This window comes from Schistocerca serialis, chromosome 6, assembly GCF_023864345.2.
Source record: "Schistocerca serialis cubense isolate TAMUIC-IGC-003099 chromosome 6, iqSchSeri2.2, whole genome shotgun sequence".
NCBI classification, from domain to species: Eukaryota; Metazoa; Arthropoda; class Insecta; order Orthoptera; family Acrididae; genus Schistocerca; species Schistocerca serialis.
This window is the reverse complement of record NC_064643.1, coordinates 504,903,717-504,975,805: the sequence shown is the minus strand read 5'-3', so window position 1 is coordinate 504,975,805 and position 72,089 is coordinate 504,903,717.

Below are 72,089 nucleotides of genomic sequence, written 5' to 3'. Positions count from 1 at the left end.
TCCCTCTTGTAACAATGATCTGCCGAAGATCTATCAAACAAAAATCCTTGTCCAGTACCTGGAAGAATGCACAGATCACAACCGTCTACAAGAAGAGGGCAGAAATCATTAACAAAACTACTGTTCAGTATAGTTGATGTTCTGGTTATAGAATTTTAGAATATATTCTGAGCTCAGTGGAAATAGGTATCTCGAACAAAATTATCTCCTTCATACCAGCCGGCATGGATTCCGAAAACATCGATCAACTGACACCCAACTCGTTCTTTTTTCACGTGACGTGCTAAAATCCATGGATCAAGGCAGTAAGGTGGATAGAGTATTTCTCGTTTTCTGAAGAGCAGTTGACTCAGTACCACACCTACGTTTATTATCTAAAGTACGATGGTATCAGATATCAAGTGAAATTTGTGATACGACTGAGGAGTTCTTGGTAGGGAGGATGGAGACTCATCGACAGACGTAGAAGTAATTTCGGGTGTATTCCGTGGAAGTGTATTGGGTTCCTTGCTGTTAGTGTCTTTTATTAACGACCTAGTAAACAACACTGATGATAACCGCAAACTTTTCATTGATGGTGTAGTGATCTACAGTGACGAACAGTCCAAAAGAAGTTGCACACATTTCTGTCAGACCTTGATAAGATTTCCAAGTGGGGCAAAGTTTGACAACTTGTTTAGATATTCAGAAATGTGGAAGCATAGTACCCTATGAATATGTCAGTGAGTCACAGTTCGAATTCGTAAACTCATACGAATACCCATGTGTGACACTTGGTATGGAACAACAAGAATTCTTAATAATTGGTAGGATGTGAAGTCCCATTGCTATTCATTATATATTTGGTTGCAGAGTAAAGATGTAGATGTATCTTCAGATTAAATTCCGTTTATATCAGTAGCAGACGTATAGAGGGTTACATTTATTTTAATATTCCGTTTACAGTCATTTTCGGCAAATCGTTAGCATAAGCCAAATATCACCCACATCTGAGAAACGGCTTTCTCCGAGCTCGTCCGTTAATTACGGTTCTGTAGCGTATTATCTAAAGCCGTTTACCTACCTTCCATTAGTTTGTCGCTTAAATCTCTCCATATCGTTTGAAATGTATTACAAAGCTTCTTTGATCCATCTACCACCCATATAACACCCTTCTCCTTTTTCATTATACAAACAGTCATAATTAAGTTTCCCACACTACCGTTGTTCCCAGTTCCATTCGTTTCTTTGTTTCTCCGTTCTAATAATTCTCAACAAGTTTTTGAATGATTTTTCACATTAATAGTCCTTGTCCTATTCCCTTTAGTCAAAATTGCGTGCTTCACACCAAGTTTACATTTTTTATTTCAGACGTACCGGGTGATTAATTTTAAAAAATGTCTCCAGGCAAGTCATTTGGTACCCATCAAGTAGTCTTCTTTAGCTGCCCTAAAACAGGACTTATATCTTCAATTTACACTGTTTGATTTTAGATGTGGCGGATTCGCATTATTTCGGTCTTATAACTGACTCACTGTCTGCTTCATACTGGCTCTATAATCTGCTTCCATTACATCTTGAAGTTTGTATGCGCTATATACATATTATGCAAAGTCATTAGCAAAACCAAGGCGATTCAGATACGCTTCATTAACACGTATTCTTCTTCTTCCCTGCATGGAAATCAAAAATTACGTCGACAACTGATGGGAATTCTTGTGTCGATTCAGAATTTCTTGGCCTGATTCCCACCATCGTGTGAAAATATGAGGGTAAGAAGTAGCATTGGGATGCATATTCTTCAGTATTCGAGGAACTCTTCCTTTCTCAAAAAGAAAGGAAGATCAGTGTTTAACACGCAGTTGACGGTGATGTCTTTAGATATGGAGAAAAAGCATCGGATTGTAGAAGAATGTACAGATGTACAGGGAAACAGCCATCTCCATTTATCTTATTTAGGAAAATTACGGAAGCGAATGCTCCGATGGCATTCGAATGCAGTTAGTGTATGTAAAGTTATCGCTGAAAGCCATGTATAATAGAACTGACTTAGGAGTTGGGTCTATTTTGGCTAAAACGAACTTCACTATTGTTGTACTTAACGTCTATGATACAAAGCCGTATTTTTTTACAATTTACAGTTCATGTATTTCTCATTTAACCCTTCGTTACAAAGAGGCTTTATTTTGTCACAGTATGACGGCATAATATTAGTAAAAGGATCTGCGCCATGCTGTGTTTAACCTTGAATGTTGATTCTCATTGTGCTCCACGTATGATTTGAAGATTTCCGGACCATATCAATAAGGTGCTCTGTTCCACCTGTTTTACGAGAACTCTGGTTGAGTGCATCACTCCCATCGTTGTGACATCACTATACACTTTCATCGTGTTATTTTTGAGAAGCTAATTACGAGGCGTATTAGAAAAGTAAGGTCCAAATAGGCGCGAAATTGAAACCATTGCGAAAATCCCATGGAACTTGGCATAGATGTGTTGGGCAGTGTCTTTAGTGTGCCTGTAGATCGCTTCACGTCGCTCTTTCCAGTTCAGAGCGCAAAGTCATCACTTAGAAATGTCTAAAACAGTAGTATCTCCAGCCATGTTATAGATATCGTGAGAGTTTTGCCTGAAGCTATGCAACTCACATAAGATAAATCTTATGCTTTTCTTCTTCAGGACAATTTTCAGCCGCGTTCTACAGGGAGAATGAAGACGCTCCTGCTACGTTTTGGATAGTAAGTATTTGATCACCTATAATACAGCCCTTAACTGGCTCGCTCGGTTGTTCATCTCTGCTCACATGAAACGCTGGCTACGAACATTTTGGCACAAACAACGAACGGCAGACCAGCATAGAGAATCGGCGGGAAGATCGGGCGGCTGCTTTCATTGTTTGTACAACGCCACGACAAATTTTAAGTCGAAGCGGCGACTATTTAGAGAGGTAGCTCGAACGTGTGGCTAACTGTTTTCAATAAAAACTTTTGATTTTCACTGTGGTTTTCATTTCGCGACCGAACGGACATTTATTTCCGAACAGCCCTCGTATGTTATAGAAGAAGCCGACAGTTTGTTTTCGAGTCACAAATTGTTATTAATCACATAGATTCTCGGCAACTGTTAATGGTCAGAGCGGGTACCGATTTCATCATCCTTGGCAATCACGTTAGACACTTCGCTGAACACTGAAATGAACTGAGTACTTGGCCTGTTATTCACTGGTGATACTCGTACCTCTCTTGTTACTCTCGACATGGTTTATACAACCGTTAGTTTTTTTCAGTCCTGTGCACACACTCCCGAACGACATACGATTTGAAAGGCTTTCAACTGCACCACATCGTTGGGTTAGTTTTCAAGGGTGGCCAGTAGAGAGTTTGTTCAACTACATTACAAAGCTTTGAGAAAATCGATAAATCGTAGGTGTTATTTCATGTTTAGATGTTGTTTCATGTTCACTGTTTGATTCCACGGTTTCGTTCACTGTTTGCAAATGGTTCACTGTGGAAATTCAATTTTAAAGCGAACTTCTTCCTTATTTTGGTTGAGAGAAAATAAAATTATTCATTTTATACGGTTTTATCCTAGTTTACTACTTGGTCTTCTTTATCAGGCAATGACAGAAAACTTTAGACGGCAGTAATGCTATTTTCGAGAGAGCCAATCGAAGACCTGCACGCATTTACCATCATTTATAAGAATCGAAACGGGAACCAGCGTCAATACGTGTTGAAGAGCTGCAAACCAAACTGGAACGTCGTACAGCTTATAAACACCTCGAAAAGCAGCAATAAACAGACATCATCACTCAAGGAACTGATCCGTTTCCACGAGGACTACTTGGGAAGTGAGGTAGGATCGGCCTCGAAATGGAAACCACAGTGAAAATCCTATGAGCTTTGAACAGATGTGATGGGCGGTGTGTCTAATGTGCCCGTCGATCGCTTCACGTTACTATTATCAGTTCTGAGCGCACAATGAGCACGAAAAGATGCCCAGATAAATAGTGTCTCCCGTCAAGTATGAATGCCTGGTAGGAGATTATGCCTGATGTCATGCAGCCCACATAACATAACTGTCACGCTTTTCATTTTTCATGACAATTCTCGGCCCACACTGCACGGCAATGAATGTGTCCCTGCAACATTTTCAATTGCAAGTGTTTGATCACACACAATACAGCCTGTAACTGGCTCCCCCTGAGTTTCGTTTCTGCTCACACGAACAGTTGGCTACGAAAACAACATTCTGGCACAGTCAACGAGCTGTAGACCAGCGCAGAGAATTGTCGGAAGGCACAATGCCTTCTAGGATGAATTTATTGGAAGGTTCGTACAACTCTACAACAGATGCCTAAGCGGGAGCGGCGGCCATGTAAAGAAGTAGCAGGAAGATGTAACTAACCGTCGCAAATAAAACGTTTTTGATTTCCGCAGTGGTTTCCATTTCATGCCCGATCGGATCTTTCTTTCCGAACAGCACTCGTAGTTCTACTGGTCACCAAAGTATCTGACACCGTGCAGTACTTTTGTGATGGTCAGTACAAGATTTATCAGTGGCCGGTTGGCGCGTGCACCTGTCACGCACAGTGAGCGAGACGTCGCACTACGCCGTGCTAGTGTTACGGCTGACAGGCGTCCGGAGCGCATCTGCTGTCGATCGCTAATTAGCGTGTTTCCTATTAGCGGTTGGGGGCGGGAGGCGGAGCGAGACGTATTGCCGGTAATTGCGGCGGCCGGCGGGGGGCGGGATTTACGGCCCCGGCAGCTCCGCGTCCCTGGGGGCAGATCGGTCTGCATCTCCCTCACGTCCTGATTGCTCTCAATATTCAGTATAGAGCTGCATTAATACTAACTTCCTGAAATGTGCAGGTCAATTTTAGATGGGAGAAATAGGAGGACAGGAGTTGCTAATTACAGAAATATCCTGAGCAGCAATATTATTTCAACAACGAAGAAGCTAACAGCCTGAAGGAAATACCTTATTTATTTATCATTTGATGCTGCTGGACAATGAAGAAAATGAATTCTTCTCGTACTTTAACAGCTACCCACTAAAATAAAGAAAAATAGAAATTTGGAGTTCATGCTCTAGCTGTTGCAGGAAATGCAGAACTGTGAAACCATCTTGATGCAGTTCTGTCAGGGATCTGATGAAAGCATGCTAGGTAAGCTACTGTATCTTACTGTAGCGATGTTTTACTTAAGACCTTAATCTCGTAAGCTAAATCACCTGGTGCTGTGTATGAAGTTAGTTAATGTTGATAATATTTATTAATTACAAAATAATAGCATCTTCGTGATACGATTATGTGCACGAGTGAGAATAGAATATATTACAATTGTTTTATTTTTAGAAATTATTTTATTTTTAGATCACAATTAGTTGGTACAAAAAGATGTTCTCTTCATCGCTATGATTAAAGTAAGAAAACATTAAAGTAATAAAACACTGGAATGGCTATTACTGCAATGAAAATCTCAAGGGGTTTTTATGTATGTTAAAGTTATATGCTGAGGTAAAAAGAGCATCAAGATGCCGATATTTTACTTGAGAACTTTAGCACTCGTCAGTAACAGGCAATAAGCTACCTGGAAGTCAACATCAGCTAACCGCTGCTGACACTAAGTACTGGACGGCAGCTGCGTGTAGGCGGCATGCAGTCCATGTGGTATTCAGTGACTTGTATGACTGTCGTGATAGTAAATGGTTAAATCGTTTTAGTTCCATGTTTACGAAGCATTTCAAAACCATTTGTTCAGATCTGTAGTGTGAAGTACGTAAATCAGCACTTCACTTAATACACGTCGAAAATCGAAAGGGAAACGGCAATATATCAATTCCACTTGCAAACATAGTATCAATGAGTATAAACATGCAACAGGTTAATAAAATTACAGTATTGTCAATGTGTTTTCACTATAAGAGAACGAAATGGCAGCAGGTCAGCAGTATATGAGGCGCCAAAGGAGAATTTAATACTAAAATTTGAACGAAAGCTCCTAGATAGCCTTGACTTAAACATCATAAAGGAACTTAATAGCAAAACAGTAAAAAGATATACGGGATACACAGCAGCCATTCATAAAAATTGTCTGCTCTTTCAGATGAACCACAATGAGGCACTGCCTACAGAACACAACAAAATGTTATTGAAACAAAGACTTTCCGCTCAGAAAATATAGATTGCATCATTACAAATCGGAAAACTAACAAAAGACGAGGATCATATCACTACCATGCACAGAAACACAGCATGCATTATTTATATGTATCTCATGAAGTAGCACTGAAGGCAAAAAAAAATAAAGTAAGAGCATGTAACTCGATGTACACCCATACACAGAAAATTGTTATATAAAACACTAAACAACGTAATGCCCATTTTTAGCTGAAAATGACGTAAGTTACTAACAAAAATTTACGGAAATACGTGGCAATCATTCACATTAAAATTTTCTAATAACTAAAATGAACTGACGGAAGAGGCACTGTCTAGGAACAGTAGGACTACAATATGTGACCAAAAGTATCCGGACCCCCTCTAAAACATACGTTTTTCATATTAGGTGCATTGTGCTGCCACCTACTGCCAGGTACTCCATATAAGCGATCTCAGCAGTCATTAGACGTCGTGAGAGAGCAGAATGGGGAGCTCCACGGAACTCACGGATTTCGAAAGTGGTAAGGTGATCGGGTGCAATTTGTGTCATACGTTTTTACGCGAGATTTACACACTTCTAAACATTCCTAGGTCCACTGTTTCCGATGTGTTAGTGAAGTGGGAACGTGAAGGGACACGTACAGGCCGACCTCGTCTGCTGACGGACACAGACCGCCAACTCTTGAAGAGGGTCGTAATATGTAATAGGCAGACATCCATACGGACCATCACACTGGAATTCCATACTGCATCAGGATCCACAGCAAGCACTATGACAGTCAGGCGGGAGGTGAGTAAACTTGGATTTCATGGTCGAGCGGATGCTCTTAAGCCACACATCACGCCGGTAAATGCCAAACGACGCCTCTCTTGGTGTAAGAAGCGTAAACTTTGTACGACTGAACATTGGAAAAACGTTGTGTGGAGTGACGAATCACAGTACACAATGTGGCAATCCGATGGCAGGGTGTCGTTATAGCGAATGCCCGGTGGATGTCGTCTGCCAGTGTGTGTACTGCCAACAGTAAAATTCGGAGACGGTGGCGTTATTATGTGGTCGTGTTTTTTTATGGAGGGGGCATCCACCGCTTGTTGCTTTGCGTGGCACTATCACAGCACAGGCATGCATTGTTGTTTTAAGCACCTTCTTGCTTCCTACTATTGAAGAGCAATTCGGGGATGGCGATTGCATCTTTCAACACGTTCGAGCACCTGTTCATAATGCACGGCCTGTGGCGGAGTAGTTACACCACCACAACATCCCTGTAATGAACTGGCCTGCACAGAGTCCTGATCTGAATCCTACAGAACACTTCTGGGATGTTTTGGAACGCCGACTTCGTGCCAGGCCTAACCTGCCGACATCAATACCTCTCGACAGCGCAGCACTCCGTGAAGAATCGGCTGCCATTGCCAAGAAACCTTCCAGCACATGATTGAACGTATGCCTGCGAGAGTGGAAGCTGTCACCAAGGCTAAGAGTAGGCCACCACTATCTTGAGCTCCAACATTTTAGTGGCGTACTCCACGCAATTGTAAGTAATTTTCAGCCTGGTATCCGAATACTTTTCATCACATAGTGTATATTTAAATCCAAGCCTTCCCACTGGCGAATAAAAACTATGTGTGTTATTCACATGAGGAGCTGCGTAGCAGCAGCCAAAGCTGGACTAAGAAGTCAGCAGTCTGTGTCTCCCTGACCATCACTGCGCTGAGAAACGAATTACCATGCGACCTCTGAGAAGAAGTCAAAGTGCCTTACTCGACTAGCCGCAAAGCGTGTCTCCTGCAGTCTTCCAGTGAGTGTTCCACTCTGGAAATGAATCTCCTAGCGTTCTGAAATTTCCATTACGGGTGTGTTGATCCATGCATTAGCATGGTCTCGTCGTCTCGTCAGTTTTTTTGCTATTCCGGGATATCCTCTTTTTCCTCATGCGAAGAGACAAAAATACTTGTCAAAATAGTTCCTCTTGTAGTGTCAAAAATTCATTTCCGGCGCTCAGTACTTGTTGCAGTCGAAAAGTTGTACGTATTACGCAGTTTACAATTTTTGATGTGTGTCGAAATAGATACATGTTTACTGTGTAATAGCAGAAACTGTTTTTACGGCTGATCAATGGTAGAATACGCAAAGCATCCGAAGACCGTGCCATGCTGCCTAGTCAGCAGCTGATATTTTTCGACGGCCATTGCTTCTCAGAGAAGTGATCACGTATTTTCTTGTAAGCTCATATCAATGTCGAAGAATGAGAGTAAATGTTATTACGAGAGCTGTTCGAAAAGTAAGTTCCGAAGGTAGCAAAATAAAAATCACAGTGGAAATCAAATATTTTTTTTCGCAACAGTTGGCCAAACCTTCCAGCTACCTCTCTAAATAGTCGCCGCGCCGACTTAGATATTTGTCGTGACGTTGTAAAAACTTTCCAGTACCCTCGTCAAAGAAAGCAACCGCCTGTACTTTCCGCCAAACCCCTACGCAGATCTGCTTTTCGTTGTTTCTGCCAAAATGCTGTCTTCGTAGCCAGCGGTTCGTGTGAGCAGAGAGGAAGCCAATTAAGGACTGTATTGTGGGTGATCTACATCTACATCTACATTTATACTCCGCAAGCCACCCAACGGTGTGTGGCGGAGGGCACTTTACGTGCCACTGTCATTACCTCCCTTTCCTGTTCCAGTCGCGTATGGTTCGCGGGAAGAACGACTGTCTGAAAGCCTCCGTGCGCGCTCTAATCTCTCTAATTTTACATTCGTGATCTCCTCGGGAGGTATAAGTAGGGGGAAGCAATATATTCGATACCTCATCCAGAAACGCACCCTCTCGAAACCTGTTGAGCAAGCTACACCGCGATGCAGAGCGCCTCTCTTGCAGAGTCTGCCACTTGAGTTTATTAAACATCTCCGTAACGCTATCACGGTTACCAAATAACCCTGTGACGAAACGCGCCGCTCTTCTTTGGATCTTCTCTATCTCCTCCGTCAGACCGATCTGGTACGGATCCCACACTGATGAGCAATACTCAAGTATAGGTCGAACGAGTGTTTTGTAAGCCACCTCCTTTGTTGATGGACTACATTTTCTAAGCACTCTCCCAATGAATCTCAACCTGGTACCCGCCTTACCAACAATTAATTTTATATGATCATTCCACTTCAAATCGTTCCGCACGCATACTCCCAGATATTTTACAGAAGTAACTGCTTCCAGTGTTTGTTCCGCTATCATATAATCATACAATAAAGGATCCTTCTTTCTATGTATTCGCAATACATTACATTTGTCTATGTTAAGGGTCAGTTGCCACTCCCTGCACCAAGTGCCTATCCGCTGCAGATCTTCCTGCATTTCGCTACAATTTTCTAATGCTGCAACTTCTCTGTATACTACAGCATCATCCGCGAAAAGCCGCATGGAACTTCCGACACTATCTACTAGGTCATTTATATATACTGTGAAAAGCAATGGTCCCATAACACTCCCCTGTGGCACGCCAGAGGTTACTTTAACGTCTGTAGACGTCTCTCCATTGATAACAACATGCTGTGTTCTGTTTGCTAAAAACTCTTCAATCCAGCCACACATCAATAAAATCCTCCACAATCGGCTGCAAATATCTCGGTATTCCGTATGGTTTACAGTAAACAGGTGCTTCATTCCCTGTTGGTATCCTATGTTGTAATAACGGAGTTGCTCATAACGGTCCTTGTGCAAAAAACAAATCCTTAAATTCCCACAATAATTCTTCCTTATGCTCTCTTTCTCCTCTTTCCATCCTGTGACACGCCTGGAATCACATCCGGGCAACCCTTAAATGGCCATAACCGTCCAATGTGTACTATCGTTGTTCTAGTTGGCAGCTGAAGTTAACATTAATGGGGGATGCGATTTCAGCAACTTGGAATGGCGCTTGATACCTCGTGAGGAACTTCTTCGTTTTCCCTTTTTGCGTATAGGGGCTGGACTGCATTACCCATTGCCCCACTCTATACTACGGTAAACTTCATTTCTGCTTTACTGCGTCTTCTTGCGCTTCCGAAGCCTTTGTATTCACCTTTTGTACCCGTTTCCAAACATCTCGAATTGTCCTTGCGGATTGACATACACAGCCCGCATCTCGTGGTCGTGCGGTAGCGTTCTCGCTTCCCACGCCCGTGTTCCCGGGTTCGATTCCCGGCGGGGTCAGAGATTTTCTCTGCCTCGTGATGGCTGGGTGTTGTGTGCTGTCCTTAGGTTAGTTAGGTTTAAGTAGTTCTAAGTTGTAGGGGACTTATGACCACAGCAGTTGAGTCCCATAGTGCTCAGAGCCATTTGAACCATTGACATACAAATTCACCGGTACTTCCTTTCTGTAGCCTCACCAAATCAAACGGTGACGGCATTTTTCGCCCGTACATACCTCATATGCATACAATATGCATCAAATAGTCGTCCCACTGATGGTGATGAGAATCCACATAAAAACTCAGTATCTTCCCGATTGTTCTGTGTACCCGTTCTGTCCTTCGGTTCGCCTGATGATGCTTCAACAATTTACACAGTTCCTTCATTAAGTCTGACATGAAGTTGGTCCCTTAGTCAGTAATTATTGTCTCTGGCACACCAAACTTCAAAATCCAGTTATTTACTAACGCTTGCGCGACCATTGTTGCCTGTTGATTTGGCATAGCCACAATTTTCACATACCTCGAAAAATGGCCTATTATTGTCAGAACGAATCTGTTCCCCGATGGTGATCACCTGAAAGGTCCTAAGACATCGATCCCCGGCATAGAGAATGGACATGTTGCTTCCGGTAATCGTTGCAGCTGTATCTGTTTCAGACTCAATTCTGCTCTCTCCACACGTGATATACAATTCTTGACATACTGATCCACATCTTCTTTCCTACCTCTCCACCAATACCTCTCGACCACTCTCCTATTCGTCACTCTACACCCTCCATGCCCAGATAACATGTGATCGTCCGGCCGGTGTGGCCGTGCGGTTAAAGGCGCTTCAGTCTGGAACCGCGTGACCGCTACGGTCGCAGGTTCGAATCCTGCCTCGGGCATGGATGTGTGTGATGTTCTTAGGTTAGTTAGGTTTAATTAGTTCTAAGTTCTAGGCGACTGATGACCTCAGAAGTTAAGTCGCATAGTGCTCAGAGCCATTGGAACCATTTTTGAACATGTGATCATGTGCTTCCTTCAAAACCTCATACCTCAACTTCACTGGCACTACTACCCTTGGCATTAACTTCGTTTTCCTGCACAGAAGACCGTCGTATATATTAAATTGTGGCTGTGTCCAATAGAATTTACAATCTTTCTCCGTGTCCTGTAATTCTTGCAGGTCATAACCTATGACTACTACTTTTGCCACCATCCTACATAGTGCTTCCGCATTACTGTGCTTCACCCGTTAATCTAATCTTCGCTATATGTAGCAACTGCTCATCAGATCAACCATTCATCACGGCTGAAGTCTTCAAGTCCTCCACAGACGAACGTACATCCTCAGATCCCTTGCCAGAAAACGGAATAATCAAACTCGCGGCAGCTGGATCAATCTCCGGCACCCTAGACAACAACAATTGATCAGATGCGGTTTCCCGGTCACTTCCAGATGTTAATTCATTTCTTCATATCATTATATTTTCCGTGTCATTATGGAATGTAACGACCGATGTATTTCTCCATAAACTGGAACGCGTGATACAGGATTCAATTTTCACAAGGTCTATTTAAGATGTCTTATTACGGGTGATTTAATAAGTGATGAAAATGCGTATGTTACCAGTAGTAGATTATCAGCTGAATATTACAGACGAGAACTACAAATATACACTATGTGACCAAAAGTATCCGGACACCTGGCTGAAATTGGCTTACAAGTTCGTGGCATCCTCCATCAGTAATGCTGGAATTCAATATGGTGTTGACCCACCCTTAGCCTTGGTGACAGCTTCCACTCTCGCAGGCATATGTTCAATCAGGTGCTGGAAGGTTTCTTGGGAAATGACAGCCCATTCTTCACGGAGTGCTGCGCTGAGGAGAGGTGTCGATGTCGGTCTGTCTGGCCTCGCACGAAGTCGGCGTTCCAAAATATTCCAAAGATGTTCTATAGGATTCAGGTCTGGACTCTGCTTGCGGACGGTAATATAGAGCATATTAATAGTTGCTGGGGAGCGGGCATTGTCGTTGTGCCAAGAAAATCTATGGATGGATCTAAGAAACACAGGTTCTGTTTTGACTACCGCTACCTCAATAATAAGACAGTAACGGACGCATACGCCATTCCGAACATATCGGGGACTTTGGATCACTTAGGACAGTGCCAGTACGTTTCTGCGATGAATTTGGTAAGTGGCTATCATCAGCTAGAGGTGGCTCCAGAGGATCGTCCAAAAACTGCTTTCTCTACTCCTGGAGGACATTACCAGTACATTAGAATGCCATTCGGTTTGAGAAACGCTCCGGCAACGTTTCAGAGGTTGCTAGAAAGTGTCATGAGGGGTTTGAAACCACGGCAGTGTCTTGTCTTTTTGGATGACGTTATAGTGTTTTCAAGTAGTATGGAGCAACATAGACAGCGGTTAAGGGGAGTCATTATGAGGTTAAGAGCAGCTAGTTTGACGTTGAGCCTGGAGAAGTGTCATTTTGCGTTAGAATAAGTAAAATATTTGGGTCATATTATCAATAAGGACGATGTGCGAATAGATCCGAGGTTGGTACAGGCTGTAAGGGGTTTTCGGGAACCGAAAATAGTTGAGGAAGCGCAGTCATTCATCGGAATTTGCAATTTCTATCGAAAGTTCGTGAAGGGTTTTGCAGATTTAGCACAGCCGTTGACGCGATTGTTACGGAAGTAGGTAGGACGGATGGAGGAAGCGGTGCCACGGGTAAGACGGAAAAGAGGATGGCTGAACGCAGGAGAAAAAAATTTGAGGGCAGTTTTTGGAACCGCAGACGAAAGCAATATAAAAGAACTGAACAACATGGTGGAAGCGGTGAGCAACTCGCAGAGGAGAGTAGGGCAACGGAAGCTTGGCATGCAACTCAGATAGGGACATTGGAAGGGGAAATCCTGAATAACACACGGTTGCTCCGCGCATTAGCAGGGCACGCAGTGAAATATGTTAAAGAGTCGGAAGACGTAATAAATCGTAACCTGGGAACCCGACAGGGGCATCTAGACGTGCTAGATAGCAGGGTGGTGTTAACCAGCCTTTTTCAGGGAGTAGCTGGCAGTGTGTGGGATGGGCAGGGAGTAATAACGAATCAGCAAGAAGCACTGCATCACGCACTGCAAGGTCAAATAAGTACCGATTTGTTACCGCCGGACCTGTCTTTGAACAAGATCCTCAACGTGGGATTTCCACAACAGTTCACTATCAATCTGAACACCTAGAAATTTGAACTGCTCAGTTTCATCAACCATATACCCATTCTGTGAAATTAGAATGTCAGATTTTGTTGAATTTTGTGTTAGAAACTGAATACATAGTCTTGCTGTGATTTAGCGTTAGTTTATTTTCTACAAGTCATGAACTTACGTCGCGAACTGCACTATTTGAAACCGATCCGATTTTGAACACAACTACGTTTATTACCAAGGCAGTGTCATCAGCAAACAGAAATATTTTAGAGTTACCCGTAATAATAGGGATCATATCATTTATATAAATAAGAAAAAGGAGTGGCCAACACTGATCCCTGGGGCACCCCCCCCCCCCCCCCCCCCACTTGACCATACCGCACTCAGACCGCACATCACAGCCATTCTCATCAGTGTGAATAATAACCTTCTGCTGTCAGTTGCTAAAATAAGAGGTGAACCAATTTTGAGCTGCCCCCGTATTCCGTAATGGTCCAACTTCTGGTCTAAAAGTTTGTGATCAACACAATCAAACGCCTTAGTTAAATCATAAAAAATATGCCGAGGGTTCGAAATCTTTTGTTTAAACCATCCAGTATCTCACAGAGGAAAGAGAATATAGCATTTTCTGTTGTTAAACGACTCCTAAAGCGGTACTGTACATTTGATAGCAAATCGTGTGATATAAAATGATCAACTATCCCTACATACACAGCCTTTTCAATAATTTTAGCAAACACTGATGGCAGAGAAACAGGTCTAAAACTGTCTACATTATCCCTTTCTCCATTTTTTATGAAGCGGCTTTACTACTGAGTACTTTAATCGTTCAGGAAACTGACCATTCCTAACGGAAAAATTACAAATATGGCTAAATACAGGGCTAAAGTGTGCAGCACAGTACTTTGATATTCTGCTAGGCACTCCATCATATCCATAAGATCCGAACCAAATGGGATTAATAAAGTAAATAGAGAAGATTGAAAGCTGAGCAGTAAGCTTCGTCACAGGTTCATTCAGTAGGCCCGAAAATATCATGGAATTCATCATCTGTCTCCAGTGGTGGACGCTGCAAGATAGGCGTTTTGCGTTTTGGTGTGGTTTACAGTTAAAGGTCGGAGGACGTACGTTCCTTGAAGAGTCAGCCAATATATTGTTTCCTCCCACGAGTATCTCGGGAAAAGAAAGATTAGAGCCCACACAGAGCATAGCAACAGTTCTTCCCCCAAGCCGTCAGCCATAGGAACAGGAAAAGGGGAAGAGACACTGTTACACAAAACACCCTCCGCCACATACCGTAAGGTAGATGTAGGCAGTAGTAACAGCATGAAGGTCGCCGCAACAGTGAAAAAGATTGTATTGCGAATGTTGTTGTCCTTCTAGGAGTACTTCAACTGCTACGTATACTCCTCAGTTAACCATTCCCTGAGCTGGCTTATCACCTTCAGCAGATGTGACGACATAAAAATCAAGTGTTTACTCCAACCTATGATGCAATGTTCCGAGAAAGTAATTTTCTACTGTTACTTAATCCGCCTGCAAAGAATGATGTCGCTTAGTAGGAGCTCAGGAATCGACATTTCAATTCTTGTTGCTCTCTCTGTTTATATCAGCGTAAAGGGATCACAATGAACGCTTTAATATCGCCACATAGCCCTATAATTATAATAATTACCCGGTGACAGAGCGAAGTGTTTGACATCCAAATGCCAAGTACGAAAACCAGTCAAGAAAGTACTCAAATATGTTAAAGGGCATAGAACGTAAGCCCAGCGAGATTACTGCATCTGACAATGTCTATCCAGTCAATTAATCCCTTTTAAAAACATGCAATTTCTTTGACAACATACACTGAGAAAGAGAATTAAAGGATCACTTTTTCGAAACCCAGTAACTGTTTCCCATTGCGCATAAATTTGAAATTTGACTCAGAAGTGTCTAAAAGTTTCTCCTGCAATGGTACAAAGATGGGCTCCTTGAAACGTCAACCTTGCGCCTATGGACCCTCCAGTCAGCAAGGATATCGACACCTGTGAAGTAAAGGGCACAGCTCTGCTGATCTGATCTGCAAGGTGGCTTAATGATGTCACATTGTCACCAGATTGCTCCATAATTCTGCCCAACGACACCGTATATGTGTCACAAGTTGGGAATGTCGTACACCTGCACTCATATTTCACACCTTCTTTTGAGCTTTCTCCATGGGAGGTCAGAACGGCGACACCCAGCACTGAAAACATAAGATTTTCTTATGGTTTGCGAAAGGAAAGATTTCAGATACACCGCAACTCACAATCGACACGAAAAGGCCTCGGAGGGTGACCTAAACGACATCAATGAAACCACTTCTTTCTTGGGGCTTTGATTCCCGCATTTTTCGCCGTCGAAAACTACAGTTCTCATTTCAATGAGCAACAGGCAACGATTTTGACCACCTTTGATGCTGCTGACACACAGAAGGTTTCAACACCTCTCAGTAACAATGTGGGGCTCCATCGTCACTGAATGTGAAGGCACCTTTCTGGAGTGAAGCCCGAATACATATTTTGCTTTCGTTTGTAGGTTGGAATTAAAACCAATCGACGAAGTTTGGAAGTGATCCGAAGCAGCTAAGAGCGCGTATGCTTTCTCAGCCCTCCTGTTTGACGCGATGCTGTGGTGTGATCACGGAGGGGTGCGACATTCACGCGTGCGCGAATACAATGGCCCCTCCAAGGCAGCCCCCCCACCCCCCTTTCGGATAAACCGTCAATGGCGCCTGCCCACATCACTGAGAATTTCAAAAACGTGCATTTACACAGAAAATCAACAAAGTAGTCCTAGACGCCTGCAGGCAGCAATCTCTTGACTCCCGTCCACCGATGACAGTTGTTTGGCTGCAGGCACCTAGAACTATTTCGCAGGCTTGCTCTACAAAGCCACGTTCTTTAAATTTTTAATAAGTGTGGGCGGATGGCTTTGAGGGTACTGCCGAACTAAGGGGGGTCCTACAGGCACCCTTCTCCATTTTATTCATGCGTGTGTCTATGTCGCACCCTCCCATGATCACGCCACAGGAGGGCTTGAGAAACGAGGGCTCAAAAGGCATGAAGAACCTTTGCTGCTTCACATCACGTTCTAATTTCGTCGAATGCGTAGCTGAGATCGTCTTTGGAACCGATGATGGTCTGGTCCTAGACTGAAATCGATCGTCTCAAATAAAATATACAGCTACACCTGCGTGTTGCATAATGCAGTTCTTAATATTCATCGAACGTATTTGAACGGTATCTAATGGTTCCGACCTGTAAACGAAAGCAAAAATAGCGGTCGCGATGAACTCCATAGGGGTGCAGTCGTGTTTAGCATGGATGCAGCTCCACAACGTCTTTAGAGAGCGGCTGCAAAATCCGGGCGTGTCAGTAGCTCCAGAGGCTGTCAAGAACGTAGTTCTGTACGCTCATCGCACAGAGAACTGTCGTTTTCAGCCGCGAAATGTTCGTAATTCCGCCTTCTGAAGCCTTCTCGTGTCGATTCTCGATATCTCTGAAAACTGTTCCTCTGACGTCCATAAGAAAATCGTGTAATTTCAAGGCTGACATAGCACGCAGGGGAGTCAAAAGAACGGGTGAAATGTGAGTAAGAGGGGGCGTAGCGACGTTCCCATCGTGTTACATGACCACGGTGACGTAGGGAAGTATTGCACATCACAAGAGCTTCTGAGCTCTGGCCTTTTTTTCTCATAAGTCGACACCTTGCTGTTTACAGCGTCGTCGAGTTTGAGTGTGAGTTCACAATGCGCCATGCTTTTGCACCATTACAGAAGAAGGCTGTAGGCACCTTCGAACCAGCTTTCAAACTTCTTCATCACCATGGAAGATAAGTACAGGATTTCTAAAAAGCGATCATTCATCTCTGTAGATCAGAAAAGTTTCTCTTTGTATAGGCTCCATTGCTACCCAACTGGACTATTACCTCGTCCTGCCTCTTCCTCTAATATTGGAATGCAGATCGAGGGTAACTGATTCAGAAATAAATTTTCATTTTGAGATATACTTCCTGCACTTACCTGGGTGTCTGCAACCATTGCCAGTCTACTTCCCAATCAGAAATGTATTTCTCTGTGTGATAGTTTTAATCATTTAGGAAGTTAATAGTCTCTAGGATATTAACAGACAGATTAAAGTTCGAATATACAAAGACATGATATGGCCATTCGTAGCATGCGAATGTGAAACCTGGGCGTTAAAGCGTTCTGATGAGCAGCAGTTCAGAATATCCGAATGAAGGGTGTTGTACAAAAGAGGTAATAACGGTATATGGAGATCTGTAACCACTGTTGAGCTGGGTTGTCTTATAATAACTTGACTAAAACGTGTAATTATGGTGAATGTTGGAACAACGAGGAGAATTGGAGGTCAACTGGAAGAGGACATAGTGGAGGATGATGAAGAAGTAGATAGACAGTGTGGAAGAGGACGTACAAACCTTCAGAGGATTTTTAAGAACGCACTGGAAAAGGCAGAACCTAAGCATCACACAGAGGAGAAGAAGAAGCATTAACGAAAGTGCCCTTTTCTAACAGGTAGCCACACTTATGCATCCACAATTATGCTAATCGAAGGCCACAGACAAATTGAGATAGTGTCGACATGACCCATTCTCATTTTCTGAAACTAATGTCCTTACTAAAAGCAATTGCCATAACGCGAATCAGCAAGTACAGGCGCCTTTCTGTAATTGGTAGCTGCTTTTTCAGGTTACCTTCTGCGGGGCGCTGGATCAATTACAGTGCTGGAAACAAATTTGAGGCACATAAGCTTATTAATAGCCAATAACGCCAGACTGCTCCTCGATATTATTCCCTTATTATATCATTACTGGGTCTGCTTAATATGCATGAGGGAGTGGGCATCAAAACCTGAGTTTGCCTGCACGGTGCCTGTGACCCCCATCCCAGTCCTCGTCCAGATCATTATAATCTTCGTTATGGAGCGCCCATCGTGTCCCAATAAATCCCGCCGTAAGGTGCTATTGAATAATACAGAGCAGAGCTGGACGGTGACTGCAAATGTAGAGTTTCTAACCTTCACTCAGGGGAATACTACTCGTATTCGCCCTCGCTCGGTCAACATAACATCAGTGTGCTATCGATGTACCGTAACGTCGAAAAATGTGTGTGTTGCGTCGTTAACCCAGCTTTCCTCCTTCTTCGTCCTTTACTGAGATGACTGACACTACTTACGACAAAGTATTCATAATTAATTTTTTTTAATTTTTGTATGTTGTTGCCGGCCTTGTACGAGTGCATTGCATAAAGTAAGTTACATATTATTACGGCAGGCTGTAGTATGGCCACTAAGAAAGTGTAACTACTACATTTGTGGCAGAAAGGTTAATATATTTTTCGGTAACCAAGACTGCAAGCTACGTCATGCTCGGATCGCAAGATGCACTGCCCTTCTTTAAGAATTTAATTTTGGAATAAGACAAGTAAGGGATTTTTTAGTGGTGGACACCTTGTGTCTTCCGCTAGGTCTGACTGATCTTGCCGGCTTATCTGAACAAGTTACTGATTACCGAACTCTCATAATGAATCACTCACTTTACAGGCAATACTGTTTAGATATCTATACTAGCGTGGCCACACAACAAGATGTAGATTCTAGATCTCACAAAGTAAAGACATTATTCACACAAAGTCCATTCGACAAAACTCATACAACTACAAAATTCAGATAACGTTTTGTTTTACAGGACCAACACTCAGAATAATAAATGGTGTATGTGGCCTGCATGCGCGTGTGTATGTATGTATGTGTGTGTGTGTGTGTGTGTGTGTGTGTGTGTGTGTGTGTATGTGTGTGTGTGTGTGTGTGTGTGAGTGTGTATGTGTGTATGCGTTTCTTTTATGGTTATAACACTCAAAATAATAACTGATGTGTGTGTGTGTGTGTGTGTGTGTGTGTGTGTGTGCGTGCGTTTCTTTTACAGTCATAACACTCAGAATAATAACTATGGTGTGTATGTGCGTGTGTTTGTTTTACAGGCTTAACCCTCAGAATAATAAGTGGTGTGCGTGTATGCATGCACGCGCGCGCGCACGCGTATGTGTGTGTGTGTGTGTTCGTAACACTTATAGAAATACTTTACTTTGGCTTCCAACTTACGTTTGGGGACACTACGGTGGATCAAAATGTCCAATAATGCTAAATCTTTTTCGTTATTTTCCAAATCTAGTCCGTCAGAGAACAAAACCAACGAACAAACACTTCTACACAGAGCTAGATACTATATTACGATTAGTCCCCCTTAAACATCCCAACAACAACAACTATATTACGAACTCAACAAGAGCAAGTTGAATCTGTTAACATTGACAGTCCAGTGCCGTCTGCCCAAGGTGCAGCTAAGTACATTGTAAGCTTTTATGACCTTTATTCGAAATATGTTATAAAGACGACAACAGTGCCTGCCATCACCAGAAGAATTCCTAAGATCTACATACTGACATTAGGTAAGCCTGTCACATTCCGAACAGATAAGGCTTCAAACTTTACACAACCAATGGAAAGATTTCCTACTGTATTGTAACATCACACGCGATTTGATATCAATATTTCATCCGCAAAGTAAACCAACTGATCTTATTTTGAGAGAATTTAATCGTTTTGTGTAATGCGGACGAATACTTCAACTGAACCTGCATATGCATCCCTACCGTGTGACGTTAATGCATTAAAACCAGCGTGTGCTCCTCATCGCCCCGGTTTTGTGAGTCGCGGTTCACTGAGAGAACTATGAATGGCTTGGGCATAGATCTGTTCTTGATGCCTGACGAAGCCTGGTTTCACCTGAGTGGTAATGTCTGCTAACAGAATCTCATAGATTTACCACTCAACGACCCGGCGTACAGAAGACTGTCTAGTGACCCCACAGAAAGGATCAAGCTTAAGACACTTTCACTGTTGAAAAAGAGTTCGTTGTCGGAAGATTTAAGTTAGAAACTTCATCCTAGTGTTGCCTTCCACCTAGGTTGTATGGTCTGCCTAAGTTGCATAAGGAAGGGGTTCCTTACGCCCTATTGGTAGTGATTTGGGTGCTACCACTTATAACCTGCTAAAGCATTCTGTTCTCAATCCATTTGCTGGAAAATGTGAACATCATATCTCCAATTCGGTTCATTTTATTCGATGATTGGGTTCTTTGAAGTTGGGTCCTTCAGATCTGTTAGTGAGTTTCGATGTGGTATCCCTTTTTACACGAGTTCCTCTGGAAGAGTCCCTTAGTTTGATCAGTGAAAAACTGGATGAAAAGCTGCTGAAGCTTTGTTGTCATGTGCTGACGTCCACATATTTTTTATTTAACGGTAACATTTTTGAACAGAATGACGGAGTGGCTATGGGTAGTCCTTTATCACCCATAGTCGCCAATTTATTTATGGGGGACTTCGAGGATATGGCACTGAGGGCTTCAGCTTTGCAACCAACGTGCTTCTGGAGGTATGTGGATGATACCTTCTTCGTCTGGCCGCATGGACTTCATGCTCTTAATAGATTTTTGTACCGCTACAACTGTCTTCATCTCCGTATCAAATTTACTATGGAGGTTGAAAATGATGGGATGCTTCCATTTTTAGACGTTATGGTGTATAAAAAACCAGATGGTACTTTGGGACACAGTGTTCACCGAAAGCCAACGCACACAGATTGGTATCTGCATCCTAAGAGTTGTCATCCACCACACCAACGCAGTGGCGTCCTTAGGACATTGGTACGGAGAGCATATGGCATTTCCGACGCGGGCAGTTTAACCCAAGAACTTGCGCATTTGATGACTGTTTTTAAGGAAAATGGATACTCCGAGAAGCAGATTCGTCAGGCTATGGAATTTGGACCATCTCCGGAGGTGTATGAAGAGGAACATAGATCGGTGGCCTTTCTTCCTTATGCTGGAGGCTTATCGTTTAAGATTGGACGAATTTTAAGGAATTTTAACATTAAAAGTGTGTTCCCTCCACCTTCTAAGATTAGGGCACTGCTCGGCTCTGTGAAAGATGATTTGGGGCTTAGGAAACCCGGTGTGTACAAAATTTCGTGTCAGTGTGGGAAAGCTTACATTGGCCGTTCGATTCGCACAGTGAATGACAGGTGTGTGGAACATCGCCGTCATACGAAGCGACAACAGTTGGAAATATCGGCAGTAGCAGAACACTGCTTAAATGAGGGACACAGTATGAAATTTGATGAAACTGTGGTAGTTGCCCACATTTCCCGTTTTTGGAACAGTGTCTATAAAGAGGCGATCGAAATTAGGTTGGCTGATAATTTAATCAACAGAGACAATGGGTTTCATCTTAGCAAGACGTGAAATCCTGTATTATCTCGCATCAAAATTGAATATTCTTCGGTGCGGCCCTGAGTGCGATATATCGTTGCCAGCAGTGTTCCACTAAGGGTGCCCTGTCTTGGAGGGCAGCAACCGTGATGGGCGGCGCATACGCCGTGTACTGAACGGTGGCCTATATAGGACGTCGATTTGCAGCCTGGCGTTAGATCTCAGCGGGACTCATCAGCGGAAGTAGCATTTCCTGAAGATGGCGACCAGTTGGATCGCCGAAATATCGAGTCAAGTTGATTTTAGGATCCGGCAGCAAACCCGAAGAGACTTTCAAGACTTATTACGCTGAGAAAGCCTACGTAATTACAACAGAATCACATGTTGTGGGCAACAGAGAATCCACGAAACACTATAGCATTATCAAAAGGTTGGGGTTTGATGTGCAATCCTTGCACGCCACATTATTGGCCCCATCTTCTTTCATCTTTCTTCGCCGCGATACACTGAATAATTCTGAAAGCGTTTGTGGCTACATTTACGTCCAACAGGATGGAGCACTGCCCATACATCCGGCAGAAACATGGAGCACATTTACACAGTCTTCACGCCTGTCAAATTTGTCAGCAGAGGTCAGTCTGGCCGCGGCCCTAGCTGGTCACCCAGATCTCCTGATCTGTCTGATGCAGTTACTTTGTGTGAGGAGCCATCAAGTCTAAGGTTATAGCGACAACCCTCATAGTCTTCAAGAACTGCAGTACAACATTTCGGATGAGACTGCAGCAGTTCCAGCAGTCCAGCTCGGCTCAGCCTTGTGCAAAGGGACCGATGATCTCAACAGTTTGGTCCCATAGAACTTACCACAAATTTCCAAAAATAATTTTCTTGTGCAACTAGCAGATCAAGGTCGAAAAATGTCAAGAGATGAATGGTGATCACTTTCAGCATCTACTGTAGTCAGAACTGTATTTTTCTTTCCTCTGCTGTGTTCCTTTGTGTCCTGGAACTCTGCTGCCGCACCTTGTGGGAGGTATTAAAAACCACAGGACATACGACAAGTAACTGAAAAAGTGTCAGGATGTTCTCTCCATTGGTAAGAGATTCCGGAATAGTCCCCATTCGGACATCCGTCACGGCACTGCCAAAGTAAAGGCTACCAGGAGGGAAAGGGTGAATAACCAATGCAAGGGTAACTTGCTACAAAATGGAGCGTGGAATGTCAGGAGTTTGAATGTGTTAGGCAAGCTAGGATATCTGAAAAGGGGAATGCTAAGGTTCGATATAGTTGGGGTCAGTGAAGTTAAACGGAAAGAAGACAAAGACTTCTGGTTAGATGTGTATAGGGTAATATCAATAGTAGCACAGTAGCAGAAAATGGTATAACGGTTGTGGGATTCGTTAAGAATAGGAAAGTAGGGTGGAGAGTAAGTTACTGTGAACAGTTCAATGATAAGTTTTGTCTCAGCAGAATCGACAGCAATAGTTTAGGTACAGGTGCCGACGCCGCAAGCAGAAGATAAAGAATCTGGAGTTTCCTTGTTAAACTCTAATCTTCTTTCCCTCGCTCCAAACATCGAGCAATTTCCCCTGCTTACGTTGATGGACTATAATTCCTGAGACAACATGCGGAAAACATTCAAAGTATCATCCAAGTTTGCTAATTCAGCTAGGTACCGTATGTAGCAAAATGTCTATCATTTAGTGAGAAACTGCTCGGAAAAAGCATCGGTCCTGGCTTGAGTCTCCAGCCAGTCCACACATTTAATCTGTCTGGTAGTTTCACAACAGCACACACTCCACCGTGGAATTTTTTTGTAAATTTGTGGTAAGGTCTTATGGGACCAAACTGCTGAGGTCACCGATCTCTAAGCTTACGCACTACGTAAACTAACTTAAACTAACTTTCGCTAAGGACAACACACACACGTACCCATGCCCGAGGGAGGACTCGAACCTCCACGCGGATCGTGGCAAGGCGACCCTAGACCACGCGGCTACCCCGCGCGGCTTATACCGTCGAGTTAAAGATTCATTTCAGGTATAACTGTACGTTTATAGTACTTAACTGCTCAAGTTACATTTCATTTACTCATTGCTGAGTCAGTTATTCAAAGCCCGCATCTCGTGGTCGTGCGGTAGCGTTCTCGCTTCCCACGCCCGGGTTCCCGGGTTCGATTCCCGGCGGGGTCAGGGATTTTCTCTGCCTCGTGATGGCTGGGTGTTGTGTGCTGTCCTTAGGTTAGTTAGGTTTAAGTAGTTCTAAGTTCTAGGGGACTTATGACCACAGCAGTTGAGTCCCATAGTGCTCAGAGCCATTTGAACCATCAGTTATTCAACAATGGCCAATAATAAATATGGTTTCAGTTCTATTTAGTAGTATGAAAAAATTATCATATTTCAGTTCCATTTGCATTTGCTACATTGCACTTGCACATATTTTGAAACTGATTGATTTTAATTACCCCTGCTACTTGGTACCACAATTGATAAGTGAGCGATATTTGTGTAAATCGATATTCTGTTTCACTGTAATGTCCATACAAATTCCTGTGTGTGTGAACAGACGTGTATGGAATGCGTTTACTGAAGCGATGTGTGAGAGAATGTATCATATTTATTTCAGCTTCCTGCTTTGTGTTTAGATTGTGAACGCTGTGTTGAGCCATCCCCACTTTTTCTCTTTGTGAAGTAATTAATGTAATTTCTGTTACTCTCGAAGAGTATAGCTGACCGGAGCTAAATTAAGAGATGTATTCACATTTCCACCGTGTTGCCGGAAGTACAACTTGTTTGTGCTCTTATACGTACCTCGACTGTCTCCATAGGAGCCACCCACAAAATATACAAATCTCTTGAAATCTTCGAGACACATGCACTCAGCTTGACCTTTTGGCTCTGTCTACCTCCTCCAACTGACATACAGCACCTTACACAATTCTCTTTCCAGATCATCATCGGGTCCAGTACACTAATCGGAAACTCAATCCCACCACCCGATATCCTTTCCTCTATCTCCAAGCCAGGCCCCTTACCGTGCTGTTACACATTTTCACAATCTTCCATGCACCTGTTTGTCTTGTGTACCCTCTCCCCTCTCCGGTCGGTATTTTTTTTTTCCTTTGCCCTGGAGGTCATACAGCACTCTCTCAGTGTCTATGAATTTTCAAGGATTTTACGGCGTACATTTACTTAAAAATTGTCTAAATAATTTGAAATTTAATATGTTGTTTCCTGAACTGGAGCTACTATATTGGTAGTGGTGAATGAGATCTGATTAATTATTGTATGAAATCAGTTCTCTGGCTTGCATGTCTGATATGAGCTGACTTCTACAATCCTCCAGCCCATAATTCACGAAAAATGTGTGTCCTGTGGGTGGATATCTAGTGCCACACGCCTCTACTAACCAACCTGCCGAATGTATGCCACTCAAAATCTTTGCTGTATTGCGTTTCGAAAGTGGACCAACATTCTGTTAATCAGCTACAATGTTTTGGCCCATCAATATATTACACTAAAAGTAATCGTAGAGACGTAGCTAAAACGGTACATATTAACAGCCAACATCCGTGTGAATAAATGTCACTTCTTACAGTCTTCTAGCTTAAATTCAGACCCACTTTTAAATCCTGGCATCAGTGTCGCATCTCTCACTATTCATTACCATTCGCCACACTTTTCAATAATTGCTATTAATATAATAAAACATTTACTTTCTGGGCCTCATCACTATCCCCATCCGATCAGAAGATAGCTCGAAAGAGGGAGGAGAAAGACGTGTACAAGGAGAAGAGAAAGGAACGACATGTAATCGTTAACGAGTCTCATCAGCTAATGGTCAGATCTGGGCATACCTCATTGCCTTACTGACGTTGGTAATGTTTGACTATACTTCACGCCAAGTCACTCAGTTTTGTTTCTGGACACCGCGTGTCTGTCAACATGTGCTATTTTAACATGTTATTTTTTGGTCGCTTTCTTGTTTGTCTGTCTGCTCAGTACAAATATTTCAGTTGGTTTCTGAACTAGAGTGAGAACTAGATATGAGCTAGAGAACTGAAATTTTAAAATTTGTGCAGAACTGGATAACCATGTTCTCTGTCTGTTAGGTAGGGGTTGGGGGTGTGAATAAAACACGTTGTAATGCCTGACATGTAGTGTGCCCTGCTTGAAATGAGTTGTGCACATAACATCAGAATAAGTTTGAAGATGTATACATGCGGACTACACACCTGAGCAGTGAGAAGGGCAGAAGGAGGCGAACACACACAGGGAGGAGGAGGGGATGGGCAGAGGTGGAGGAAGAGATTGACAGAGAGACGTCATGGACAGACAGAGAGACGAGACGATACGGACAGAGAGAGGTATTGGAGGACGAAAGGGACACAGAGAGAATGGAAGAGGAGATGAACAGACAGAGGCGTTAGGAAGATATGGATAAAGAGAGGGTCAGATAGCCAGAGACAGTAGGAAGGAGGGCATGGACAGAGAGAAGCACGAGGAACAGATTGAGAGAGGTAGGAAAAGGAGAAAATGGACAAACAGAGAGGGGTAGGGAGAGATGGAAACAGACAGGGGGTAAGCTAACATTTCAGAATGGGTCAAACGGCTCTAAGCTCTATGGAACATCTGAGGTGATCAGTCCCCTAGACTTAGAACTACTTAAACCTAACTAACCTAAGGACATCACACACATCCATACCAGAGGCAGGATTCAAACCTGCGACCGTAACAGCAGCGCGGTTTCGGACTGAAGTGACTAGAACCGCTCGATCACAGCGGCCGGCCTATCATCAGCATTGCTTATCAGTTATATGATGATCACTTGTGGTCTTCGGCGTGACCTTATATCTAATGATGAGTGTTTGCAGTGATTCTACTTCAACAGATGATACTAATATTTACAGATCTGATGATAGTCTTATAGTCCGAAACATGTCCTAATTAATGTACTGGTGTTACAGTTATTAAACAACAAAGTTTTCTGACCTACCTGGGCCTCAAATTATTTTCGTTCCCAAGGAAAGAAATTAGAAGGGTGTAACTGGATAACTTTACTTGTGACCATTGCAAGTTAAATGAACTTTGTCTAATCTTCCCTTTAACGGTTCTAAATTAAGTTGCTTTGGTAGTATTTTTTTCTTTTTTTTTTTTTCGAGAGCCGACACACTCAAGAATTACGGTCGTCCAGCAACACGCCGCATTCGCCGTCAAGAGGGTTGCCGTACTACCATCCGTCCGGGGTGCCAACGCTGAGATGCCCAGTAAAGATTAGGATTGGGCCCTTCCATCACAAACGGCAGCAATTGCCACCCGCTGTAATTTATACGGGCGCGGCGTAATGAGCGGCCGGCTATCTGAGGCATCGGCCGCCGTGTTTACGACGCGGGACGCGCTGTTGGGCCCTTTACGGCGGCCGTCTTAGGCTGCCGGCCTGCCCTGTCGAGGCGCTATTGCGTACGGCGGCACTTCCATCATCGACGTGATCTAACGCCGATGGGAGGCGAGACCAGAAAAGTCTCGTAAAAGGTGTTTCCAGCCCCCAGGCTATCAATGCACTGCCTGACCCATTACGTCGCTCAGAACGCAAAGCCATCACCTACGATACTCCATCACGTCTTGTCCAATCGGATAGATGAGCCTCTACATATACAACTACATCTGTATTCCACAAGCTGCCTCATGGTGTGTACCTGAAGGTACTTTGGAAATTTCTGTTATTCCGCCTATCCTTTTCCATTCGTGAATGATGCTTGACAGTGTTTAGTAATCCGCCTTGTTCTAATTTCTTTGATTTTTCCATCACGGTTATTCCACAAGACATACGTGGAAAGAAATCATATATTGCCTGCACGTTCGTGGGAAAGTAAATTTTCACCATTTGAAAGTAAATCTTTCCGTGATGCAAAATGCCCCTGTAGTGATGCCTGGCCTGTGGCGAACCGCACCACTGTTATTTGAATCGTCTCTGTATCCCTTATTAATCCCATCAGATAATAAGCGTTTGAGTCTGGCGATAAATAATCATTCAAACCAGTATACTGTAAACTATTCCTTTCTGGTAGAAATTACGTTTTCTTAAGATTCTGACGTCGAGCCTCAGCCTGGAATCTTCTTTTCCATTTTGTTGTGGTCGTCCCCCTTTATGTCTCTCTGTTCTTTTACTCCGACAATAATTACTGTCTCCATCGATTTATCACCTAATATGTAACCTTACACTAACGGATTTTCCGCTTATTTACGCGAAATACGTTACATTCCGTTATGTTAAGGGTCAGCTGCTAGCTCCTGCATCAAGTGTCGATTCCTTCCAGGATTTTTGGCTTCCTCTGTATGTTGACCTTGCAATTTCCTCATATAGGAAAGTGCCTTTCACGAAGTACGTCACGGAGCCTCTGTTATTTATATAATATATCGTTTGTATAGGGTGTCAGTGGTGTAGGTAGAGATATTGTGATAGATGGTATCTTGCCGGCCGGTGTGGCCAAGCGGTTCTAGGCTCTTCAGTCTGGAACCGCGCGACCGCTACGGTCGCAGGTTCGAATACTGCCTCGGGCATGGATGTGTTGATGTCCTTAGGTTAGTTAGGTTTAAGTAGTTCTAAGTTCTAGGGGACTGATGACCTCAGATGTTACGCCCCATAGTGCTCAGAACCATTTGAACCATTTGAACCATAGATGGTATCTTAATGTGTACCAACTTTAGTGTGTAAGTATTTTTCTCTGCACCCGTTTCCCCACAAACACATCACTACAGTACTACCTGATGTTTCCAGCACGGTTGTAACTGCACCGCAAAATGGACTAAGCCCATCAGTATAGATTATCTTTTTGCCTCCACGTGTCCATACCTCAATACCTAACCTATTTCACGGGGGAAAATAAACTTTAACGACTGTGCCACACACACACTAAACAAAAAACACACTAGTCGTAATAGATATAATTATTAATTACAAATGAAATTAGTATTGATGTAATTTTGTTCAATACACTGTCCTGTCTCCACTAGAAATATTTTCACTTACACCCCCAGCACCTTGCACACATAGCGACCAGTAACAGCCCTATAGCACTCGCCTGGGATATCCTGAAATTATTTCTACAACTCATATATTCCTCTTCTCAAGTACGACGTGTCGAACCCCTGATTGATGCTTGCTAAGCTCTTCTCTTGTTACCAAGAGCTTACTGAGTATGGAACCAGAGTTTTGTGATTTGGCAGAGTGATTTTGTACAGTTGAACATTTACAAGGAATGGAACCGCAAAGGAGTGTGGGCAGTTCTGCTATTATCGAAGAATCATTCTACAACCTCAGATGCACTCTCAGTAATTCCAAGAACGGAACATTTCCCCACTTTCCTTGAGGGGCACGTTGGTCACGAGTGTATAAAACCGCTGAGTAAGAAAATTTGTTGAGAATGGTGTCTGATTTTGCGGTAAATGAATGTATCCGTCAAGTCATTGTCGTTCATTCACTGATCTTGGCTGTTTCCCTAGATTTTTTTTGTTTCTTTTTTAGGTAGCCGCTAAGAAGTATGTTTCCACAGCACATGACGATATACGGCTGCCATACTGCAAAGTCTACAACACTACCTAGTGTCAGAAATTTGAACTACTGGTAAACGTGACGTCAGCCTCGGTTATAAAGCAATATGCCAGAAAAGTAACTGCCACAATAACCCATTTACTAAAGTGGATGACGAGCTGAAAGTAGTGATATCTTTCTAACCTTTGAAGAACGCCATTCGGAGCGAGAAACGGCAGAAAATGAAATTGCTTCCAGCACTACTAACAAGGCAGCAGTACCATGTGTCAATAAAGGATCCTCTTGAAACTCGGTGAATGTGTAGAAGAGGAAAAATAGTGAAGAACGTACTTTTTTGGTTTGTGTCAAATTTCCATTTTAGGGGGAAACCTCCACCCAAAATTTAAATTCGTGTTTTAGGTTTAGAGGGAATGTCTTCGAAAAGATGATGTATAAAAAATGTGTTTCATATAAAGGTTGGTATATAATTAATATTCTTGAAAAATGTAAAATAAACTTTTGTATTAATGTGAAATTTTGTAGAACTATTAATCAAATCACGAGATAAATTTAAGAAGCTTTCAGGCCATATGTATCATTGTAATAAAGCTAGTTTCCTGAAAAATATGCTGCACACACTGTAATGTTAGAGTATTTTCAACATACCTAACTAAATATCTAAACATTCATTACTATTGTAATTATTTCTTTTACTTACATTTGTCTTATGTTTTAAATTGTTATGTTACGTACAAATTCATATATATTTTTTAAAATTCTACCCGTTTCTCAACCGTGTATTCTTTTAAGTGAAAATGATAAGCTACTTATTGTTATAACAGAAGATAATTACGGTTATGATAAACTGTAAAGCCATTCTCAAAACACAACTTTTTTTACGTTATACACATAAAATTAACGAAATTTTTGCACGTAATACACACGATGGAGAAGGCAATATAAAGCAAAGTTTAGCAAGGTCGCAACCTGTCACAGGTGATACTCTAGATATCCTGATTTGTATGGGGCATATTTCAGTACACTGGTAAACTTTACCGAAGAGAATTGATTATGTACTAATGACTGCAGCTTCATTGTATTGCTTCTCAAGTGGAGATTGACATCATAATCATTCAGTGTCATTCAACAGAACTAGATCTGAAAATATTCTTATAAAGCTCTTCCAGGATCGAGAGCTGTATACGTCCTACGGCTGTACCTGTGTCGTCAAGCCCATTGGGATCACAAGATGAGCAAGTTCCTTGCCCTCAGGTACGATGCTCTTAACGGTTCTTTCACACTGACCACAACAGCAAAATACGGATATTTCTCCAACACTGGGAAAGAAACTATCTCTCTAATACGTTTCGACGTAATCAGGCTTTTGTTTACCAGATTTCGATGCTGTCACAAGGACAGTTCTGACCTCAAAAAGAGACACTCGAATTCTCGGGCCAAAATACCCTTTAGTTAAAACTATGAAAAATGGATGGTTAGTGACCTAAAAACCGTTTTCAGCGTCGTACCCGTGGGCAAGAAACACTGGGGAACGCAAAGGGCTTGATGGTAAAAGTACAGCTGTGGAACTTATTCAACTTCCTACGTCGGAGGAACTGTGTGAGAAGATTTTCAGACTTAGGTCTTTTGAATTATTATGACGTCAATCTCCACTTGAGAAACAATACAATTAAGCCTCATTCACTAGTAAATAATAAATTCTCTTCGCCAGGGCTTACAGATCTACTGAAATAAGCCTGACACATATCAGGATATTTAGAGGATGACCCGTGACAATTTGAAATCCTGCTGAACTTTGTTTTATATTGTCTTCTCTATAGTGTATATCACGTGAAGAAATTTCGTTTACTTTACGTTGCGTTTTAAGGAATTCCCTACAGACTGTCATCATTGTAATTATTCTGTATCAGAACAATGAGTTACCTATTATTCTCAGTTAACAATATACACAAATGTGAAATAATAAACTAAAAGCAAAAAATACATGAATGTAATATGTAAAATAACAATTTTAAAATATGAAATAAATATAAATAAATTAGGTAATAAGAATAATAATGAATATTTAGATATTTTAAGTGGGGACTATTAAAAGTACTCTGAAAGCATACTGTGTACAGCAAATTTTCGAAAAATGACATTTCAGGCACCAGTCTTATTAAACAGGGATGTATAGGGCTTTAAAGCTTCTTTAGCCTATGTTGTAACAAAATTTTTCATTTTTCAAAGTTAATTAATGGTTTTGGAGTGTTTTGCAAAATTTCGAATTTTATATGATAACGTTTTTTAAATCCATCTAAATCTAAAATTTCAAATTATCTTTTGGGAAGCGTTTTTTCCCCTAAAAGTGAAATTGGGCATAAAAATACGTATATCATTACTTTGCCCCCTCTACACATATACATCAACTTTCATCGAGATCCTTTATTCACACTTGGGAATGATCCCTTTAATTCTGCTGCTGTCTTCAATAAAACAAAAAATTGGATGTTCAGTTATTTAAAAAAAATAACAAAATAGCCACTAACAGACTGTTACCTTCCGGTGTAACTATTTGTCTCCAAGATATGCTGATGCAGTTATGTGGAGACCCCATCCTCCCATTACAGTGACCTGGTCCCAAATTTTCCCACCCTAATGCCTGATTATCATGGTGCTTTCAAGTATTACTATTTATCAAAAAAAAAGTTGATTTATGATGTTGTTGCTATTATAACTACTTATTTTCAGCAGTCAATCACTATGTTGCTTCCAGCAGCGCAACGTTCGAGCATGGATCAGCAGCAGCAGTTTTCGAGCAATTAACTTATTCGTACTGTTCCAAGATAATGATTCATTTAAATACCTTAATACTATTACAGTGCCAGTTACATCAAAGATGTGAAAGTCCTTGACGTTGTGGTATATATCGATTATACCGAGTAGCCTACATCACAATTGCATCTTTGTTGGATGCTGCAGAATCGTCTTATTTTAACTGTAGTTTTTATAGCAATATTCTATATAGCAGTAGGGTGCCCACAGAGGGCACAACTATTACACATCGTAGTTCACTGTTTTTATCCAAAATATAAATAAGCTGTAGACGTACTAACTATCTGTTAATCAGACATTTAAATGAATCAATTTTATGTTATTAGTGTATTTCCTACTTTTATACTTTGACGATGGCGTCATATTATGAACGCTGATTGGCAGTTGTGAAGTAGTGTGACAGGAAGTAGGCGGAGCCTCTGCATATTTAAGCTCGTGCTCAGCACTCATAACCATCAGTTGACTGCGTAGCAGCGAGGAGAGCTCCGCCTACCATCCTAAGGGAGCCATGGGTATAATTAATTTTATCTTGTTAAATTTTGACATCATTAGACACTTTCATTTTATTTAAAGATTGGTATATAGTATTTCTTAAAATTTAGCCACAGGTCTGATGATGGTTTTGTAGAAAGAACCGAAACCGGCTACCTATATCATTAAAACATACATGATGTGATCAAGACTGAACTTTAGTCAAAATATAACAATTAATTGATCACTGCTTTCCAAAAATGTTTACCAAAATTGTAGTAATTTTCTATTGAATAGTTAATGCATCTCTGCTTCGATGATCTCCTGTATCTCCAGTCATAACACCTTCAATGCCTTCACAGAAGTTAGCAGTGAGGGCGAATGCCCTACAGTGAAACGACTTAGTGTCAAGAAACACGGCAGTGTTACTCATTGCTACTGTGGCAATAAACTGACTACTGCACTCATACAGAACTTACATTTACCCTGTATATGGCGAAGGTGTTAAATAAATATGCTTAAAATATTGCAACACTGCTAGCAAAAGAATTTACATAAGCAGCTGACGGCAGTTTGCTCGCTCAGTCATATGAGTGAGTAAAATTCAGTCTTGAAACTTCCTGGCAGATTAAAACTGTGTGCCCGACCGAGACTCGAACTCGGGACCTTTGCCTTTCGCGGGCAAGTAAAGTTTGGAAGGTAGGAGACGAGGTACTGGCAGAAGTAAAGCTGTGAGTACCGGGCGTGAGTCGTGCTTCGGTAGCTCAGTTGGTAGAGCACTTGCCCACGAAAGGCAAAGGTCCCGAGTTCGAGTCTCGGTCGGGCACACAGTTTTAATCTGCCAGGAAGTTTCATATCAGCGCACACTCCGCTGCAGAGTGAAATTCTCATTCTGGAAAATTCAGTCTTATCGTACAGTTTAGCTACTCTCCGTATAGCAAGAAAGCAGTCACATAAGTATAAGTGCTAAAGGAGACGATTGTACTCGGAAAAACCAAACAGATGTACACATCCTCTTCTCCCTTACTGGTATGGTAAAATCAATACCTATTTGCAAATACATACATACATATATATATATATATATATATATATATATATATATATATATATATATATACTGCTGCTGAACATTAAACAGAAGTTTAGTTAAGTGTGTCAGTGGTGAAATGGCTTCAGACTGCAAGTTCATTCCAGTAGTGATATTCGAAAACTCCAAAACTCCAAACACAGTGACGCCAAAGCAATACTTTCCAGAGATGAATGGAACTCCCTGTGTGATAACTCGCTGCAGACTGAGTCAGTATTCCACTGAAACACACAGTCACAATCAGTACAGTTGGACGACCATACCATTACATAAGGAGACTTCTGAACGCTAAATTCTGTGAGAGCAGGAACATAACTTCAAAAACTTAATATATGCTAATTATGCAATCCAGCAGGGGCTCCACCACAGACGTAGCTGGAAAAACACCGTTTACAGATTCTGCCAGAGATTATGAATCAATTTACTGGAGCGAAGATGACAAATACCATACACACGATCAGAGGAAGCGGTTGCTTCACTGTACATCTGCTGGTTATCGGGTGGACGGAACTACGTATGATGCAACTGTGTTTGGCACTGGCATGGAGTTACTTTCCATATTTAAAAACATTTATACAATGGGCATTCAGCAAGAAATTGAGCACACTGTTTTCCGAAGAGAGGATGGTTTTATTCAGAATACCAATACGCCGTATTATTCTCAACTCCTTTGGCTACAAAACCCTATTTTCCAACATAACTACGTTGCAATGCAATGGTCTTACCCCACTTTGCTGCGAGGGTATTTATTCCTGCAAGGTAGCACTCTACTGACTGACGTCAGCGCCAACGTCTTGCTTCATCATCCGCATACTGCTTCCTATGTAGCGCATACTTCATTGGGAGAAACAGATGAAAGTCGGAGGGTATGATATCTGGACTGCAGGGTGGATGAAGAAGAGCAGTCCAATGAAGATTTGGTGAGCTCCTCTTTGGTCTGTGGATTTTTGTGAGTTCTTGCATTGTCATGGAGAAAAAGAAGCTCTTTTGCATTTTTGTGGCACAATACACTTCAGAGCTGATTGTTGCACCATGACGGACGACATCAAATAGAATAACCCCTTCAGCACCCCAGAAGATTGTCGCCATGACGTTGCTGGCTGAGGGTGCGGCATTGAACTGTTTCTTCGGAGGACAGGCGATGTGGTGCCAATCCATGGAATGCCGTTTTGTTTCCATTTCGAAGTGATAAACCCATGTTTCATCACTTGTTATGATGTTCGACAAAGAGCTGTCAGTTATCCTCATAACGCGCAAGCAATTCTGCGCAGATGGTCCTTCGTTGCTGTTAATGGTCTTCTGTGAGGCGGCGAGGAAACCAGCGGGCATACACTCTCGAGTATCGCAACAGGTGGATGAGAGTGTCACCACTACCAACAGCTGAGGAGCGAGGTGTTTGCTTGTGATCCGTCGATCACATCGAATGAGAGTATCTTCATGTTCTAACAATGCAGGAGTCACAGCGGTGTGCGGCCGGCCAGCATGTGAAGATCGGAGAGGTTTGCACGATCATATTGCGACAATGACAGACCCTTTGCCCAATTACACCACAATTTCTTTCATTTCCAGGTCTCCGTAGACATTCTGCAAGCGTCTAAGAATATCTGGGATGCTCTGGTTTTCCGCCAAAAGAAACGCAATGACATCTCTCTGCCTGGAACGCACCTCTTTTGCAGACGCCATTTCGAGGTTAAGTATCGAGCGGCCTCCTATGGGAACTTCGTGAAACTATAGAAGTGAAGCGGAAATACTCCACGACATCGCACTACGAATTTCGCATTTTTTCAACAGAAATTTACATAGAAAAAAAGAGTTGCATTATTTACTGAACATCTCTCGTGTATTCCTAAAATTCACTCCTCCAGCATCTCAGTTAACAACAAATATTTGCGTATATAACACAAAAAATTACTTTTTTCACCAAAAAAATTAGTATGTATTGAAAATGTGAAACGACTTGAAATAAAATGTATCAAGATTACCAGTATCGCCAGTAATTCATAAAATGTAAGCTTTCGCGGTTGGTACTAAAATCACTTGAAACTTCCAGGCTAATAGGTCATGGTCGACATATATGTTACAAAAAGGTACGGCCGAACTTTCAGGAAACATTCCTCACACACAAATAAAGGAAAGATGTTATGTGGAAATGTGTCCGGAAACGCTTAATTTCCATGTTAGAGCTCATTTTAGTTTCGTCAGTATGTACTGTACTTCATCGATTGACCGCCAGTTGGCCCAATTAAAGGAAGGGAATGTTGACTTCGGTGCTTGTGTTGACATGCGACTCATTGCTCTACAGTACCAGCAACAGGCACATCAGTACGTAGCATCAACAGGTCAGTGTTCATCACGAACGTGGTTTTGCGGTCAGTGCAATGTTTACAAATGCGGAGTTGGCAGATGCCCATTTGATGTATGGATTAGCACGGGGCAATAGCCGTAGCGCGGTACGATTGTATCGAGACAGATTTCCAGAACGAAGGTGTCCCGACAGGAAGACGTTCGAAGCAATTGAGCTTCGTCTTAGGGATCACGGAACATTCCAGCCTACGACTCGCGACTGGGGAAGACCTAGAACGACGAGGACACCTGCAATGGACGAGGCAATCCTTCGTGCAGTTGACGATAACCCCTTATGTCAGCGTCAGAGATGTTGCTGCTGTACAAAGTAACGTTGACCACGTCACTGTATGGAGAGTGCTACGGGAGAACCAGTTGTTTCCGTACCATGTACAGCGTGTGCAGGCACTATCAGCAGCTCATTGGCCTCCACGGGTGCACTTCTGCGAATGGTTCATCCGACAATGTATCAATCCTCATTTCGGTGCAAATGTTCTCTTTACGGATGAGGCTTCATTCCAGCGTGATCAAATTGTAAATTTTCACAGTGAACATGTGTGGACTGACGAGAATCCGCACGCAGTTGTGCAATCACTTCATCAACACAGATTTTCTGTGAACATTTGGGCAGGCATTGTTGGTGATGTCTTGAATGGGCCCCATTTTCTTCCACCTACGCTCAGTGGAGCACGTTATCATGATTTCATACGGGATACTCTACCTGTGTTGCTAGAACATGTGCCTTTACAAGTACGACACAACATGTGGTTCATGCAAGATGGAGCTCCTGCACATTTCAGTCCAAGCGTTCTCAACAACAGATTCGGTGACCGATGGATTGGTAGAGGCGGACCACTTCCATGGCCTCCACGCTCTCCTGACCTCAACCCTCTTGACTTTCATTTATGGGGACATTTGAAAGCTCTTGTCTACGCAACCCCGGTACCAAATGTAGAGACTCTTCGTACTCGTATTGTGGACGGCTGCGATAAAATACGCCGTTCTCCAGGGCTGCATCAGCGCATCAGGGATTCCACGCGACGGAGGGTGGATGCATGTATCCTCGCTAACGGAGGACATTTTGAACATTTCCTGTAACAAAGTCACGCTGGTACGTTCTGTTGCTGTGTGTTTCCATTTCATGATTAATGTGATTTGAAGAGAAGTAATAAAATGAGCTCTAACAAGGAAAGAAAGCGTTTCCAGACGCATGTCCACATAACATATTTTCTTTCTTTCTGTGTGAGGAATGTTTCCTGAAAGTTTGGCCGTACCTTTTTGTAACACCCTATATATATATATATATATATATATATATATATATATATATATATATATATATGTGTGTGTGTGTGTGTGTGTGTGTGTGTGTGTGTGTCAACCATGGCCTATTAGTCCAGAAGTTTTAAGTGATATCGCTAGAAATTCTTTTTATTACTACTTCCTGTTTTGTCAGATCTACTCTGTTGTCGTTGGATCTTGTAATATTACATTATGTAAATGCTTTTTACAACACTGAAAGTGACATAGTGATCCTTCAAAAATAATACAACCTTCAGATGGCCCCCAACGATTGACGCAATGTGAAACATACATAACAAAAAAGTGTTGTGTACATTGTAAACACGAAGAAATGAATAGGGAAAAAACTGTGAGCTGTTTTACAATATTGTTGTTCTTCACTTATGAAATATGCCCTCTAAGCCTATAAGTTTTATATTCATTATGATGGTAGGTGCCAGGAAAGAAAAAAATTTTTCACAAAATAAAATTTTTTACTTTGAAATGCATTCATACATATTCACGTACATTATTGTCCAAATATTCATGTTTATATGCCCTGAATTCGGTCTGTGTTGTATTTAATCCTACTGGGGCAATTACATTCGTTGGTATCCCTTCAACATATTTGTCATCCACAGAGTTCACACTTATATGAACAAATTTTATAGATTGTTTTACATGTGAAATTATTTATACATGGCCTAGCTGGTCTAACTTCACTTCGTTGGCATGCAGATAGGTAACAAAGTCATGGAACGGCACTTTAACCTATTTTTGTCAGCAACACGGTCTGTCTGACGTGACCATTACTGCACAATACATTTCCTGTAAATTCACTACACATGACTGCTTAATGTACTACATGGCTACACCATCAGTTATTAACTCGAGTATCACCGTTTAACATGTGTATATTCGACTACACCACACAAGTAGTGTACCTCTCGCCATGCACAGCACACTTCACTGCCACTTCATTGCATATTCTCTACTTGATAACAACTTCAAAATCGCTGTCTGATTTTAGCTGCATACTCACATGTTGTAAACCACTTGTCGTTAAATGGTAGGTATTAATGAAAAGCAGTGGCAGCATACTACTAGTAGCAATCATAGTAGCATCACTAAACTGCTGTTTCGATGTTCCTCGCGCTGTTGCTGGCTGTGGTCGATCGAAGGTCGGTTGGTGTGGGAGTTCAAATGCATACTGTGCTGTGACTGCTAGTTGAACTCTAACAGGTTGGGGAGTTCAGTTGCTAAGGCTGCTACTCGTGACTGTGTGCAGTCATGCAGGTTTGCAACAGTAATAATACAGTAACGTAAGTATGCGCAGATATACATAATAACAGCAGCAATAATAATAATAAGAATAATAATAATGGAAAAGTACGTACTTTCAAAAGCAGTCATCGTATTCTTCCTGACTGCTCGCTGCTGCTGGAGATGCTTCTTCATGATGGTCCATACAGTTTGAGATAATGGAGGCAAGTGGCTCTGACACTGCTCGCACAATTGGTAGTATGGATGTGGCACTCCATGTGGAGCAGGCCTTGGGGAGAGGGGGAGAGGGGCAGAGGGTGAGTGACAGAGCCGAGACAGAGCAGGCAATTACACTACTGGCCATTAAAATTGCTACACCACGAAGATGACGTGCTATAGACGCGAAATTTAACCGACAAGAAGAAGATGCTGCGATATGCAAATTATTAGCTTTTCAGAGCATTCACACAAGGTTGGCGCCGGTGGCGACACCTACAACGTGCTGACATGAGGAAAGTTTCCTACCGATTTCTGATACACAAACAGCTGTTGACCGGCGGTGCCTGGTGAAACGTTGTTGTGATGCCACGTGTAAGGAGGGTAAATGCGTACCATCCCGTTTCCGACTTTGATAAAGGTCGGATTGTAGCCTATCGCGATTGCGGTTTATCGTATAGCGACATTGCTGTTCGCGTTGGTCGAGATCCAATGACTGTTAGCAGAATATGGAATCGGTGGGTTCAGCAGACTAATACGGATCGCCGTGCTGGATCCCAACGGCCTCATATCACCAGCAGTCGAGATGACAGGCATCTTATCCGCATGGCTGTAACGGATCGTGCAGCAACGTCTCGATCCCTGAGTCAACAGTTGGGGACGTTTGCAAGACAACAACCATCTGCACGAACAGTTCGATGACGTTTGCAGCAGCATGGACTATCAGCTCGGAGACCATGGCTGCGGTTACCCTTGACGTTGCGTCACACACAGGAGCGCCTGCGATGGTGTACTCAACGACGAACCTGGGTGCACGAATGGCAAAACGTCATTTTTTCGGATGAATCCAGGTTCTGTTTACAGCATCATGATGGTCGCATCCGTGTTTGGCGGCATCGCGGTGAACGCACATTGGAAGCGTGCATTCGTCATCGCTATACTGGCGTATCACCCGGCGTGATGGTATGGGCTGCCATTGGTTACACGTCTCAGTCACCTCTTGTTCGCATTGACGCCACTTTGAACAGTGGACGTTACATTTCAGATGTGTTACGACCATTGGCTCTACCCTTCATTCGATCCATGCGAAACCCTACACTTCAGGAGGATAATGCACAATCGCATGTTGCAGGTCCTGTACGGGCCTTTCTGGCCAGCACATTCTCCAGATCTGTCACCAGTTGAAAACGTCTGATCAATGGCGGCCGAGCAACTGGCTCGTCACAATACGTCAGTCACTACTCTTGATGAACTGTGGCATCGTGTTGAAGCTGCATGGGCAACTGTACCTGTACACGCCATCCAAGCTCTGACTGAATGCCCATGCGTATCAAGGTCGTTAGTACGGCCAGAGGTGGTTGTTCTGGGTACTTCTTTCTAAGGATCTATGAACCCAAATTGCGTGAAAATGTAATCACATGCCAGTTCTAGTATAATAGATTTGTCCAATGAATACCGGTTTGTCATCTGCATTTCTTCTTGGTGTAGCAATGTTAATGGCCAGTAGTGTACATAAGAGCGCAGCGTCAGGGGTTGAGAAAGATAAAAGGTCACAAGTTCATTCAGAAACCATAGTCTTATACTATTGATGCTGTCCGGGCAATTTTTATTATGAATTGGCAAGATCGTACACCAAACACTGAAACTCAGGAAAAATTTGGTATATAGTCTACGCTTTCGAGAATAGGTGAGTGCAAGTTACCAGAAGCGTTGCTGTAATTGATTTCATTGTGTCCAGCATAAAGTTTGCACAGTACACCTGTGCTGCAAGTATATACTGAAAGGAATCCGAGCTTTCCGTAACGTCACCCCGAGAACCAAATCTCCCTTTTTTCACCAGGGCGTGAATGGAAACGCAAAATCAAAGGATGTGTTGGAGTATTGGAAAAACATATGCATAACAGCTTAACTCCAAACTTTACATGACAGAAAGAGGTCTGCACAGTGAACGATAGCATCCAGTTGTCCTACCCGAACCGCTAACGCCCTTCCGACACGACGCTCGCCTTTTCTAGTCACATTCGTGATCATTTCGAAAGATACACGAAGCGTCACTATCAGAAGAAGTGTCGACGAATTCATCATCATCAGCGTCATCACCGTTGTTGTTACTTTTTGTATCTAACAGTTTATCACTTTATTCTTTGTCTTTCCCTCACCGCTTTCCTTCCATCCATACTTTCAAATTTTGGTTTCGTTACACCCTTTTCCGAAAATTCTTAGAAGTCATCAGGCGGTCATTAATTTATTTTTGCATTCGGGCACTTGGAATTTTTTTACGATGTAGCATTTAACATTCTTTTATTTTCTGTTTCCTTATGTCGAAAGTACTGCAATATTTTACAAACAACATTTTATTTTGCACCGTAGCTGTTATTAAATGTGTTGATTCATCACGGTCGCGATTTCGGTCTATTATGCCATTTTCAGGCGACAGCTCACTACGAAGTGAGTTAATGCTTCATTCCTTTTAAGAGGACACAGTTCTCGCATCAAGATGGGAGTCTTCGCCATTTCCATTAAATAGTGCAATAGATAATGCAACAATTGGTACTGAACTTTCTTCGTGACAGTCTATAAGGCAACGAAAAATATGACTTTTTGTAATAGCTTTGAATGTGTGTAAGTACTAGATAAAATAGTAAGTAGCGTGTAAACAAAACTACGAAAATATATAAACACATGAAAGACACCCGTCTGGTGGGAGGAAAGTATATTTTTTGTTTTCGCTTACTGTGAGAGGCACCCACATGCCTTGCTCATACTGTGGCATCAAGCAGTCAGGCCTGCAAGACGAGTGGTCTGCCAAGCGAGTGGATTTATTCTTATTTGTCGAGTAACATGAACTCTAGTACTCACAATTAAGTTACAAATTATTCTCCTGTATGAATATTACGCAACGGAAACGCACAACTGACTATTAGTAATTTACACAACTCTGACTGTTCACTACACACTGGCAATACCACATTTTCTTTTTTATTTAACAGCTTTGATCAACATGTGGCCATCACACTGAATATGAATGGCGCACACATTATAAATTCTGGATATCATGGCAACACACAATTCGAAGGAAAAGGCCACCAATCTTTTTCTTCTCACTATCTTATTTATTCCGATAAATTCTATAACCTAAACACACAATTTCAATAACCTACAACAATAACTCATGAGAAATTCGGCCCAGAGGGCATGGCTTTACATTGGTGACTCTCTATCTTATGGTCTCGTAATTCTTTAACGCTACAGTGCACTTTCTGGATAGGATGGTGGATCTTTTGCTATATCTCACACTTCGACTCTCACAACAATCATCACGAAACTTTCCTCCAGACCGAGCGGTACAAAAGGAACATGCGTAACCCACTACCTCTGAAACTACCTTGCTACTCTCCCATGCAAACCACACATACTTAAATTACATTACATACACCACACTGCAACATGGAATACAACATAAGGAATAGTCACAACATTATAATCACATCACTTTCAGCTTTCCCACTTCAATTAGTATTCATCCCAGTTCCACACGACACTGCCCCACTTCGTAACTTTTCTTTCCTACTACGAGCTCTGGACGATATATGCACGTCTTCCTGTGCAATGCAAGCCATGTGGCGTTGCTGGATAGACGGCTGACTCACCTTGCTTCTCTCTCAGAGTGTTATAGTTTGAATGAAGCGTCACACGGAAACATAACACGCAAAGTAATATTAAGAACATATTCATCACACACGCGAGTCCTCAACTGATACCATGAACGAGTACTTCTCTTTATCCTTTGTCTCATACACAGATTGAGACTCACACAGTACTCACCACGTGGAAGTACTCGTCTCTAATTTCAAGTCCTGCACACGCCATTTCTTAAATATTTCCAACTTATAGTACACACGCTAGTAATTCAGCTTAACTTAAGCACTCGGAAGTATTTCAACTTATTGCCACACGTGGTTTCATTGTGACCGTTGGTCACTTCCCAAGATTACTACGATCCCCTTAATATTACCTGCCTGACATTTAATTCTCCCAACAAAAGTTCCTGAAATAGAGAAATTATTATTCTAAACTACTCTTAAGTATTTCACATGCATACCACGTCTCCATTCTTTTGTCTTTACGGAGCACACCTAAGACAGGTCTTACCAACACTAGATCCAGCGGCAGAGTGCCGAAACGTGGCTGTTCTTCAGGTCATCTCGCACCTCCGCCGAGGTGGAGGAAGACCATGCTACCCACTGGTCAGCCACATTTCAGGCGCTCAAAACTCCGGTAAATTTCATCTCTTTGGTTCCACCAAAGGTGACCAAAGGACCGTCTCAAAGATGATCATATATTCACATTCACTATCTGCAGTTAGCAGACGACCATACATTCATTCATTTCGCAGAGCTCACCAAATTGGATGTAGGGATTTATTTTGTGGGAGTGCACATGTGATCAATTAAATAAATAAATTGTTACTCTTTCCCACACTGGTATCCAGCTTCGCTGTATTAATTGAAATTGAGTTATTATTAGAAAAAAATATGTTGTTATGACAAGAATAAGGAAGAATGTTGTACCTATTTTCAACGTCGGGCGGTACTGTACCCTTTCAACTGTCGTCATCTTAATTTTTTAGAAATAACATCTTTGTTGTGTGGTAATTAGGCAACTTATTCCTGACTCTTCTTTCGTACGGCAGCTTACATTATCTGCCACAAAAGTCTTACCAGTATCTCCTACGCAACAGCGTTTCCACTTCACTGCCAAGGGGTAAAGTTCCTCACTGAACGAATAGTTTGTGCTGCTAATGAAGTAGTTTCGATACGTTCACTTCATTACTGCGTTCCAGAATATAAAGCAGAGCTTATTATCTGAGCAAAGTGATTAAAGCTTTTAATTTGCCCGATACTTTAGCAGTTTCCGTTACAAGCTTTCTGTAAAACGGCTTCACGTCGCTCCGGCTTCCGGCGCATTTTAATTAAGTCTGTTTTTGTTCGCCGCGTCTTGCGTTACCGGGTATAAAATTCCCCGATGAAAAGAATTAAATGAAGAGTTTCCGCATTATGTAAATTGGTGCCTCATTTCCGTCCCGTAGATTAGAAATTTCAGCAGTTTCAGTTACATCGGATTCACGAAACGTTGTCATTCACGACTTTCCATTCTGCTGTAAGTATTATCTCCTTCATTCGAGACAGGGCATGCAACAATCCTGGCACAACGGTGGAGAATTAAGTTCTTCAGTGCTCCTGTTGAAAGGAATCCAGTTTATATCACACTGATATCATCATCTAGTTTTACAATACTGATTCTCGGTGCATTTCTCTCTGCTTCGTCTTCAAGGGTTTTTTGAGTTCACGTCACCCGAAATACAAGAAAATAGAACGAAACGCATTCACAGGTATCGGGAATAAAACTGATTTACTTTGTTTGTTTCGACATTTTCTGTTGTGGCAAGAACGAAGAGCTAGCGGCAGCTACCGTGCGATACCTGTATTTTTTCTACTGATTTGTGCCAACGCAGTTTACTGACCACTTGCTTAAAAGTATGGAGGTCCACCTTTCATTGCAGGAGCAATTGTGTGTGGCAGGATGACGAAAATTATTTGGTGGCAAGTTTCCGGAGGCATGTGGCACAAACCACATCGCCTTATAAACCCAGTATTTTGTCCTCGACAGCGAGTGTTCATCAGAGACAAGGGTATTGTCAGGAGTGCCTCAGGCAAGTGTGAAAGGGCTGCTATTATTTTCTCTCTACATAAATGATCTGGCGGACTGGGTGGGAAGCAATCTGCTGTTGCCTGCCGACGATGTTGTGGTCCATAGAAAGGCGTCAAAGATTAATAACTGTAGGACGACAGAAGACGACTTAGGCAAAATTTCTTGTTGGTGCTGTAAATGGCAAATGGCTGTAAATGTAGAAAAATGTAAGGTAATGCGAATGAGCAACAGAAACAAACCAGTAACGTTCGGATGCAATATTAGCAGTGTCCAGCTTGACACAGTCACATCGTTTAAATGTCTGGGATATGATATAGAGCGAGCCTATGAGGACTGAGGGAAGGCTAATGATCGACTTGGGTGTATTTGGAGAATTTTAGGAAGGTGTACTTCTTCTGTTTAGGAGACTGCATGCAGGACGCTAGTGCGAATTATTCTTGAGCACTGCTCAAGTGTTTGGGACCCGCACCAGGTCAGATTAAAGGTAGAAATTCAAGCAATACAGAGGTAAGCTACTAGATGTGTACGATCGAACGACACGTGAGTGTTATGGGGATATTTCTGAAATTCAAATGGAAATCCCTGGAGTGAAGGCAATTTTCGTTCCGAGGAATACTACTGCGAAAATTTATAGAGCCAGCATTTGAAATTGACTGCTAAACGATCCCACCTTCGCAAACATACATTTCGCGTAAGGATCACTACGATACGAGAAACTACACTTCGCATGGATGAGTACAGACAGTGGTTTCCAGAATGAGATTTTTCAGTCTCCAGCGGAGTGTGCACTGTGAAAATTCCTGACAGATATTTTTAATCTGCCAGGAAGTTTCATATCAGGGCACACTCCACTGCAGAGCGAAAATCTCATTCTGGAAACATCCCCCAGGTTGTGGCTAAGTCGTATCTCCGCAATATCCTTTCTTCCAGGAGTGCTAGTTCTGCAAGGTTCGCCGAAGAGCTTCTTTGTAGTCTGAAAGGTAGGAGGCCAGGTACTGGCAGAATCGAAACTGTGAGGATGGGTCGTGTGTCGTGCTTGGCTAGCTCAGATGGTGGACCACTTGCATCCGAAAGGCAAAGAACCCGACTTCGAGTCTGGGTCCGGCACACAGTTTCAGTCTGCCAGGAAATTTCAGACGGTTGTTTATCCTCCCCTCTATCTGCGAGTTGAACAGGAAAGGAACCTGTAGGGGGACTAAGTATGATTTGCCCCAATCTCCACTGTTGCCAGATGTATCCAAGCTGTCGGCGGTGACGTCATCTAAGATGGCGGCCTGTAGACTTAGCAACAGTTCATGACGTCATCCAAGATGGCGGATTTTGGCGGGAAGATAGGTCAATTGGGCTACCTCAACTAACCTAACCCTCCCTCCCCTCCCCTCTCCTCCCCGAGAAAATGGCGGGAAGTTCTAATTCCATCAGTGTAATGCAACACACCACAGCTACCTCAACTAACCTAAGAAAATGGCGGGAAGACAGGTCAATTGGGCTACATCCACTAACCTAAGTCATCCACGCCACCTCTTCCTAGGGATTGGAGGGAAATTTGAATTTTGGCGGTAAAGAAAAACCACTTGGGGTATTTCTACTAACCTAAGAAAATGATCGGGAAGAAAGGGCACTTGAGTTACCTCCACTAACCTACGCCATCCGACCGCCACCTCTTCCTAGGAAATGGTGGGAAGAGGATTTGACCTGTGCTGGATGTAAGTCTTTATTTTCAGTCTTTATTTAAAAAATTAGAGGCAGTACCTGCATGTAGTGTGTTCACCATGAGGTCCGGAGTCCAACTGACCTAATACACAGTACCGCCACCAGAGGACACTGTCAACCCTCCCATGACGTAATCCACGATGGTGGTCTGGTGGTAGGGGGGTAAGGGTCTCATAACAGGAAATTCAAGGGTATATTCTTTATTTATAAAAAATCTGTTTTTTGGGGTTGGATTTCTCTTGCTTATCATTCTCTGCTGTTTGGAAACATGTAGGTCTTGTAAGAATTAATTAAATGGAGCAAACATGTTGTATAATCTGATGTTCAGCACTGTACTCTGGGTGTCTTAACCTAAATTCTGACCCTTTGTTGGCACTTAACCTATAGTTAAGTGCAGGAGGTCCTCACCAGAAACAATAACGTGTTTGTGCAGAGGGGAAACGAGCCAGAATTTGTAGAACAGTTCTGAGAGTGACTTCGGTCTGCTGAGGGCACTCTGGTCATGTGTTGGGAGTGGATGGCTTGTGACTGTCGGGTGCAGGAAAATATTTAGTGCTGCAAGGAGTATATACGTACAGCACCGTTCAAGTCCTCTTTCCACCATTTCCTAGGAAGAGATGGTGGTCAGATGACGTAGGATAGTGGAGGTAACCCAAGTGCCCTTTCCATCCCACCATTTTCTTAGGTTAATAGAGATAGCCCAAATGGACTTTCCTTACCTCCAAAATTAAAATTTCCCTCCAATACCTAGGAAGAGGTGGCAGTCAGAAGAGTTAGGTTAGTGGAGGTAGCCAAATAGACCTTTCTTCCCACCATTTTCTTAGGTTAGTAGAGGAAGCTGTGGTGTGATGCATTATCCTGATAGAATTTGAACTCTGACATTTTCTTGGGAAGGGGAGGGGAGGGGGTTAGGTTAGTTGAGGTAGCCCAACTGACCTATCTTCCCACCAAAATCCGCCATCTTGGATGACGTCATGAACTGTTGCCAAGTCTATACGCCGCCATTTTGGATGACGCCATCACCGCCATATTGATTACACCTGGCAATATTGAAGATTGGGGCAGAACATACTTAGTCCCCCTACTGGAAACGACTAGTAGTAGTAGAGAGTGCACTCCTCCACGCACCATACAGTAGCTTGCGAAGCATGTATGTAGATGCACAGTTCATGCAGCTCCTGTCTATTAGAGGTCAGTGGTTTCTGGATGCGGAGTTGCCTTCAGAAGGCGTTACATCATATTCAGGTCACCTGAAGTCTATGGACAAGTCATCAATGTGGGTTCATCATCATGTTCTTCAAACCACTTCAGCACGCTTCTGGCTGTGTGGCACAGACACATTCAATCTTGGCAATGTGCTGTGCACGAATTATCAAGCTTCAGATAAGCAATAATTTTAAGAACTTCATGTGATATCTAAGAATATGAGGTGGCTTCAGAAAGAAATCTGGACGTTGTACTGGCAATAAAACTAATTTTATAGCCTTTCTAGTTAAGCGAGCGCCAATTAGAATGCAGCAGGATGGCAGACAGAGGGATGGCCAGAGCAGAGGTAGAGTGCTGAAGGGGTACGATAAGAGCCGAGTCTGGCGCGATAGGCCAGCATGGTGACTTGCAAGAACGTGAAGGCGGAAGGACACAGAAAAGCCAGGGGTACCTTAGAAAGACGACGGAGCCTCCACAGGCGGACACCCCTTAGGGATGGAGAAGGTGGACTGGTCCGACCAGAGGCTGGCGAAGGGTAAAAAAGTAGTTTGTTTGAAAAAAACTTTAAATTACAGCAGAAGGCCAGAGTAAAATTTGCAGAAGAGTGTAAATCAGAAGTGTATTTGCGCAGAAAGGAAACAGGGAAATTGTAAGGTACAATGTGTCTGTTTTAAGGGCAGAGATGGTGGCTGACGTCACAAGCGGTTTAGTGGAGGGTAAGGAGCGCACGGTTCGCCATTGCTGAGGACTAGCGGTTAGACCGGGGAGCAGTGCGAAAGACTGGCAGTTGCGCTCCCGCAAGATTACCAGCTAAGCTTTGCTTTTTGGCTGAATATGGATAGGACCGTGACAAAGTAACGCTCTCGTAGTTGGTGAAGTTATTTTGACTGTTAATGAATGTTTATCGTAATATATGACAGTTATTGAGGTATAGATGCAAATAGTTAATTGAGCAAAGCTTAGTAGATGCAGCAAAACGACGGTCACTGAACCCGGTATGTCATCTGCCGTGCTCGCTCCTGCTGTTACAGTTCTGTTTTTGTTTTCTGCCAATGATTATTATCAAATGGTTATGATCATGCTTATTTTTATGTGGGGTATCAAGTGTAGGTAAAGACTGAGTCCGTGGCTTCCATTAATACATGATCCTGGCCTTGTGCACTAAAAGACCCGCGTGGCAGCTGGGTGAATGATATTAAAACGATCACATTTGGGATTAGCCTGATTGAGACAACAACCAAAGGCAGTCGGTATCCGACAGTGGTCTTAAATCCGCTTAGAGGGGCATAATCGACTGAGAGCTATCTGGTTGGATTCTGGCGTGCAAACTACGATTTTGGTACTTGTTTGCAATAAACTGTAGCAAAGGATTTTAAGCCCAACGAGTCTGTAGAATATAACTACTTTTATCAGAGCTGCGTTGCATTATTTAGTGGCACCGGAATCACTCTCCAAAACCTTAGTTCTACGTATTTCCTAAGTTAAGAATCCACGGGGTGCCGAACAACGTACGAGCAGCTGAACTGCAGGTAAGGGCAGGTACGATTACAGGTCGAGAAAGAGCGGAGGCTGACTACGCTGCCACCGCCAGGTAAGTCACAAAGAGAACCTGCCACGTACCCCTGTAAATCTGCCACTTACCGTACCAGACAGTCCAACGGGTCCAGTACGTTTTAAGTTAGGGTTTGCCATTCCGCAGAGGGTACGTTACAAGGTGGTACATCGGCCTAGGGAATGTTACAACTTACCCTGCTGGAAACTGCAACAGATACAGCATGAAGGAACGCAGTTGGTCCGTAATAACGTTCAAGTGGTCCACAGCTGTCAAGTTCTTTTCGACTATTACCGCAGATATCGTAAAAAGCGTGCCAGGTGTGAGCAGGATTCCTGCTCTGAGGGTTGCACACAAACTTTGTTATGTATATACATAGTTCAAATGGTTCAAATGGCTCTGAGCACTACGGTACTTAACTTCTAAGGTCATCAGTCCCCTAGAACTTAGAACTACTTAAACCTAACTAACCTAAGGACATTACACACATCCATGCCCGAGGCAGTATTCGAACCTGCGACCGTAGCGGTCGCGCAGTTCCAGACTATAGCGCCTAGAACCGCTCGGCCACCCCAGCCGGCTATATACATAGTTCATCCATCTCGGGAATCTTGGGAATCGAGAATCTAGACAGTTTTTGCCAGTTACCAACACTGATAATTGCAAGACGTCGGTCCCGGGAAATGGAAGTCTTTCGAGAACGTTTTAAGTTTGAAGTCGGATGACAAATGACATAATATTTTTCGTTTGATGTATTAAATATTAATAATTTTCAGATTTTTTTCCTTTCGTAGTGCTATCAGACCTTCCTTCTTGTCAAGTTTCATGTTTCTAGGCCAATGGAAAACAGCCCATGTGTGTTCATGATTGCGTTTTCCAGTACCAAAATATATGACATGAGTGGCTCTATTTTTTGTTTACACTGACATCGTTAAGTTTGTTGCACCACAAAGAAACCGTACCTCTTAGTATATGACCTAAACTTCAACTTGAAACGTCGACCAGTACCTGAGAAAAGGGGTCTTAACAGACAGACAGGCAGCGACTTGGACAAAAAAAAAAAAGAAAAAAAGCTCGTTTGATGTAATCACCCGATAGTGAATTGTCGAATTTCAAAATAGTTGGCATAAATGTCCATACCTTCTGACTCCACTGACTTAGAGTTCTAGTTTTTAACACAGCCAATAGACTATAGATCTTAATATGTGACATAAATTTCAACTTGATACCGTCTGCTCACTCCTGAGATAAAGAGGTCTTAGTACACGGTGGACGGTCGAACAGTCATATAACAGATGATAATTTTTTCTCGCGTGATGTAACTATGAGTTAACAATTTTCTGATTCTGATCTTTAGTTTTACTGTGAAACCTTGCTTCTTGCCATATTTCATGATCCTCGATGAAGGGGAAGTACCCTATTGGTTTGGTGGGGGAGTTTCCGAGTAACAAAATATGTGACATAAATTACTGTATCTTTTGTTTGCGTTTACTTAATACTTAATTATCAAATGGCCAAAGGACCGTAGACAGTAAGTGACATAAATTTCAACTTGATATGTCTACCCGTTCTTGAGGAAAAGGGCTTTTACGTTTAGGACAGATAGACAGCAGACGGCAGTGGTCCTATACCGACTGAGGTATGGAAACCTAAAAACCAGTCATGTGAAGGTCCCCGTAGCATAATTCTTTCCTCACCCTCCCAGCCCGTTGTTCGGAGCGCGGTACGTGTTTCGAGCAGTCGTTCGTCTGGGTGCCAGCGTGTCTGGAGATGACCATCGGCGTGTTGTAACAAGAAAGTGGTTCAGAAGATCAAAAGACACTTTTCCATTGGCCTACGGTCCAATCTCGATGATCCGATGCCCATGACAATTATAGTTGGCTATGTTGTTGGGTCAACACGGGAAAGCGTAGTGAAACTCTGCTGTAGTGCCTCATATTCAAATATGTATGCTGAACAATGAGCTCCAAAACGTTTGTGGACGCACAGACAGAGTACTTTGTCATCAGATGAGAGAGAGCACGCCTCTGAATTTCATGTTCTGCGAGGCGTGATCGTCCAACACTTCGTATCCCATTCACGGTTTAACCGTCCAGCTACTTTCCATGGGTGTAAGCGTAAGAACAGCCGACCAGTGTAGCCCTTTCCCAGATGCTAGTTTCCGGGTGCCGGATCACAACAATCTCTCTTTTGTTAACGTCGCGTACGACAGTGGACTTCTCCATTTGCAACCAGCATTGTTGCCAGAATGGTTCCGGTATACGGTGAAACGGAGCTCCACCGAGAAGCTGTCAGAAGTGACAGAATGGACCAAAACAAGACAAAAATGTCCAGTAAACAAGGGCTTTAAGATGCATACCTTAAGAGCTAGGAGCACTTGTTCATTTCCGCTTCTTCAAACACATCTGTTGTACCGTACAAATGCAGTTATGTATTATGGAGCCCATGACAACTGGACAATTTTTTCTTGTCTGTTCCGTGCTGCCACACCTGAGAGCTTCTCAGTGACCTTCTGGTTCACCCCCTGCAGAACGTGTCTCTCCTAATTGTCGGAAGGCTCATTTTCTTTGTGTTTCGACAGAAATTTCCAATGTTTCTTCTGAAACATGTATCTGGAGTTAGCCCAAGCAAATACTGCTCACCATGTATTTCGTGGAACGCTCAGTGTCGATGAAAAGCGTCGGTTTGTTTCCCGTTATAAACAAAATTATTTTTAAGTGCGATTTTAGGGCCCATTCGGCGTAGTATTACCAAAGAAGTCACCTGAGGTAGTCCTTTTACTAACCTGTTTTAACAGTGACATGAAAGACGAAGAATAACCAGTATTCCAGCAGTGACGGTGTTGCCCTGGTCCGTGCTGACAGTTACCGCCATGCAGAAGCCCTGCTAGAGCACTGATCATTCTTCGTATTGTAATGTTCCTGTTAATAAATATCTGTGAGACGAATAATTAGATTAATCTGAGACGGGTCTGTCGAATGGGAGCGTAAAATTCCACTTCAAACAGTATTTTGTTTGTAACAGGAAAATCGCAAATATCTGTCGAAATACCAGAGAAAATGTACCTGACGATCCATGGGAGGGACACCATGTGTATTGTTACAGCGCGGTGAATCGCGGTTTGGGGGGGGGGGGGGGGGGGAATCATCTTGGTGTTCGGTTCCTATCTGAGCTAGGAACATCGAGTAAAATGTTTTTGGCTAATCCTGGGCTAGCGGTAATTTGTATAGCCATTCGAACATATGTCTTGCTATACCTGTGTTTCACTTACATTAAGCAATAATTTGAAACACAAAGGACGAATTGCAGCTGGTACACAAGCAAATCGTACGAATCGATTTATTCCTCTTCCAATAGATTTTGATTGAGCTAAAGTCAATGCTTACCTAATAGCACCATTTGTATGTGCACAGTTCGGATGTTACGTGCAAAAACATGCTAGTGAGACATTTTTCTCGGAGATTTTTTGTAACGCGTCACATCTACACTTTAAGCTTGTGTGAATCGGAGGTAGATGAATCATACAAAGCAAAAAAAAAAACTTTTTTATCCAATAATCTTTATCTGTTGTCCAAGTATGATTGTTTAAAGTAGAGATATATGTAGCACGTATAAAAACACGATTTTCTGCGAGGTTTTCTGAAGCGCTCAAGTGGTTCAAAAGACTCTGAGCACTGTGGGACTTAACATCTGAGGTCATCAGTCCCCGAGAGCTTAGAACTACTTAAACCTAACTACCCTAAGGACATCACACACATCCATGCCCGAGGCAGGATTCAAACCTGTGACCGTAGCGGTCGCGCGGTTCCAGACTAAAGCGCCTAGAACCCCTCGGCCACAACGGCCGGCCTCTGAAGCGCTCCATTTCTGTATTTTGAACTGGTACAAATCTGTTCAAACTTTGCACGAAGGTAGATAAAGCGATAAAATCAAAACTAAATTTATTTCATCCAATAATCTTCATCCGTTCTCGAGATAAGATGGTCTTAAATCGAGCTAAATGTAATACATGTTTTTGGGACGTTTCTAAGATGTACCATTCCATACTTTAAACTTACGCGAATGGGTTCAAGCATTGTACGAAGGTAGATGAATACACAAAAACAAAATGAAATTTTTCTTATCCGTTAACCTTCTCTCGTTATGAAGTCTGATGGTTTAATTTCGAGCTAAGTGCAGTATGTAAAATACATAAAATTCGTTTTTATATAAATTAAATGGTCGGACATAGTTTAATGTGAATCAGATAACTAAAACTGTAGTCGTACAAAGACACCAAGAAAGTAGAACACAGGCTCAGGAAATGAGATTTCTAAGAAGAGTGAAAGGTTGCAGAAGGGAAGTTCGAGAAAGGTATGAAGATATAAGGAAATATATAGGAATATATAACCTAAATGACAAAATAAAGGAAAATGAGAGACAACTGAAGGAACATGCAGACCGCATGGGTGGAGAAAGGTTCCCTGTAAAAGCTCTAAACTATAATGCTCCAAAAGAAGAAATCCAGGAATACCACGCAAGAGATGGGAACTGTAACAGGCAATTTGCCTAAAAGATGAGATGAAGAAGAAGAATTAATTTTCCCATTCAGCATGCGGATGGGATAGGGCAAAAACACTTCTCTTGGTTCGAAGTACCGTCCACCACGCGCTCTACAGGAAAGTAAAGTTATATGCCGTTGTTACCCTCCGACGGTAGATTCAGCAGCCTATTAGGTAAGGGTTTCCTTCCACGGCGCACCGTGGCCTCTTTCATTGCTGATATGTGTTAAATATGTACTTTTAGGCAATAGCTGATTGTAATTGATGAGTGTATAGCGTGATGTTAAGTTTGTGTTGTATTATGATGATGAGAGAAGGGAGAGGTTGAAATCCGGATTCAGTATACAGCACAAATGGTCCCACAGAGCTTAATATCACAATTCGATAGACGAATCACCACCAGCTGCGTCAAATGCCATAACTTCATAAGACACTGCGTACAGATTTTGAATTTAATCTAGGAAATTGGCGCATGGACGGATTATCGGTCACTATATACCATCACCTCTCGTCTGCTTGCCGGCCAAGTACTGGCAACGAATACGTCATCCACCATCAGTACCAAACCGGCTTACCTCTGAGTCGAGCGCCACCACACAGGCGTGCGTTACCAACCTATTTTATTTTTTTTTTCTCGTTAAAACCAGTGGACCCACATGGTCCCAACAATAGTGAACATAACGAAATTGCAATACAGAAGGAAACCTGCGTGACAGCGTTGTATTTTATCAGAAAACATTATAAAACACAATACAGGCAATTTGAGGACACCCTTCTGGTAGTACAACGTTAGGGTAACGACCACTCGATACATCAAAGAATGAACACTGCATCGTCCCAACTCTCCACAGCGATGAGCCATACACATCTTCCCAGGATAAATTCTCGTTACATGGTCCATATCTAGGCGCAGATCAGTGTCCACTAGAAACAGCTTCTGTTACCTGGTACAGCCCAGTTGTGAATGGGATACTTGAATACACTGTTTAATAATAAGTAAAAATCTGGTGATATCTGGAAGAGGACTGTAGTTCATCGTGTCTCTACGGTAGGAAAATCCAAACGTCACGCACATCTGAGATCTGTGAGACTGTCTCGATAAATGTAGCACACAGAACATCCTTTAATCCAATTCATCTCATGTGTGTTTGATTGGGGAAGGTCTCAGCCAAGTGAAGTCACATTCTAGGTCAGATCGTGTGGAGTGGCTCTTGGAGATAGAAGGAAAGCATCTTCCGAATCAGAAGCCACACCTGCACTGAAGGTCCGCATTCCAGGTGATGTTCATCTGTGTCAGTCGCATGACACCGTATGCACATTGGTGATCGGCCAGAGCAACTACACACAGTCTACGATTTGCAAACTTTTCACTAAACGCGACGAAACAGGTGGCGCAGATCTTCGTCGCGAAATATGTTTGGTGAATCGCTCGCCACACCGCAGACCACCCCACTCACGTCTCTAAAGCACTTAGCGACAGCGGTTAGTCGTCAGCACGACGCGTAGGTGTCTTGGTACAGGGAAATTCACATGCTCGTAACTATTTTTAAGGAAGAATAATTTGATGTTAGAGAGTGGAGATGAGTAAGTATTTCAGGTGGTAGGCAGGACGGAGGCACGACTTCTTCAGTGAGGAGACCAGTGAAACTGTATCAACGATGGGTTCACATCCTGAGCATGGTGTTGATATAAAGGGTCGCTGCATGGGCACGAACGTTGGGGGTCCCAGTGCTCTGCTTTGAGGGAGGAGAACGAGGGTATCGTATCTCGAAGGGAAATCAGTTACCAATCACGTATCCAAAAGCCGCCTGGATCCATTGTGTCATCACTTGTGTCATCGGTAGGTTCTACTCCAAATTTGGTATCCAGGACGTCACATGTGTGTTAAAGAAGGCAGTCCTCAGGACATATCTAAGGCTCGGAGGAGGTGGCATCAGACACCTATGCGGTAAGCTTGTAAAAAGCGTTTATAGCTCAGCGCCGTCGTACAGCGGACACTCATCATAAATATGATGACCAAACAATGAAGTACATCCATCGTCACACTACCCTCCCGGAGCCATCTGCTGATTATCATGGCACACGACTTGATGATGTTCATTTTGCTGCCTAGCGCGTTCTCATGGTTCTTTATCCATCCTACCACCATTCGGATCTCCTTTTCTGGGCAGGCCAAAAAGGCTAGATCATCAACATAAGCACGGCACTGGAAATTGTGTCCTCTCAGTGTGATCCCCAAAAGATGTTTCAGCCCACTTGTAAGTGACTCTGGTGCTAAAGGATCATTGACAGACCGAACGTAATACTGGATTGTGTCCTTCCATCCTGCCATCAGTCACCACTCTCAATGAGGTACCATTGACGTTAAACGATAAAAGGCTGCAGAGAGTGGAGCACGATCCTTCACGGCAGCCTGAAAAGAATGGTTCATTTTATCAAACGCGGGATAATAGTCTACGGAGACAAGGACAATGAGCAACCGACAGCCCGATGCAAGATAGATCACATCTCGATACTCGTTAACAGCTGTCATATTAGTGTCCTCCCTCGCTCCTCCAAAGACGTTGGTTCATATGAAATAACTAGCAGCACTCGCTTAAGATGCATCGTCAATATTCCGGTGAAGATCTCGAAACTGATTGACGGGAGGGTGATTGAAAGGTAATGTTTATTCCTCGTGCCACCATTTAGTTTGGGCACCGGAATAACGGGGTCTTCCTTGAAAGCTGGTGATATGGGAGCCGCTAATAACACTTGATATCTCTCTTTCCACTTTGGCACTATCATATCCTTAAAGTTCTGGTAGAATTCCAGCAGAAAAGGCCAGCTGGAGTGGCGGAGTGGTTCTAGGCGCTTCAGTCTGGAACCGCGCGACCGCTACGGTCGCCGGTTCGAATCCTTCCTCGGGCATGGATGTGTGTGCTATCCTAAGGTTAGTTATGTTTAAGTAGTTCTAAGTTCTAGGGGACTGATGACCTCAGAATTTATGTCCCATAGTGCTCAGAGCCATTTGAACCATTTGGACCAGCAGAAAACCATCTGGAACACTTGATTTACTAACTGCCTCCTTGGTAAGGGTATTCACAGCATCATCGCTCATGATATCCTCCAAATCGGATTCCGATGCCACATCATCAAGAGTACCAGTTAGAGTCCGTGGAACGCCTGCCATGGCCACATCATTGAGGTGCCTTTCCTGGTAAAGGTGATAGTAGGTAGAGAACTCACATGTGATGTCTAACTGGGTCATCATCCTGCAACCATCCTGGAGATCCAGAGCATGCACCAATGTTGTCGTCATTGAATTCGTTTGGAGACAATGAAGAGCATAGATGGACTTTCTTTCCCGATCCTGTCCTGGACCCTCGTTCTCACCATTACACCCTCAAACATATTGTAAAGGTGAGAAGCTTTGATTTGACATGATGTATCTCCACTTGGCGTTTTGGAGATGGTAGGAGTACCATCAGTTCTCGGAGATGTGCATAACAGAAATAAATCGTTTTGTAGTGCCAGAGCAATCTTTGCCTACAGTAATAAATCAGCACGCATCTTAAAACCGGTTTGACGCTTTCAAGCCTCCATTCAATACTTCACTGGATACCTCAGCAATCGGTGTTAACATTAGGCCCACATACACGCGATTAGTTGACTACGTTCCTGATCCCATATGAGTTACACATTCAGTTTCCTTAATCCCTGACTTCTTTACACCGTCTGCCTCTGGAGGTTGACTGTACAGATCACTATGATCCAAGGAAGATGTCGGCCAGAACCCCACTTCCCGAATCGCCATTAGAAGGTGAGAGGAGACGTGAAAGCGGTTGAGTCTGCGGAAGGAATAGCTGGATACATAAATAACGGCAGGGAGATCACCATATAACACCTCCCAAGTATCAGCATCGTGCAGGGGGCATTTCAAGGGATGCAGTTCAGAACACAGAGTGTAGTTTGGTTGCTGGTCTGTCAGAGACAGCACACTACTAAAATCTCCGTCATTAACGATGTGGTCGTAGTCGCCCAATAAGACAGACCCAATTTCTTCCACATAAAACATTGACCGATACCGCCTTTTATCATAGACATTAATAACTCGAGTCCCCTGCATGTCAGACGCCAGTCTCCACGCCAATGGCATTTACATCACATTGATTACCCCTATTCCGACTTGAAAAAGAGCAGCTATTTCAGTACCTCCCTTAGCAGCAGGGGTAACGAAAGCAGTAAACCCATACAAGTCTTCTAAGGTCCTCGTTCGAATTTCCTGCACTAGTGCAGCATTCACACCCAACATGCTGAGTATATCGCAGTTGAAGTCTGAGACATGCGCCCATCATGTTGAGAACGGGTGAAGCAGTCTTATAGGCTTTTAGCTTTTTCAAAGGCAATGGGATGTCAATAAGTGCGTGGGGAGCAGACGTAATAGCAGCAAGAAGTCAACTACATTGAGCCACCTGTTCACTGCACAAAATATTCTATCGTCCCTCTTCCACCAAGGGAACAGTTACCTCTGCATCCTCGGCCAATGGAAAGTGGCAGCTACTGCGATACTTTGTAGGACACAGGGCATCGTTGGTTACATTGATCAGTAATCAATGACTGAGTGCTATGAGTGAGTCGGTGACCAACCAAGAGGGCACACGTCATAGTCTGGCGTGGAGGCGTCCATTACGAGCTCACCGCGGTCGTAACAGATCGCATCAGCTTGTGGATGTGTGTGGTCATCTGTCACTTGTTAATCCCCTTTGGAGACCACTTTCCTAGATTTTGACTCAGTATCAGACGACAGAACTGAATCCCGAAGCCCAGCCACAAAGGCGGCCATGGACACAACCATCACATTAACCTCCAACGAGGAATTTCTTCAGCTCCTTGACTTCTTTTAGTGCCAGAGAAGCAGGAGGGGAGACTGTATTAGGCATCGTTTGCCCTTCCTTGTCCTGTCTTGACATCGCCATCTGTGTGGGACCTGGCTGGAGCACCGCTATTTGTGTGAGAGATTATGACGTTGTGGTGGTGGAAGGCATCACATCCGTAGGTCGGACTTAGAAAATCCATCGTTGCACACACTCTGAGCGAATATGGCCTCTTTCCCACAACCTCGACAGATCTTTGGCTGCCCTTCATATACACTCCTGGAAATGGAAAAAAGAACACATTGACACCGGTGTGTCAGACCCACCATACTTGCTCCGGACACTGCGAGAGGGCTGTACAAGCAATGATCACACGCACGGCACAGCGTACACACCAGGAACCGCGGTGTTGGCCGTCGAATGGCGCTAGCTGCGCAGCATTTGTGCACCGCCGCCGTCAGTGTCAGCCAGTTTGCCGTGGCATACGGAGCTCCATCGCAGTCTTCAACACTGGTAGCATGCCGCGACAGCGTGGACGTGAACCGTATGTGCAGTTGACGGACTTTGAGCGAGGGCGTATAGTGGGCATGCGGGAGGCCGGGTGGACGTACCGCCGAATTGCTCAACACGTGGGGCGTGAGGTCTCCACAGTACATCAATGTTGTCGCCAGTGGTCGGCGGAAGGTGCACGTGCCCGTCGACCTGGGACCGGACCGCAGCGACGCACGGATGCACGCCAAGACCGTAGGATCCTACGCAGTGCCGTAGGGGACCGCATCGCCACTTCCCAGCAAATTAGGGACACTGTTGCTCCTGGGGTATCGGCGAGGACCATTCGCAACCGTCTCCATGAAGCTGGGCTACGGTCCCGCACACCGTTAGGCCGTCTTCCGCTCACGCCCCAACATCGTGCAGCCCGCCTCCAGTGGTGTCGCGACAGGCGTGAATGGAGGGACGAATGGAGACGTGTCGTCTTCAGCGATGAGAATCGCTTCTGCCTTGGTGCCAATGATGGTCGTATGCGTGTTTGGCGCCGTGCAGGTGAGCGCCACAATCAGGACTGCATACGACCGAGGCACACAGGGCCAACACCCGGCATCATGGTGTGGGGAGCGATCTCCTACACTGGCCGTACACCACTGGTGATCGTCGAGGGGACACTGAATAGTGCACGGTACATCCAAACCGTCATCGAAACCATCGTTCTACCATTCCTAGACCGGCAAGGGAACTTGCTGTTCCAACAGGACAATGCACGTCCGCATGTATCCCGTGCCACCCAACGTGCTCTAGAAGGTGTAAGTCAACTACCCTGGCCAGCAAGATCTCCGGATCTGTCCCCCATTGAGCATGTTTGGGACTGGATGAAGCGTCGTCTCACGCGATCTGCACGTCCAGCACGAACGCTGGTCCAACTGAGGCGCCAGTTGAAAATGGCATGGCAAGCCGTTCCACAGGACTACATCCAGCATCTCTACGATCGTCTCCATGGGAGAATAGCAGCCTGCATTGCTGCGAAAGGTGGATATACACTGTACTAGTGCCGACATGGTGCATGCTCTGTTGCCTGTGTCTATGTGCCTGTGGTTCTGTCAGTGTGATCATGTGATGTATCTGACCCCAGGAATGTGTCAATAAAGTTTCCCCTTCCTGGGACAATGAATTCACGGTGTTCTTATTTCAATTTCCAGGAGTGTATGATGATCGCTCTGCTCACCACGATGCAGTGGTAGGATGGAATATGCTTACTGATGTTATTGCCTACCTGTTGCACTCTATTCAATGCAGGGTAGGTGGTGAATTGTGCCCACTTCCCAGTGACAAGGCCGTGAATCGTTTCATAGGGCATGAGCTCAAATACCACATCATCCATTGGAACTTCGGACTGCGGTTCGAATATGCGGATCATTCTTAAACCTAGACCCAGATATGCGGAGTGTCCTGAGACCGAGACCTGCGTGATTCACAGTCACCACACCAACGTTGCTGTCCAAAAGTCGTAACTAAAGCCCATCCCTCGCTTCTCTAAAATCGCTTCGCATGCAGCTACAAATTTAACATAAAAACAACTGAAAAATGGATTCCAACGGGATCAGTACAGGGGATCTTCAAGTCGTCTCGAAGAAATCGTTCTACTTCCAGCGACATGAAATGTGCATCTTCGATCGGGAAGCTGAATTCCAGCCTCGATTTCTGATAGGAGTATGCTATTTACATCGACAGTCACTCTAGCGGAGACTGCTGGAGCAAGTAAACAATTCGGAAGAGCGCAACACGGTCACGACGTACTCGTAAACAGCTCCGTCCGCACCGCTTCGCTGCCAAAGGCAGGCATCTCGACCTCGGCTGCGGAGGTGGGTGATGCTGTGTGCAGTGACTTACTGAGCGTGCTCGCATGTCTTCGTCGAAACGTCAGAGGTGAATCCTACCTGAGGTCAGGCGAGAATGGACGCCTGGCCACAGAGAGGTGCCTGCGGCTGCGGGCGCCAGCGCTCGCCACTTCGCAGTCGGGCCGCGCGCCCGCTGGCCTTCCCCAGGCTCGTGGCAGCGCCACGGCGCCGCCTCCCCGGGGCCTTGTATTTCTGTCTGCCGCCGCGCCACTCGCCGTATACATCCCGAGCCGCCGCCTCGGTTCCGCGTGCCACTCGCCGTGTCGCCCAGATGCTTACACGTACTCGCGACTCTTGACTCGTGTTTTCTCGTTTCCTATCTACGACCGAGGACACGACTTTCACAAAGTCACAGCAAAAGCACATTTCACCAGAAACTTTTTAGCCTTCGGATTCGAGAATGGAAATAGTCGATCCACAAATAGCTTCCGAATAAAAGTAGCTAATTTTTTACAGTATTCGCATTGAAATACCTTGCAATTTTAGTGGCACGAAATAATAACTTCTGTAACAGAACTAAATTACAATTTTTTCAGTTTTGATCCTTCTATTAAGAAAGTTTCCGGCTAGCTATGCTGCTTAAAACCGAAACACTAGATCTTCCGTCCGAAGATTGACAGAACGCAGCTCTCGCCGCTAGCCCACCCTGAACAAACCTCTTCACCTCAAAGTAACTACCGCAAAGTACATCCATTTGGTCCTGCTTACTGTATCCATTTCTATTTATCAAACTGCAGTTGTTATCCACCACACTTCTCCCCAATATTAAACTCATGAGCCTTCATGGTATCGTCAAAGATCGTGGTACCTTAACAAAGTGTACCCTAACAAGCGGCATCTGATACCACTACCACAGAAGATGATGATTTCTCGCTGCATACTGAAACGACGATTGGGGGCAAGGCCACACCTTCTCTCCGCTTCGTAGCCCCTCTGCACCGAGACGCCCACTAGGGAAACGCTCAGTCACAGTTCGTGATCAACGATTAAGACGACAGCAGCGTCTTTGATAGGTAAACATAGTGTTTCATGTCTTAAAATGGTTCAAGTGGCACAAAGCACTATGGGACTGAGCATCTGAGGTCATCAGTCCCCTAGACTTAGAAATACTTAAACCTAACTAACCTAAGGACATCGCACACATCCATGTCCGAGGCCGGATTCGAACCTGCGACCGCAGCAGTCGCATGGTTCCAGACTGAAGCGCCTAGAACCGCTCGGCACCGCGGCCGTCTTTTATGTCTTACGCTGAATTTTAACTGTGTACATAATGTCTCTGTACCCCAAGTGAAATTGTTGGAAAATCGTCAGTATCCGGTGAGACTTTAATATTCAGTTACAGTTGTTATACACAAAATATTCCTGTGGAAATTAATTACACAAGATTAACTAATCTTCATGTCTATCTTATAATAAAGTGAACTAACATTATACGTTTTCTTATAAACTCCTCTTGGAGCAAGTAAAGTACCCATTTTTGTGATGACGACTGTATTTTTGTCAGTTAAAACATCCTCGTTTTAGAATCTGTCCTAAAAACAAATCTCTTCTTTTAGTCAATCTCCGCCACCAGTTCCTTTTTTCTTCGGTTCTGTTCAGTACTCCCTCATTAATTATACGATCGACCCACCTAATTTTCAGCATTCTTCAGTAGCGGCACACTTCAAAGTTTCTATTCTCTTTTTGTCTGAACTGTTTGTTGTCCAAGTTGCAGTTCCGTACATGGCTACACTCCAAACAAATAACTGCAGAAAAGACTTCCTAAGTCCTAAATTTATATTAGCCGCTACAAAATTCCACTTTTTCAGAAATTCTTTTGCTTTCTATCGACCGTCAGCATTTTATATCCTCTCTGCTTCGACCACCTTGAATTGTTTTGCTGCCCAAATAGCAAAACTCATCTACTGCTTTTAGTGTTTCACTTACTAATCTAACTCAAGTGATATGACTACATTGCTTTATCCATCTTTTACTTCAGTTGATGTTCATTTTGTATCCCGCTTTCAAAACAATGTTCATCTTGTTCATCTGTTCCTCAAAGTCCTTTTCTGTCTCTCTGACAGTGCTACAGCGAGCGTCATTAGGAAACTTCAAAGTTTTTCTTCTTCTCCATCAACTCAGATTTCTATAAATTTCTCTTTGCTTCCCTTTAAAGACTGAACAACACTGAGCATAGACTACAACCCTGTCTCACTCATCAACTACTGCATCCCTTTCATACTTTTTGACTCTTGTCTCTGTTGTCTGGTTTCTGTACAAGTCGTAAATAACCTTTCACTCCCTATATTTTACTTCTGATTCCGTCAGAATTTTTGAATAATATATTTCAGTCAACATTTTCGAAAGCTTTCCCTATGGCTCTAAACGGTGTAAACGCAGGTTTGGATTTTTTAACCTAAGATTTATATCGTATGATCAGTATTGTCTCCCGTATTCCTATTTTTTTCCGGAATACAGACTGATGCCCCTCGAGGCCTATTTTTCCATTCCTCAGTACTTTGCAACCATTACTTATCAGACTTACAGTTCGATAATATTCAAAGGTCAGCATCTGCTTTCTTTGGAAGTAAATTATTACATTATTCTTGAGATTTCAGGCTATTTCGCCTGTATCATAGAAAGTAAAATGTCTTGAAAAAACAACAAGTCAAATGAAAGTTTCCACTTCCCACGTTTTCGCTTTAACGAAAACAAACATAGTAAACAATTTTGTTTTATATTGAATGAGGAATATTATGGCGTAAAAATTACGTAAATCAATCGTTGCCAGCCAACGCTTCTGAACATTATCGTAACTCAACGCTTCAAATGATACTTGATCTCCCAGAATGAGATTTTCACTCTTTAGCGGATTGTGCGCCGATATGAAACTTCCTCACAGATTAAAACTGTTTGCTGGACCAAGACTCGAACTCGGGACCTTTGCATTTCGCGGGCAAGCGCTCTACCGTAAGCACGACTCACGCCCGCCCCTCACAGCTCTACTTCCCCCAGTACCTTGTCTCCTACCTTCCAAACTTCACAGAAGCTCTCCTGCGATACTGAGCTGCTATTTCCTAACGTGTAACCAAGAGGATAGAGCTGCAAATTGATTTTCTTGGTGAAACTGCCTTTCGGCTCACAGTGATAAACCGACAGAAATGTAACGCCTTGACTGTTTCTTGTGCGAAGAGACTGGCATAAGGACTTGAAATGGAAAAGGTTTGGTGAATCAAAACTGCTGACAATGACAATGGTATTAAACGCTGCCTTTACAGATCTTTTTTCCTCCGGCGTCAAAATCCTCACTTGTCTTGGCACATCATCGAAAACCGTCGAAGAAACCCGCTAAGAAGCACTGATGACGCAGCCGTCAATAGTTGCAGAACACGTCCCTGAAACATCTATAAAGGACTACTACAAAGGTGAGAAGTTCCACGGGGGCCACATGCCATTTTCAAGTCCTCATATATTGTAATTACGGCGTCAGTCGCCCCATGAAGCGACAAGTGCCTAAACCGATATGCAGATTGTGTCGAGATATAACCTAATGTATGTACTATCAGTCTGCTGTATTGGTTGTATGAAATAAAATGGACACTTTTGACTGCAGGCTTTGTAACCATAGTATAAAATATTTCTCAGATCCGCAAATTAAACTGGCGTTCAATGACCACTTTCTTCCCCAGAGGAACCAGAGGTAAAACTTGCAAAGGGGAAGATACACTCCTGGAAATGGAAAAAAGAACACATTGACACCGGTGTGTCAGACCCACCATACTTGCTCCGGACACTGCGAGAGGGCTGTACAAGCAATGATCACACGCACGGCACAGCGGACACATCAGGAACCGCGGTGTTGGCCGTCGAATGGCGCTAGCTGCGCAGCATTTGTGCACCGCCGCCGTCAGTGTCAGCCAGTTTGCCGTGGCATACGGAGCTCCATCGCAGTCTTTAACACTGGTAGCATGCCGCGACAGCGTGGACGTGAACCGTATGTGCAGTTGACGGACTTTGAGCGAGGGCGTATAGTGGGCATGCGGGAGGCTGGGTGGACGTACCGCCGAATTGCTCAACACGTGGGGCGTGAGGTCTCCACAGTACATCGATGTTGTCGCCAGTGGTCGGCGGAAGGTGCACGTGCCCGTCGACCTGGGGCCGGACCGCAGCGACGCACGGATGCACGCCAAGACCGTAGGATCCTACGCAGTGCCGTAGGGGACCGCACCGCCACTTCCCAGCAAATTATGGACACTGTTGCTCCTGGGGTATTGGCGACGACCATTCGCAACCGTCTCCATGAAGCTGGGCTACGGTCCCGCACACCGTTAGGCCGTCTTCCGCTCAGGCCCCAACATCGTGCAGCCCGCCTCCAGTGGTGTCGCGACAGGCGTGAATGGAGGGACGAATGGAGACGTGTCGTCTTCAGCGATGAGAGTCGCTTCTGCCTTGGTGCCAATGATGGTCGTATGCGTGTTTGGCGCCGTGCAGGTGAGCGCCACAATCAGGACTGCATACGACCGAGGCACACAGGGCCAACACCCGGCATCATGGTGTGGGGAGCGATCTGCTACACTGGCCGTACACCACTGGTGATCGTCGAGGGGACACTGAATAGTGCACGGTACATCCAAACCGTCATCGAACCCATCGTTCTACCATTCCTAGACCGGCAAGGGAGCTTGCTGTTCCAACAGGACAATGCACGTCCGCATGTATCCCGTGGCACCCAACGTGCTCTAGAAGGTGTAAGTCAACTACCCTGGCCAGCAAGATCTCCGGATCTGTCCCCCATTGAGCATGTTTGGGACTGGATGAAGCGTCGTCTCACGCGGTCTGCACGTCCAGCACGAACCCTGGTCCAACTGAGGCGCCAGGTGGAAATGGCATGGCAAGCCGTTCCACAGGACTACATCCAGCATCTCTACGATCGTCTCCATGGGAGAATAGCAGCCTGCATTGCTGCGAAAGGTGGATATACACTGTACTAGTGCCGACATTGTGCATGCTCTGTTGCCTGTGTCTATGTGCCTGTGGTTCTGTCAGTGTGATCATGTGATGAATCTGACCCCAGGAATGTGTCAATAAAGTTTCCCCTTCCTGGGACAATGAATTCACGGTGTTCTTATTTCAGTTTCCAGGAGTGTATATTTAAAGTTTTTTTCAACACTGTTGCTATTCACTCCAGAACACAGTTAGCCGGTTCCCTTGATTCCCATGCGTATAGCTACCACCGTCTCCTGCAAACCGTCTATGCAAGTGGCCATCAAGTGCACGCCAGAATTTGTCAATGACCATTTTTATTTTCCTTATCTTAGTCACTTACGACGTCACAGTCTTATTTGAACTACACCTACTTCCCTTTATTAAAGACGTCTTAAGAGTGAGAGATAGTATTTCTCGTACTTCGGGCCACCAGGAACTGTCAATAAAACTGCGCTGAGAAATCTCTCTCAGCAGCTGCTATCTCCCAATTAAAAGTCAGCATAAATTACTGGGAATACATCAACACTCGGCCAGCAGGGAGCAGCTAACGCGTTTATAATTACAGGCTCGCGGCGGACTTCACAAAAAACTGGGGCACTCGAACGCCTAGCGCCACACCAATAAACAGAAACCGGTATATACGATAAGACTGGGTCGATGCTCCCCGCACGTCTCCGTCCACGGTTGCGGCTTTCCACAACATCGGCTGACTCGTTTTGGGCCAGCAGGGAGGCGCCCAACCGTGCAAGGAAGGATTGGCTGGTTCAAATGGCTCTGAGCACTATGGGACTCAACTGCTGAGGTCATTAGTCCCCTAGAACTTAGAACTAGTTAAACCTAACTAACCTAAGGACATCACAAACATCCATGCCCGAGGCAGGATTCGAACCTGCGACCGTAGCGGTCTTGCGGTTCCAGACTGCAGCGCCTTTAACCGCACGGCCACTTCGGCCGGCAAGGAAGGATTGATTCATGCGTTTACCTCAGAGAGGATCACAACAGATCTCATCTGGTCTTCATTGCATGTTGTTGTTGTTGACGCTGTGGTCTTCAGTCCGAGGATTGATTTGACATAGTTTATCCTGTGCACTTCACTTCATTTCAGCATAACTACTGCTTACTGTATTCAATAGAACTCCATTCAAGATGTGACGTCCCTCTGTAGTTACTCCCGTACCCTCACCACAATTGCTCTGTATTAACTAGTTCACTATTTATGAAAGCCACAGAATTAGTCCTGTAAACCTTTATCTCCTTTTTTGTTTAGTTTTTGCATAAGGCTCTTTTTTCTCTCGATGCGATTCTTCAATACATCTAAATCACTCTCTTAATTTTTGGCATTCTTCTGTAATACGACGTTTCAAAAAATTCTGTCCTCTTATCCTCGGTACGGCTTATCTTTCACGTTTCACTTCCATATAAAATTTGACTTTCATATTATAATACTTACATTTATATTTGAGGAAAAGAATTTTCTCTTTCTAAGGTTCAAAAATGGCTCTGAGCACTATGGGACTTAACATCTAAGGTCATCAGTCCCCTAGAACTTAGAACTACTTAAACCTAACTAACCTAAGGACATCACACACATCCATGCCCGATGCAGGTTTGAACCTGCGACCATAGCGGTCGCGTGGTTCCAGACTGAAGCGCCTAGAACCGTACGGCCACACTGCCCGGCTCTTTCTAAGGCACTCACCCTACTATTGTCAGTCTACATTTCAGGATCTCTTTACTTCTAACTTCGTCAGTCATTCAGCTGTTCAAATAGCAAGTAGCGCCCTATCCTTAATTCCTCCAGCATTATCTAATTCACGTACCGGTACACATCATTTCCTTTACTTCATTATTGTTGCTGTTCGTTTTTGTCTTCTCAAGACACTATCCATAAAGTGACCTTGCAAGTTCTTTGCTGCCTCTGGTGGGATTACAGTTCATTGGCACACATTCGTAGGACCTGCGAATCAGATCTGTAATTTCTGCAATTCAAGTGATGTAATTCGAAGGTGCCATGCAACACTAAATTAATTGTGAAATTTCGTAGACATATTATTTACGATCGAGTTCTTTACGTAACAGTTTCACAAGAGCATATACTAGGATCTCTATCTACAATTCATAGTCACAGGGGTTCATAAAAGAGATTACCAGTTGTATGGAATTTTTATTGTGAGTACAAAAATCTAAGACAATGCAATACGACACATGACTTTCCTGATGCCTTTACTACCTACCAAATCTTTATCTATTTTCTTTTTCCTCATTGCCTCCCTATCCTACCTAATCAGTTCGCATAATATTCAAGTCTACTATAACACAACACTTCCAAGACTTGAAATGGTTTCCTTCTCTCTTTGTTATTGCCTAAAATTCGCCCCTATCCTTTTCTGTGTTCCCAACATGGCTTTTCACGAGGTATATTATAAACTGGAGCCAATATAAAAGTCACCAGATTCATTTTTTTCGCTGTTAGTAGCTGTTACCATTTATGGATATCTTTTGTGCGTGATGCAGTCCTTGCGAGTACATCTTTCTCGTTTGTTCCTTTTACAACTAGTGGATTTTCAAGATCAAAAGCTTGGAGAGTCCCTCGTGCCCTACTCGTGAACCTATTGAACTAGGAAGTTTGTCCTTAGTAAATCTCTCAAGCTTGCTTAAGTATAAAAAAGTTTTTTAATTCCAAAATAATAAGAATCTGGATAACGACAAACGAAGTCGTGATTGTTGCCTAGTGCACAATATAACGATGTTAGTTATGAAAAGCAAACTTACAACTTATTAATTGTTCCATCTCCGTCAGTGATCTGTTAATGCGAAAAGTGACAAGTGGCATAGTGGTTTTGGGTCCACGTAAACCGTTGTGTGTATTTTGTGGTTTTGAATGAGCGGTTATTTTAATGTTGTCTGCGTACTGGATTTGGTGGGGAGTGTCGAAAGGGACATCAGGTCGATTTGGGGCGCAGCAGCGAGCAGGTCCGTGCAGCGCAAGCGCATGCCGAGGCCGCTGGCGGCGTGCTGCCACTGTCGGATCGAGGACGGGTAGCTGCGAGAGCGACGACTTCGTTGCACACCGTACCCTGGAAGTTTAAGTTGAGTGAAGCGTTAACTGCTAATGCAACCTCGACTATTCTGAGATCTCGCCTTTGGGCGGCGGGTTGTTGCTCCAGGGCCGCTGAGCCTGGAGGCAACGAGTGAAGTGTTTCGAGGTGGTGAAATATTCCAGCCGTTTTTCTCTATTTGTTATTCATCATTGAATTTAGTATTATTCTTATTAGTGAAGTGCCACCAGCGGTATTTTCTGCCTTGTGGCCGCTAACGCCCCAGTTACCTGCCCTGGAGGTTAGCGTACTTTTACAGCAGTGTACCTTTCCTCGTCGTGTTGATGCTGTCCGACACAGTGTGTAGTCCGACAGCCTCTTGTATTGTACTGTGCAAATTTTTTTGGGAGGTCTATCTTGGTTCTAGTGTTTCCTTCAGCCTTCGGTCGGCGCTTAAGCTGCCCATAGTTGAGTTGCCATTCTGTTACGTGAGTGCAACTCTTGGCTGCCTGTCTCACCTTACCTTATGTTTCAGTTACCGCGTTGCTTTGACGTCCAGAGTGAGTCGGGCATATTGCGGTCCAGAGCCTGCTGGCCTGCCTGGTACCTGCTGGACGGGTCTCGCAGTGCACCGCGTCCCGGCGGCAGAGGTGGCACCCTCGCGGGTCAAGGCCGAACCGTCCCTAAGCCTTATTACGGCCTTCCGGCACCCGGAGACTCATTGCCGGTCCCGTTCGTCTCAGCTCCTCTCATTTCGGTTCATTACGACGCGGCACAATTATTTCGTTACCGGCGGTGCGACGGAGGAGATGCGGGCAGTAGAGAGTGCGCAGGCGTAATTGTGCGGTGCGCGCTCGGTGCTCTCCAACACGAAACTCGACATGGACACCGTCATCACGCTTTACAGTGGGCGCTCTCTAAGGGCCTGGCTGTCTGGTGTGGTTTCTGGATAGATTTTCGGCAGCCGGTGTAACAGGGGTTATCATGGGCCGTACAAAATGTCAGGTTCTCCACTGGATGTCGAGCGTTTAACGGATCACGGCGAGACCGTCTCAGCCATAGATTTCTTTCGGTAATGGCCGGACGCCACCCAGAACATTAGAGAGCATGTACTTATCGCTCGTTGCCCGCAGAATAGGCCTATTGGGTTTGCTGTAAACTGTGCCAGTGTTGGGGGAAACTTAGTTATTATAGAATAACTCCTGCTCCTGGCGAGTACATCGAGCACACGTGTAAGCACGCCTGTAGCACTCTAAGAAGGATAATTAAGGGCACGTTTGTTCCAGGGTGATAGATATGAAAGCAAATGGACAGTTCGAATAGCGTAACTGTTCATAGCGTGCATGATTGTAGCAGCGTAAGCTGCATTGTTTACTACCAACAAAAGAGAGAACGAGGATGGCTGTAATTTTTAACTCTGCTTCGTCCTTCCGCGTATAGAATATCACCAAATCACGGACACTTGATAGATACTAATAATTACGCTGATGTTTCAGCAGTCCAACATCCGAAACTTTACATTGACCTGGACCGCGACTATTCATCGGAGAGAAACATATCGTCGAAGTGGCCCAGGAAAGTGTAATTGTCTTATTATCTATAGGGGTGTTCCTGCTAAGAGCTGTCAGACAGTTTTTCTCTGATGTTTTGGTAGGTATTTTCAATTTGGTTTCTGCAACGTGTATCGAGAGTTACCCAAACAAATACTATTAATCACATCTTTCATGCAACGCTCATTGTTTGCCATAACAAACAAAATTAATTTTGAAGCGGAATTTTAAGCACCCATTGAACAGAGTACAAAGAAATGCTGCTCATCAGGTCTTTCATGCAAGGCCAGTATCGACGGAAAGCTTCGGTTTGTTCCCCGTTAAGAACAAAATTATTTTTAAAGCGGAATTGCACGTGCTCATTCGACAGAATGGTCTCAAATTAGTTTAGTGCCATATTTGTTTTATGGATATGTATAACAGGAACACTAAAGTACGAAGAATAGACAGTATTCCAGCAGAGACATCACCGCACAAAATTATTTTTAAAGCGGAATTGCACGTGCTCATTCGACAGAATGGTCTCAAATTAGTTTAGTGCCATATTTGTTTTATGGATATGTATAACAGGAACACTAAAGCACGAAGAATAGACAGTATTCCAGCGGAGACATCACCGCACTGGCCCACGCTGACTAGTATCGCCACGCAGCAGCTGCTCAGCTGGAACACTGGTTATTGTTAGTGTTTTACTACCCCTCTTTATACATATATTTTTAAAAAATCATCACACAAGACTGATCTGCGCCCGATTTACCAAATAGGCAGGTAAAATTCCGCTTCCAAAACCATTTATTTGTTTGTAACGGGATACAAACCGACACTTTCCGTCAGCACTGGTCCTCACATGAAAAGTTTCGTCTTGTTCATCAGTTCATTCTTCAGCGATTCCAGCTATGTGAGTCGGACCATAAGACATTTTTCATGAGGTCGATGACTTTCCGTTAGCCGGCCGGTGTGGTCGAGCGGTTCTAGGCGCTTCAGTCTGGAACCGCACGGCCGCTACGGTCGCAGGTTCGAAGCCTGCCTCGGGCATGGATGTGTGTGATGTCCTTAGGTTAGTTTGGTTTAAGTAATTCTAAGTTCTAGGGGACTGATGACCTCAGACGTTAAGTCCCATAGTGCTCAGAGGCATTTGAACCATTTTTGAACTTTCCGTTACACCACTTGCCGTCTTCGAAAGATGTTAGTTTCAACATGACGGTACACCACAATTTTTACTGACACACTAACGTTTTAATATTTCCAGAAGTGTCGTAACGTAACATGTAAACCAAATTTTATATTATCCGTTATGAATACGTCACAAACTTCAGATACGTGTCCATAATAACACTCTTGTTCGTATTATTTTTACAAACCCTGTAGACCTATTGCGAGAATTCTGGGAAACAGAAGAATTTTAGCAAATTATGATGTGAAAAATTCTTACAAGATGTTTTCGTCATATACTGGAATCTAGGATTTAAGATAAACTGCAAAATAGCTCTACATTTTCTAAGGTGTATCATAGGAGTACAGCCTGAAACTGGGTGATACCGATTCTTCCTACAAAAATTATCCAATCCGATTTCCTGCTCCCATTCTCACGTCTTTATCCGTGGGATGTTAAAGGCTAGCTTTTGAATGCTATTAGGGAAAGTGCTACTGAATATTGTCTGCTGTTCCTTTTCTTCGACTCGATAATCTACCACCCATTCACTTATAGTAAACCAACAGTCTGACGA